This window comes from Hemiscyllium ocellatum, chromosome 35, assembly GCF_020745735.1.
Source record: "Hemiscyllium ocellatum isolate sHemOce1 chromosome 35, sHemOce1.pat.X.cur, whole genome shotgun sequence".
In the NCBI taxonomy this organism is placed as follows: domain Eukaryota; kingdom Metazoa; phylum Chordata; class Chondrichthyes; order Orectolobiformes; family Hemiscylliidae; genus Hemiscyllium; species Hemiscyllium ocellatum.
In genome coordinates this window covers 5,400,313-5,472,401 of record NC_083435.1, presented here as the reverse complement: position 1 = coordinate 5,472,401, position 72,089 = coordinate 5,400,313, and the positions used below count along the sequence as shown (strand labels likewise).

Below are 72,089 nucleotides of genomic sequence, written 5' to 3'. Positions count from 1 at the left end.
ATAACCTGGTGTTGTGTGATTTTTAACTTAAGGAAGTAAAGTTGTGAAGTAGAGAAGTTCTACTAAACCTCTGTGGTCTCTGTGGAGCCTTTGTTAAGTCACATTTAAGTACTACACATATATCCCTTCAGATAAAACCGCGTGAAAATAGGAGCAGGAGTAGACCATTTGGCCCATCAAGCTGGCTCCACGATTGAATTAGATAAATGATGTTTTTTCTCAATTCCATCATCTCACACTATCCCATAATCCCTTGATATCCTGTGTATGTTGGCTTTGACTTCCCACCTCTAACACAAAAGTTTTGGCCTTACTTTCTGAGGAATATTTGCCCACCTTATTCTTCCTACCAAAGATCATTAATATTGCCCAATACTTCAGCACAATCCTCTTGTATATTAGCTTCACTGACCAAACTGTGAATGTTGAAATTGTCCCATTGATTCAGCATCCAAATTGCGTACACAACTATGTAAGCAATGCACTGTAGAAAGCTGCTGGAGATAGTCAGTAAGTCATATAATGCAATGTTAACATTTCAGGTCTGTGACTTTCAGTTCTGAACCCTAGCATGGACCTGACTGAATTTGATTTTGTGCAGTAAAATAGGAAACAGTCTCCTTGGTTTTGGTGGCACAGCCTGCACAGTCTCAAGGATAGTGTCAAAGAAAGTACAAAGACAAATAAACAGTTTACCGTTAAGAACTTAATGCTGTCCTGTTCCCTCAGCTCTTGTTCAATATCCTGAACAGTGACTGAAAGGGATGAGATTTCTTTTGTAATCTCCTCAATCCTTTCCTTCATCTCCCGACATTTTTCCTCTTTCTCTAGTTTCAGATCTTTCAACACAATCCTCTCTTCCTCACGGAGAAACCGGTGAAGTTTTTCAAATTCAGCTTTAATCTGTTTCTCTGTCTTTACACCTTGATCCTTTGAGAACAAAGATGAATTTGAGAAGAAAATTAGCAGTTGTGAAAAAGGTAATGCAATTCTTTTTGTAAGAACAGAAGAAAGAAAAATATTCCTTTCGGATGTGAAATCTATTTTTTTAAAAATTCATTCTCAGAATGAGGCCATTGCTGGTTCCATCAGCACGTATAGCCCATACGAGAGGATAGTTAAGAGTCAACCACATTGCTGTGGGTCTGGAGTCACATGTCGGCCAGACTAGGTAAGGATGGCAGTTTCCTTCTTTAAACGGCATTAGTGAACCAACAATTGACGATGGATTCACAGTCATTATTGGACTTTTATTTCCAGGTTATTATTGAACTCAAATTCCGCTGTCTGCCCTGATAGGACTTGAACCCAGTTCCCCAGAACATTAGCTGCGTTACTGGATTATGCCTGGTTGACAGAGACAAAGTGATCATTCCATCAAAAGGGGCTCACATTGCAGATTGAGCTGCATACAACTTTTCAAAGACAAACAAAAAGTGAGGCAAATCAGAAAACAAAGTACCTGAATGTGGCTTAACGTCCTCTTATAGTGGTTTCTTACAGCATCACATTCTTTCTTCTTGTCCTGGACCGGCTTCAGTAAGCTTCGAAGTTCCTCCTGGTCAAAATACGTTACACAAACACCCAAAGATCAAACACCATTCAGTAAAAATAATTCTTAGCTTTCATTTCAATGGAAGATTAAGCTGTGATCCAACTGAAATCTTTAAGTTGATCATGGTTTAGAGAGGGTAGATGGAGAGAAATGCTAGTTTCTGATATCTGGAGAAGAGGGCCTAACCTTAAAAATGAGGGTGAGACTGTTTAGGAAGGAAGCTGTGTTTCACATAGAGAGCAGAGTAAGTCTGGATACCATCCCATGAAAAGATTGTTAAGGCGGTAGGTTGCAAACAATGAAAATTTCAAAACTGAGTTTTCTCTCGGGCAAAGATATGAAGGAATCAAGTCTGATATGTGGAGATGAGATCCAGGTCGGCCACGATCTCATCAAATACATAACATGTTTGATGGGCTGAATGGCCTCGTCCTTTCCTTAAGTGGAGCGCGCCTAATTTCCTTTCCATTTCAAAGGAGTGATTACATAAACAAAATTAAAACAACTTCATATTTGCATTAAAATTGACTTGAAGCACTAGAGAGACCTGCCAAACCTTTTCAGGAAAGTAAGAACGGAAGAGACCATTCAGCCCATCCTTTAAGACAATCATGGCTAATTGAACATTTCAATGCCTTTGACCACACCATTCCATAACCCTGTCCACCACAAGTAATCAGAAATATATCAACTTTAAACACACTCAAAGACGGAGCTTCCACGGCCCCCTGCGGGAGAGAATTCCAAAGGCTCACAACCCTCTGAGTAAAAATAAAAATTCTCCTTATGTTGGATTGAAGTGGCATCCCCCTTATTGTTAGCTGATCCCCGGTTCTGTGCTGTCCCAACAGGGGAGTCATCTTAGCCTCCTATCTCTTTCAGTACTTTGTAAATATCAATGAGATCACTTCTCATTCTTCAAAACTCGAGAGAACTTAGGCCCAGTTTTCCCAAACTGTCTTCAAAGGACAGTCCTTCCATTCCAGAACAAGTCTAATGAATGGTGGAACCTAAATAAAAACAAAATACTGCAGATGCTGGAAATCTGAAATAAGAATCAAAAGTCAGCAGGTCCAGCAGCATCTGCGGAGAGTGAAACAGAATTAAGGTTTCAGTAATACTACACTGGATTCGAAACATTAACTCTTTCTCTCTCCACAGATGCTGCCGGACCTGTTGAGATTCTCCAACAATTTCAGCTTTTGTTTGCTTCTGATCTCTAGCATCTGCAGTTCTTTGTTTTACTTGAGTGAATCAAGTTGTATTTTTTCTCTCAGTCATCTGAACATGGACCCAGGAATTGGGGGAGATGAGCCAAAAATGTCTGTCTTTAAAATCTGATTTATTTTCATATCCTGAATATTTCTAAAGTTACAGCAATAGCCATAGGCTGATGAGATTGTTTTATTAACAAATTCATCAAAGTACTGCTTGTGGAATTGTGACGATTGATTTTAATCCCTTAGTTTCTTCCAGCAAGTTCATTCCACCCAGCCTTCCCATCTCATTGGCTTCCTTCAGTTCCTGTACCTCGGTGAAAATGTGTTGCAGATTGTATTCATCTCTCGATAAGAGGTGCTGAAGATTCCTTCCTAGGGTCAGAGGATATCTAGTTTTATCACTGATTGAATCCAGTTTGACTCACTCACCCTTGAAGGGTTTGTCACCTTCTCATCCGTTGCAATTTCCCATATCTCTAAGCTCAGGAATGCTGTTTAAGCATTGGACTAACAGATACATCTTCCTATCTCTGCACCTCTCCACTGTACCTGTTTTTCCCCTTTATCACTATTTCACAATTGCACACCTTCAGGAAGCATTCTCAGCTGTTTCTTTTTCTATTTCTTCTGTTGTCTCTTTCCTCTGTTTTTTTTACTTCAGTCATTTAACATTACTTCTATCTGTTATCTCTTTTTTAATGTTTTATAGAAGGCTATTTATCCAGTAAGACCATAAGACATAGGAACGGAAACTGGCCCTTCAGCTGTGAGTATGTTCAGTTATTCAATCACAGCTGATAATTTCCCACTTTCTCCTACACCTTTACCTCTATGAACTGTATCTAAGTCCTTCTTGAAAGTATTCAAAATTTTGACCAAAATATTCAAAATTTCTGTGGTTCACCACTCTCTGGCAAAAGAAATTTCTCCTTATCTCAGTCCTAAATGGCTTATCCCATATCCTTAAACAGTGACCCTGGTTCTGGGTTCCCCTGTCATCGGGAACATCCTTCCTGCATTTACTTTGCGTCATCCTTTTCGAATTTTAGAATTCATTTAAAAGCTCCTTCTAAACTCCAGTCAGTACAGTCCTAATCGATTCAATCTCTCCACATACGTCACCCCTCACAATCAGTCTGACTTCCTTCCCTTTCATTTGTACATCCTTGCACTATTTACACCATTGCACCTTTTACATCCTTGCACTATTCTTTGCTTCATCTGATGGTGTTCAGTTTCAGACGTGGCAACTTTATTAATTAATTGGTAAATTTCCTTTTTTTAATGATTAGAGTTTTGAAGCTTGCACCTCTTTAAAATGGGAGTTTTGTTACGTTTTTTTCATTTGAGCCATGGTGCATTCATACAGATAGCAATGGCCTCACTTTTCCCTTGTTAAACTTCCAAGGTGTTTGCTTATTAACTCAGAAAATGGCCAGAGGATTGAACCTGTTGAGTTTCCTGGTCACTGTTATTGCATTTGATTGCGTGAAAGTTTGAACTGATTGAGAGGCTTTGGTAAAAGGTATGTGCTGACTTCTAATCTGAAACATACTGTAAAAAGAGATTTGGCTTTGCATTTGGAGGGCTAATTGACTGACATCGGTCTAACTCATCAACATCCCTGGCCTTGCTCCTTGTAGCAATGATACAAGTGACAGCCCATGGAGTGACAGAATAACTAAAGAAATATAAATGCATTATCAGGACTGCCTTTAGCGCTGAGAGACACTCAATCCAAGTCAATGACAATTACATTCTGTTTCTCTATTTGATGAGATATCTCCTCACCTTAAATTCTTCAGTCGCTTCTTCCAGAGGCAGCAGCTCATGGCTTTGGTGGCTTTTTGAACTTTGACAAACAACACACATGGGCTGATTGTCAGTTTTACAAAATAGCTTCACCTTCTCCTTGTGGACACTGCACAGCTCCTTCCGTTGTTCACTTTTTAGCTTCTCCCATATGTTGGCCATTTCAAAGGATTGCTCTGGCTCCACTGAGCACCAAGTGAAATGGTCCCCACTGGAAAGTCAAACACTCTTTTAAGTTCCTGTCTCTGATTGCCACAGCAACATTGTAAGACACAGTCCAGAAAGGGAGGGAGTAGTGAATAATGTAAATGGATTGTGGAAAAACCAGACTGGTTCATTAATTGCCCTGAGGGATGCTAGCTCTGTCTGATCTGAGCATGTTTTCCTATGATTGTGTAAAAAAAAACATTAAAAAAACTGATATCAGAAAGGGCCAGAAGACACTGGAGGGACAAAAGTCAGAAAATTCAAACTGAGGCAAACCAGCAACTCACTAGATTTGAGAGAGAAGAGAAGGTTTAACAATGACAGCTGGGGGATCCAAGATGGCGGCGACCCAGCAAGACTGAGTCCACAGTGCTCTACCCAAAACTTGGGAAAAGTGGGCTATCCACCCCCACCACACTCACTAAACCATTTATAATAGTTGTTAACCTTAAATAGTTACCTATTAGTACATTTAAATAGTCTAATACTAGCTGGAAAATGAGTAAAGGGAAGGGAACAGGCGGCTCTAAGAAAGCAGGGACCCCTCCCCCACCCTCTCCCTCTTCAGCTGCAACAAAGGTGTCTTCAGCTACTTCAGGAGATTTACCAATGAAGATGAGCTTTGAGGCAATGTTTGCCAGGTGGGAGGCGAAGATTGATGCTTTTATCGATGAGTCTCGGCAGAGCAGAGAAGCACTATCAGCCGAGCTGCAGAAGCAGGGCAGAGACATTCAGGAATTGGAGTGCCGAGTCAGAGAGGTGGAGTCGAAGGCCGCAGCCTCAGAGACTGGGATAAAATCAACAGCCGACCACATCCGTTTTCTCGAGAATTGAGTCCAGAACCTAGAAAACCACATTGATGACCTCGAAAATCGATGTCGTAGAAAAAATATTCGGTTGGTGGGCCTGCCCGAGCAGGAAGAGGGAGGTCAGCTGACAGCATTCTTAGAGCATTGGCTGCCACAACTTTTAAATCTGCATAATGGATCAGGCCAGGTAAGGGTGGAATGGGCCTACCGGGTCACAGTACGTGGGCCCGGCTCAACCCAGCGCCCACGCCCGGTCCTGTTCCAGCTGCAGAGCTATAGGGAGAGGCAGATGCTCCTGGAAGCCTCAAGAAATCTGGGAAAAGATCCCCAAGCTATGACCCACAAAGGATCCAGGATCATGCTGTTCCAGGACTTCTCCCCAGCTTTGGTCCGAAAGAGGAAGGCATTCGATGAGGCGAAGAAGCGTTTAAGGGACTTAAATATCCAGTACTCCTTACGATATCCAGCGACGCTACGCCTTAGCCACGAAGGATCCATATATAACTTCGGATCACCGGAGAAGGCTAAGGAATTCTTGGACTCTCTTAAATAAACTGTAAGAGATTGTGGACGCTGGTCTGCCTTTCCCATTATTTTGGTTTACATCCCTTCATCTTTTCTTATCTTTCCCCCTATGTGTGTATGTATATATATATATGTTGGGGCGTTTGGTTAATGTTGATGGGGAGAGGTGGTTACCTTATTCTATTTTACTTCTGTTTTTAGGAGCGGGGTTGTTTTTCTTTCCCCTGTTATTTTGTGGTATTATATTTAAGTATTACATGTTGAGATTGTAATCTTATAGTTATATATGGTATTAATATTCCCAAATATATTTAGATGTGGGTGTGGGTGGGGGTGGGGTGTTCACTGTTAACTCTAGCTTTATATTATATTTGAATTCTCCTCATTTTATTGAGGAACACCTGGGTCAAGGGTGGGGCACTGGTTGGAAGAGGGTAAGATGGACTGTGGGAGAGGAAGTGACGCTCCCTGGGAACAAGGGAGAAAATCTCCAATTCGGAATGTTTTATATTTTTTATACTTAGAAAGAGTTTTTTGTTATATTGTTTTGAGTGTATCAGAGAGTCTTTACTTTTGTTAATCTTGTATGCTCCATGCTCGGGATGTTCTAGATAGGGTTTCCCCTCCCAAGGGGTCTCGGATCTGTCCAGATGATTATGGCTGAACAGTCGGTTAAGTGGTGCACCTGGAATGTCAGGGGGAGTAATTCGCCAGTTAAAAGGAAGAAAATATTATCAAATCTTAAGAAGGAGAGAGTTGATATAGCTCTCCTACAGGAGACACACCTGTCGGATAAAGAACACTTAAAATTACGACAGGGCGGATTTGATCAGGCCTTTTTTTCCTCTTTTAATTCAAAAAGCAGGGGAGTCGTTTTCCTTGTCCGGAAGAACTTCCCTTTGAAAATTCTAAATCAGATAAAAGACGAATCTGGACGATATATTTTGATTAAAGCCCTCATAAATGGAGAGGAATATGGGATCTTAAATGTATACTGCCCCCCGGCACACCCCTTTAAATTCATAACGGAAGCTTTTTCAAAACTGATGGCCTTTGGTGCCCGTCATACAATTATAGGGGGAGACTTTAATTGTATTATGGATCCGGAAATAGACAGGATTCCCAAGAGTGCCGCTGGAGTATCTCCCAGATCTAGACAACTGGCGGACCTGAATAAAGAATTAGGATTGGTAGATGTATGGAGATGTCTCCATCCACAGGGTAGAGATTTTTCTTTCTACTCTAATCCACATAAATGTCACACAAGAATTGATATGTTTTTTGCCCCATCGATTTTTCTAAACTCTATAGCAACCTGTAAAATAGGTACTATAGCAATCTCTGACCATGCCGCTGTATACATGGAAACTAAGGTAAAGAACAATGGGACATCTGCTCGGCATTGGCGTATGGACCCCTTCCTGATAAAAGATAGCAAATTTTTAAAGTACTTCTCCCAAGAACTTAAAACTTTTTTAGAAATTAATACTGGTACGGCTAGCAATCCGTCAATGATGTGGGAGACCATCAAAGCTTATGCACGAGGTTTGATCATCTCCTATTCAGCGACCCAGAGGAAAATGAAGGGAGAGCAACAGCGTCTGCTCGAAGCTCGCCTAAAAGCAGCCGAAACAGCATACGCTGATAGACCTTCTATCACAAAATTGCAGAGGATTACAGCTCTTAGGACAGCTTTAAACACCGCGCTTACTCAAACGGCTAAAAGGGAAATATTATTTGCGAAACAAAGATTATATGAATATGGCAACAAACCGGGTAGATACTTAGCATTTCTTGCAAAGAAAAAGAAAGCCCCTCAAACTATTCCGACCATCAAGGAAAGTACAGGTACCCTGACTCATGATCATAAAAAGATCAATGCGACCTTTAAAGAATTTTATTCTGAACTATATAGATCGCAGGATTGTGAAGATAGGATTAGGAGGATGCAGTCATTTTTAAAAAATTTGACCTTCCCGGGCCTGACTCCGGAACAGGTGTCGGCCCTAAATACCCCTTTAACAATCCAAGAAATACTTGAGGCAATTAGGCAACTTCAGAGCGGAAAAGCACCGGGCCCGGATGGTTTTCAAGCTGAATTCTATAAAGAATTTACAGGAATATTGGTTGACCCACTTATGGATATGTATAATTTTGCGCATAGTCAGGTCTGTCTCCCGCCCACGCTGAAAGAAGCAAATATTTCTCTCATCCTCAAAAAAGGAAAAGACCCAGAAGATTGTGCATCTTACAGACCAATATCCTTACTAAATGTAGACTTTAAAATTCTCTCAAAAATGTTAGCACTAAGACTAGAAAGGGTACTGCCATATATTATAAAGGAGGACCAGACGGGATTTATTAAGGGCCGCAGATCATCCAATAATATCAGAAGGGTCTTGAATATGATCCAAGCCTGTCATCAGGGAAAGATACCAGGAGTAGTAATTTCATTGGATGCGGAAAAGGCATTTGATAGGGTTGAATGGTCATATTTATTTTACACATTGGAAAGGTTTGGCGTTGGACAGGTGTTTACCAAATGGGTTTCAACATTGTATAATGACCCCAAAGCAGCTGTTATTACTAATGGGTTAAGATCGGATGGCTTCAGTGTGGGTAGGGGCTGCCGTCAAGGATGTCCTCTCTCACCATTGTTGTTTACACTGATAATCGAACCATTAGCAGAAGCCATCCGGACTGATCCTAATATAACGGCCCCGAGGATTGGTACAGGTAAACACAAAATTACCCTCTATGCAGATGACGTTCTCTTATTCCTCAGTAATCCTTTAATGTCAGTGCCTCGTCTAATTCAAGTTATTAATACATTTAGTGCATTCTCAGGCTATAAAATTAATTTTTCAAAATCGGAAGCCATGCCAATGGGTGGTCTGGCTATGATACCCCACTTAATGGACGGATCCCCTTTTCCCTTCCGTTGGTCCCTGGAGGGCTTCTTATATTTAGGTATTTTTATCACGCCAGTATTTGATCAGCTGTATAGGGCTAATTTTGTACAATTAATGGAAAGGATAAGGCAGGACCTCCAGCGATGGAGAGACCTTCCGACTTCCTGGCTAGGGAGAATAGCATTAATTAAAATGAATGTTCTGCCCCGTCTCTTATATCCTATGAGAATGCTCCCGCTGATGCTGCCAAGGCTAGCCCTACGTAAATTATATGGCTGGTTGGGCTCCTTTGTTTGGAACCATAGACGGCCCCTTATTAAGCTGAAGAAGCTACAGCTTCCACAGGCAAGGGGAGGACTGGACTTCCCAGACTTTAGGAAATATCAGTTAAGCTCCCTACTAAGTTACATAGCTGATTGGGTTTCATCTGATCCACAATCAATTTGGCTGGATATCGAAGCCTCCCAAGTAAAATACCCACTTATTAACCTTTTATTTTCAGATAAGAGGAAAATCATTACAGACCACTGTAAAAATCCCATAATATTAAACACAATTAAGGCCTGGAATATAATGCGGCAAAATGAGGGTAACTCACATAAAACATCCCCCCATGCACCAATAGTAGGGGCATGGGGATTCCAACCGGGGATTACAGATGCCACCTTTAAACTCTGGAGATCCAGGGGCATCTCATGCTTAGGGGACCTATTTAAAGATGGGATCCTGATATCCTTTGAGCAGCTGCGTCTGAAATTCGGAATACCTAATGGGGATCTCTTTCGATACTTCCAAGTTCGAGATTATATACAGAGGAAGACTACATTAATAGATAGTCTTTATAAATCAGACAGAGAACGTAATGTCTTACGACCAGCGGGGGGCATCCTCCGTTAGTACTATATACCATTTGCTACATGATGGAGTCTCAGGAGACATGGATGACCTGCTTAAAACATGGGAGCAGGACTTGGGGCTAGAAATCTCTGAGGATATGTGGAATGACATTTGGGAAAATGCTAGAAGAATTGCTATCTGTAACAGAACTCAGGCTATCCAACTAAAGATACTTCATAGGGCCCATATAGCTCCGGCTCGACTGGCAAAATTTAAGGCAGGAGCATCTCCAATGTGTCCCAAATGCAAAATAGAGGTGGGTACTCTTGCACATTGTCTGTGGACTTGTCAGAAAATCCGCAGATACTGGACTAAAGTGGCAAATACCCTGACAGAAATTTTAGGAATGGAAATTAGGGTGGACCCTGTATCTCTCCTTTTGGGCTTTTCGAACCTTTCATCTCTGGATATGCATGGGAAGAGACTATTTTCTATTCTCTCTTTCTGTGCAAGGAAAAATATTTTGGTGAACTGGGTGGCTGAGGGCCCCCCTGGACTTTCAAATTGGCACAGATTAATTATGGAATATATCCCCCTTGACTTCCTCACAAATATGGTGCACCGAAAGACTGAATTATTTTATAAAATATGGCAGCCCTTTTTGAATTATATAAATGCAGATATTTCGGCTATCCTAACAAGGGCTTTTATTTAGTGAAGATTTCAGACCAGGCTGCTCCGGGGCCCCTTGGGAGAGGAATCCTGCGCGAATACGGGTTTATTATATTTGATGCTTATACATTCCGAGCATGTAAGAGACTTAGGTATACACTCTGGTTAGTTATAGGTTAGATTAGTAGAAAGTTGAGTTTTTTTTTCTTTTTTCGTTTCTTTTTTTTCTTTTTTTGTTTTCTTTCTTTCTCTTTTCTTTGTTAAATTATGACTATTGTATATATGATTTAATTGTACATCAATGTTTGTATTTGAGAGTTTTGTTTATTTTTGTAAATTTGCAAAAATGTTAAATTTCAATAAAAATATCTACAAAAAAAAAACAATGACAGCTTCAGGGGACTGCTGATTGGGGAAAGTAAATCAGTACATCAAGGAGGTGGGGATTTGAGTGGTTTGTGATTTTTAAAAAAGTGCATTTTGTTTGAAGAAAGGATTAACTGAGAAACAACAGCAACAGCCTGAGAGGATTATAGAATGGACCAAAGAGAACTCAAAATAAAGACAACTAAAAGAGGAAATGAAGGGACAGTGACAGGTAAAATAAAGGCAAATACAAAACTGTTTCACACAGACATTAAGGATAAAAGGATAACTCGGTAAAGAGTAGGGTCCATTAAGTATCACAGCAATAATTTGTGAGTGGAGGATGCCCATGTGGTTCCAAATGAATACTTGGTGTCAGTGTTCACTAGTGAGAGGAATAATGTGGGTATCAAAAAAAGGGAGAAGGCTTGCAGTGTTCTTACAGAAATTAGCACAGACAGAGAGGAGGCTCTGTGTGGTCTGATAGACTTAAAAGTAGATAAATCTGCAGACCTAGTAAAATGTGTCCCAGACTGTTAAGTGAGGCAAGAGAGGAACCACCGGGGACATTGGCAATAATTTTCAGCTTCTCTCTGGCCACAGGAGAGGGGTCAGAAAACTGCAGGACAACCGATGTCTTACCATTATTTTAAGGAGGAGCAAGGGATATGCCAGGAAACTCCAAGCCAATCAATATAATTACAAGAAGAAATTCTGAGGGACAGAATTAATCTGAATTTGGAATGGCAAGGAGTAATCAAGAACATTCAGCATGGTTCTGTTAAGGGGTGGTCATGTCTGAACAATTTGATTGAATTTGTGAAGAGGTAACCATGTGTGTCGTCTGCTTGGACTTCAGCAAGTCTTTTAATAAGATTCCTCATGTGAGACTGGGATAGCGAAGGTAAAAGCCCATGAAGTCTTGAGAAAGTTGACTAATTGGATCCAGAATTGGCGGATTGGCAGGAAGCAGAGGCTGATGGTCAAGGGCTGGTTTGTGACTGGAATCAGTGGGTTTCAGTCGGGAACAGTGCTCGGGCCTTTGCTGTTTGTGTGATAGAAAACAATTAGGTTTGAATGGAGGAGGATTTATGAGTAAGTCTGCGGATGATACAAAAATTGGTGGGGTGCTAAATGGTGAGGAAGATAGCCTTAGATAACAGGACGGCATAGGCGTGCTGGTGAGATGGGTTGATCAGAGTCAAATTGAATTCAATCTGGGTAACTGGGAGGTGATGTACTTGGGCAGGGCAAACAAGGCAAGGGAGTACATGATGACCAATTAGGATTGTGGCAAATACTGAGAATCAGAGGGACCTTGGAATGTGCATTCACTAGTCTCTTAAGGTGACAAGACAGGGAGATAAGTACTTAAAAAAGCATATGGGATACTTGTCTTTATTAGCTGAAGTATAGAGTTTAAGAGCAGGGAGGTAATGCTGGGACTGTATACAATGTTGGTTAGGCCCCAGCTATAGAACTGTTTGCAATTCTCAAATGCACATTATAGTGGGGAGGTGACTGCACTGGAGAGGATGCAGAAGAGATTTTCCAGGAAGATTTCTGGGTTAGAGAGTTTGGACAGATTGAGGTGGCTTTCCTTGGACCAGAGGAGATTGAGAGTGGACATGATTGAGATGTATTGAATTGTAAGGGACATAGATGGGGTAGACAGGAAGAAACTTTTCCCCTTGATGGAGGGATCAATAACCAAGGGGCATAGATTTAAGGTAAGGGGCAGGAAGTTCAGAGATGTGAGGAAAAGCTTCTTCATCTGGAGGGTGTTGAGAATCTGAAACTAACAGCCTGAGGCAGAAACCCTCATGACGTTTAGGACGTGTTTTGATGTACACATCTGAACCACGGAATAAAAGGCAAACAGTCAAGGACTGGAAAATAGGAATCACAAGGTGGTTGTTTTGACAAACACAACCTCAATGGGATGAAGGGCCTGTTTTCGGTGCTGTAGACCTCTGTAACTCACCAGTAACATCATCCATAATGGAGGCTAATCCAAATTTGAACATTTCGCCGCTGACTCACTCATCCCATCAGCGAGAAATTTAAATGTCTGCATCTCTGGATGGCCTGCTCCACTGGTGGGGAAAAGCTGCTTTCAGTGCCATGGAGGGCATGCAGATAGAAGCTCATCCTGGGGTCAAACATGATGCTGAAGTTGCAGATAATGTTCCTTAAGGACAGACAACTACCATGTATGGAATTGATATTGAAGACATGGAGATTGCAGTGGGGCTGGAAGATGTCAATCACTGAGAAAGACAAATGTAATACATTACAAATGCTGCAATCTGAAACCAGGCAGGACAAAAAGAAGGCAGCAGACTGTTAATGTTATGTTTTCCTTCATTCTTTCACTGGGAAGTGGGTTTCACCGTCAAAGCAAGCAATTGTTGCCAAACTATAGCTATCTGTAATTAACTGACCAACAACTCTAATCGTCCCTGAATTGAATGGCTTGCTCAACCAATTCAGACAGTGGTTAAAAATGCACAAACACCACTGTGGGTCTGGAGTCATGTGTAGGCCAGACCAGGTAAGGGTGGCAGATTTTCCTCCCCAAAGGACCAATGTGGTTTTGTAACAATTGATTATAGCCACCATGGTCTCTATTCCTGCTGATAAATTTTAATATTCTCAATTAATTAGCTAAATTTAAATTCCATCATCTGTCATGGTAGGATTTGAACCAATATCATTAATGTCACCTTCTAGGTTGCTAATCACTCTTCCCCAGAATGTTTAGTGCTTCACCGGAAATAATTTGAGGTATAACAGGTTTAAAAGAATTCACTGACAACAAAGATAGGGTGCTATGGACCAGACCAAACACCCTCAAAGTATATTCAGAAGATCGCCTAGACCCTAACTTCTTTTTTATTTTAAAGATACATGCCAGGCGTAGCGGTCTGGCTGCAATTTGATTGGTCAAACTAACACTTTTGAAACAAAACACACTTTATTCATATACCACATTAAAATACAACAAAAGAAAGAAGAAATTGGAATAACTTAACTCTTTTGGAAAACTTAACAAAATAACAGATTATTTAACAATTAACTATTCCAATATAGTATTATGAGTTGAGAGTGTAGTGCTGGAAAAGCACAGCAGGTCAGGCAGCATTCAAGGAGCAGGAGAATTGACGTTTCAGGCATAAGCTCTTCATCAGGAATACATAGTAATATCGTACTCGTATAGTAGACAATATAGCAATATCCCATTGACACACCCTTGGCAAAGGACAAGTCAGTAAAATAGATTGTCTCACCGGCAATTCTCCAATCCAGAAGGAAAACCATCAACATTCTGAGAGAGAGAGAGAGAGAGAGAAGCAGCGACAGACATGCCAGAACCCAGCTTCACAACTCCAGCAAAAATTACTGAAAAGCTAAAATTAAAAGTCCTGACTCTGGGGGAGTTTGATCCCCACCCATTCAGGCTGTTTCGATTGTTCAACCTTGACAAAAAAAGCCAAGTCCTCAGAAGCTGTTTACTGTATTAGATTCAAATAGACAGCTCATCACTTCTGTCTTAAAATCACTCTTCAAACAAAAGGACAAAATACACATCTTAAAGCCCCAGTACATCACTGTAGAATGGAGAAGAATGAAAGGGAAGGTGCATGATAGATTGAAAGAGGGGAGATTGAATGGCAGAAGTGATAATGGCTTAATGCATGAAATCAATTTAAAAACAAAATATCTTTGAGTCATTGAATATTTACAGTACACAAGGGGATTCAGCTCATTTGTGACAGCTCTCTGCAAGAATAATTTAGCCCCTCTCTTTTCCCTGGCCTTTCTGTGGCTCTGAAGTCCATTTATCTCCATTTATAATGCAGTTCCTCTTCTGAAGCTCTGATTAGAGCACAAAACAATTTTAAGGCCGTAAGAGCTGCCAGAGAACATGGTGGGGGATGGTACAGTTACAATATTTAAAAGGCATCTGGATGGGTATGTGAATAGGAAGGGCACAGAGAGATATGGGCCAAGTGCTGCGATATAGGACTAGATTAATTTAGGATATCTGGTCAGCACGGATGAGTTGGACTAAAGAGTCTGTTTCTGTGCTGTCCATCTCTATGACTAATTTAAACATCTGTGAGAAAGGGTTGTGGTGGTTTCCTAACTGCAAGTGTAGTTTCAAATAAGGGGCAGAGGCAGTTGAATAAATAGCAGCACTTGGCAATAAATGTACTGGTCTGACTGGAGTTATAGTCTGAGGAACACATGATGAATGGGACCAGTGGGTTTCAATTACAACTTTCTCTGTTTTTTCCATCTGGGCATTGACTTCCTGCACTATCCTGAGGGGAACAAATGGGCTGTGCTGAAAGTGTGGACTGGATTCCACAACTGGATCCTGCCTTAATGATCCAGACCTGATATTTTGAACCACTTTCAGGAAAGTTGAAAAGCCGGAGGTTCCTCGATTAACGTGACGTTGGGCAGAACAAGGATTGATTCTCCAAGTCTCAGGGCAGCCTGAATACCGAGGTGATGGTAACGAGGTAAAATGGAACAGGTCATGGGAAGAATGAAGCGGGGCTTTATTTTGGGATCAGGATAGGTCGGGTTTCGATCCCGGAAAGGGAGGGCCCAGACAGAAAGGCAGTGGGTCCTGTTACACAGACATAACTAACAGTAACATGCTGTGTAAATGGATGACATTGTCTCACACTATTTTAATCAAACATATTAATCATTGGAAACCTGCGCCCCTCTTCTAAATGATTAAAGACTTAATAGTAATGTCGGCTTGTTCAATGCATCACAACAGTTGTATGACACTTTGATCTTCTACTATAAATTCTGTGTCCTAGGTATTCTGCCCAACGAGCTTACGGAATAAGGAGAGGTGCTCTGGATCCTTGTTTTTCAAATAAACCTGTTCGACTATAACCTGGTATTCTGTGTGATTTTCAACGTTCTCCACCTCAGTCCAACACCTTTGGAGTGCCATGGTGGCTCAGTGGTTAGCACTGACGGTAAAAACAATGACTGCAGATGCTGGAAACCAGATTTTGGATTAGTGGTGCTGGAAGAGCACAACAGTTCAAGCAGCATCCGAGGAGCAGCGAAATCGACGTTTCGGGCAAAAGGCCTTCATCAGGAATAAAGGCAGAGAGCCTGAAGCGTGGAGAGATAAGTTAGAGGAGGGTAGGGGTAGGGAGGAAGTAGCATAGACTACAATAGGTGAGTGGGGGAGGGGATGAAGGTGATAGGTCAGGGAGGAGGGTGGAGTGGATAGGTGGAAAAGAAGATAGGCAGATAGGACAAGTCATGGGGACAGTTCTGAGCTGGAAGTTTGGAACTCGGGTGAGGTGGGGGAAGGGGAAATGAGGAAACTGTTGGAGTCCACATTGATGCCCTGGGGTTGAAGTGTTCTAAGGCGGAAGATGAGGCGTTCTTCCTCCAGGCGTCTGGTGGTGAGGGAGCGGCAGTGAAGGAGGCCCAGAATCTCCATGTCCTCGGCAGAGTGGGAGGGGGAGTTGAAATGTTGGGCCACAGGGTGGTGTGGTTTATTGGTGCGGGTGTCCCGGAGATGTTCCCTAAAGCGCTCTGCTAGGAGGCATCCAGTCTCCCCAATGTAGAGGAGACCGCATCGGGAGCAATGGATGCAATAAATGATATCAGTGGATGTGTTAGCACTGATGCCTCACAGCGCCAGAAACCGAGGTTCGGTTCCAGCCTCGGGTGACTGTCGGTTGGGGTTCGCACATTCTCTCGTGCCTGTGTGGGTTTCCTCTGGTTGTTCTGGCTTTTATTGGTAGAGGAATTGAGTTCCGGAGTCCTGAAGTCATGTTGCAGTTGTATAAGACTCTGGTGCGGCCGCATCTGGAGTATTGTGTGCAGTTTTGGTCACCATACTATAGGAAGGATGTGGAGGCACTGGAACGGGTGCAAAGGAGGTTTACCAGGATGTTGCCTGGTATGGTAGGAAGATCCTATGAGGAAAGGCTGAGGCACTTGGAGCTGTTTTCATTGGAGAAAAGAAGGTTTAGGGGTGACTTAATAGAGGTGTACAAGATGATTAGGGGTTTAGATAGGGTTGACCATGAGAACCTTTTTCCACGTATGGAGTCAGGTATTATGAGGGGGGATAGCTTTAAATTAAGGGATGGTAGGTATAGGACAGATGTTAGGGGTAGATTCTTTACTCAGCGAATCGTGAGTTCATGGAATGCCCTGCCAGTAGCAGTGGTGGACTCTCCCTCTTTATGGGTATTTAAACAGGCATTGGATAGACATATGGAGGATAGTGGGCTGGTGTAGGTTAGGTGGGCTTGGATTGGCGCAACATCGAGGGCCGAAGGGCCTGTACTGCGCTGTATTTTTCTATGTTCTATGTTCACACAATCCAAAGATGCGCAGGTTAGGTGAATTGGCCATGCTGAATTGTCCGTAGTGTTCAGGGATGTGTAAGTTAGGTGCATTAGCCTGGGATAAACGTAGAGTAATGGGAATTTGTTTGGCTGGGATACTCTTTGGAAGGACAGTGTTGGGTTGAAGGGCCTGTTTCTACACGGCAGGGATTCTATGGAACTCCAGCACCCCCACATCAAACTATTAGGTGAATCTCCCTGATTGGCCAGAACAAGAGAAGTTTCTAGGCAACCATCGAAAAGACCATGAGGTCTAGGCATGGGAGGGAGGAGTCTGAGACGTTCCAGGTGAATTTGAGGTCGGGTACTATAAACCGACTGACTCCCACAGCTACCTAGACTACACCTCCTCCCACCCTGCCTCCTGTAAAAACGCCATCCCATATTCCCAATTCCTTCGTCTCTGCCGCATCTGCTCCCAGGAGGACCAATTCCAATACGGCACAGCCCAGATGGCCTCCTTCTTCAAGGACCGCAGATTCTCCCCAAACGTGATCGACGATGCCCTCCGCTGTATCTCCACCACTTCCCGCTCCTCCGCCCTTGAGCCCCATCCCTCCAACTGCCACCAGGACAGAACCCACTGGTTCTCCCTACCACCCAACCAAACTCCATATACAGAGTATCATCCGCTGTCATTTCCGCCAACTCCAAACAGACCCCACCACCAGGGATATATTTCCCTCCCCTCCCCTATCAGCGTTCCGAAAAGACCACTCCCTCTGTGACTCCCTCGTCAGGTCCCACCAACTCAACCGCCACTCCCGGCACCTTCCCCTGCAACCGCAAGAAATGCAAAACTTGCACCCACACCTCCTCCTTTACTTCTCTCAAAGGCCCCAAGGGATCCTTCCATATCCGCCACAAATTCACCTGCACCTCCACACACATCATCTATTGCATCCGCTGCACCCGATGTGGCCTCCTCTATACTGGGGAGACAGGCCGCCTACTTGCGGAACGTCTTAGAGAATACCTCTGGAACACCAGGACCAACCAACCCAACCACCCCGTGGCTCAACACTTTAACTCTCCCTCCCACTCCAACAAGGACATGCAGGTCCTTGGACTCCTCAATCGCCAGACCATAACAACACGACAGTTGGAGGAAGAGCGCCTCATCTTCCACCAAGGAACCCTCCAACCACAAGGGATGAACTCAGATTTCTCCAGTTTCCTCATTTCCCCTCCCCCCACCTTGTCTCAGTTGAATCCCTCGAACTCAGCACCGCCTTCCTAACCTGCAATCTTCTTCCTGACCTCTCCGCCCTCACCCCACTCCGGCCTATCACCCTCACCTTGACCTCCTTCCACCTATCACATCTCCATCTCCCTCAACACAGACATCTACTATAAACTGACTGACTCCCACAGCTACCTGGACTGCACCTCCTCCCACCCTGCCCCCTGTAAAAACTCCATCCCATATTCCCAATTCCTTTGTCTCCGCCGCATCTGCTCCCAGGAGGACCAGTTCCAACACCGCACAGCCCAGATGGCCTCCTTCTTCAAGGACCGCAGATTCCCCCCAGAAGTGATCGACGATGCCCTCCACCGCATGTCCTCCACTTCCCGCTCCTCCGCCCTTGAGCCCCGCTCCTCCAACCGCCACCAAGACAGAACCCCACTGGTTCTCACCTACCACCCCACCAACCTCCGTATACATCGTATCATCCGCCGTCATTTCCGCAACCTCCAAACGGACCCCACCACCAGGGATATATTTCCCTCCCCTCCCCTATCAGCGTTCCGCAAAGACCACTCCCTTCGTGACTCCCTCGTCAGGTCCACACCCCCCACCAACCCAACCTCCACTCCCGGCACCTTCCCCTGCAACCGCAGGAAATGTAAAACATACGCCCACACCTCCTCCCTCACTTCCCTCCAAGGCCCCAAGGGATCCTTCCATATCCGCCACAAGTTCACCTGTACCTCCACACACATCATCTATTGCATTCGCTGCACCCAATGTGGCCTCCTCTATATTGGGGAGACGGGCCGTCTACTTGCGGAACGCTTCAGAGAACACCTCTGGGACGCCCGAACCAACCAACCCAACCACCCCGTGGCTCAACACTTTAACTCTCCCTCCCACTCCACCGAGGACATGCAGGTCCTTGGACTCCTCCACCGGCAGAACATAACAACACGACGACTGGAGGAGGAGCGCCTCATCTTCCGCCTGGGAACCCTCCAACCACAAGGAATGAACTCAGATTTCTCCAGTTTCCTCATTTCCCCCACCTTGTCTCAGTCGGTTCCCTCAACTCAGCACCGCCCTCCTAACCTGCAATCTTCTTCCTGACCTCTCCGCCCCCACCCCACTCCGGCCTATCACCCTCACCTTGACCTCCTTCCACCTATCACATCTCCATCGCCCCTCCCCCAAGTCCCTCCTCCCAACCGTTTATCTTAGCCTGTTTGGCAGACTCTCCTCATTCCTGATGAAGGGCTTTTGCCCGAAACGTCGAATTTCCTATTCCTGAGATGCTGCCTGGCCTGCTGTGCTTTAACCAGCAACACATTTTCAGCTGTTATCTCCAGCATCTGCAGCCCTCATTTTTTACCCGAAGATTTCACCCTTCCCAAGCTAGAATCTCAATTCAAAGTCAGGAACTCAAAATGTGACTTCTTGTTCCTGACATGGAGAAAGGCTCACTGGATTTTCACATGATTTCCCCAGATTTCCTGTATTCGTCCCTGTCATTTGGACCCCAATCAGATTCCTCCCATAATGTTTACAAACAGTCCACTACACTGTGCAGGTTAATACCCATCATCTCTGTTTCACAAACCTTTGATATTTCACTCCATAGTAAAAGTAAACTGTTGTCTTATTTACACTGTAATAATTTCCTTCAGTTACCCTCACTCTGTGACACGATGACACTCCTGCTGTAATCAGACTCCTGTGGGAACACAGTATAAAGCCCTCCTCTCCAGATTAGCTGCTCTGTCTTTGTCCTCCTTAAGAATAACATGAAAATATGTTGATATTTTTACTGACCAGAAACAAAGTCAGACCAGCAAAGCAGACTGATTCGCTGGTTAAAAATTAATGAACCAATCTTGTTTATCTGTGATCTGTTTAGCTTCCTACCTTGTCCTGCCTTTTTCTGGAATCTGTTTTATAATGTTGCTGCTCGAATCAGGAAATGAAACTGAAAGTATTTCACTGAACACTGATCACCATTTTACTTTGAGCACAGAGCACAGAGATTAATCCTTCACGATGGAAGCTGATCTTTCCTGTGCTGTTTGCCATGATCTGTATAAAGATCCTGTCTTACTTGACTGTGATCACAGCTTCTGTCGATCCTGTGTGACCCAGTACTGGGAGAGAGCTGACACTGCCTGCTGTCCTGTCTGTAGAAAGGAGACTTCCTCCAGGACCCTGAGATCCCACCGCACTCTCTCCAACATTGTGGAATCATTTGTAAAAAGCGGTGGAGGTGGTGAAATTCTGCAGGAATGCAGCCGACACAAGGAGAAACTGAAGATTTTCTGTAAAACTGATAATCAGCTCATCTGTCTTGTTTGTCAGATTTCAAAAGGTCATCAAAACCACGAGGTGCTGCCAGTGGAAGAAGCTGCTGAAGAGTTTAAGGTGAGGAGACACTGAGTAAAATAAAATACAGGGACAGAGAATGGAATCGTGACCAGGGAACATTCAGAGATTCAGGTTTGAGTGTCTCACAATGATTATTTTTCAACGACTTTGTGAATCTTTTTCCTTCCGTTAAACCACAGAGGGTCAAAGATTCACTTTCGATTGATCTTCAGTTTACATCGAGCACAAATTCTTATAAGTATCCAATGCTTTTAATCTCATAAAAGATCTTAATGCTTTTCAGGGGTCTGTTCTAAAATTACATTAAACCCTGAGTCACATCAGGTGATGTTAGAACACTGGTCAGAAGCTTGGTAAAAGAGGGAGAAGTTTATCTTCCTGAAAGAGAAAGAAGAGAGGGGACGAGAGTGAGAGGCTGAGAGAGAACATTGCAGAGGCTCAGGGCCTGGAATGCAAAAGGTGGCGACACCGATGGGGAAGTGATTAAAATGGGGGTGTTCAAGAGGCCAGAGTTAGATAAGAGTAGGTGATGAAAACAGGGAATGGAATCCTGAACAGGGAACATTCAGAGATTCAGCTTTCGTAATTCTTCGTAATTAGATGAATTTTTTTACTTTAGAACAACAATGAAAACTTATATTTTATGGGTGTTTTTTGATGTCATAAAACTTGCAAGGGCCCTTGAAGGGAAGTTTATGAAGTGAACTTAGACACCAAACCACATCAGGTGACATGAGGGCCATGGCCAGAAGCTTGGTCAAACAGGGAGAGGTTTATCCTCCTGAGGGGGAGAGAGAGAGAGAGAGAGAGGGAGAGGGAGCGAGAGAGAGGGAAAGGTGAAGAGACTTTGGGAGAACTTTCCAGAAGCTCAGGCCTAGACTGCTAATGGTACAGCCACCAATGAGGGAGCGATGAAAATCAGGGATTTTCAGAAGTTGATGAGAGCAGGTGTCTAATAGGATTGTGAGGCTGAAGGAGATTGCAGAGAAATGGGGAAGACAAGGCCAGGGAGAGGTTTTAAAACAAGTACATGGAAGTTTTAACATTCAGGAGGCTCCAATTATCCAAAGCAAATGGTTCAGAACTTGCCAAGATAGATTTATGACATTTATTAAGAAGCAAGAGTTCAGATATCAGACATGATCACAATATGCAGATAGGCCAAGTGCCATGTACCAGGTGAGAACAGTTTCCTGGTCCCAAATCAGACAGACGGATGGGGGAAGCAGGAGGAAGCTGGTCTCCATGGCTGACAGTGCAGTCTCCTCAGGACAGTTGACCTCAGCACCCTAACCTTTGGGATATTCTCAGGCTGCTCACATGGTGAGTGAGAGCCTGCCCTGCCCCCTCCTCAACATGGAGCAGCCCATCCTGTACGCCCCATGACTGCTTCTCCTCTTCCTCACTCTGCCATGTGAAAGGAGGTTGTAACCTTGACCAGGACAGTGCATTCCATGTATGTGGCACGTAGCTCACTCTGACTGTCACTGTCCCAGTGACCCAGCCCTGTAACCTGGGAAAGAGTAACATGTATAAGGGATCCATCTCCAACTTCTCCTGATTCAGAGTCCCGGGGCAGTGTAGGCTCCTGCATGGCTTCACATGCAAGCACTGCCAAGCCTCCTCCTCCCTCCCTCCATCCACCCAAAGCTGCTGCATGGGAGTTACCCCTCAGAGGGAGCTCACTGCATTGAGAGACCTGGCTGGGAGTTCAGGGTTCTGACAGTCTATCCCATGGCGGTGTTTAGTGAGCACTTCACATGAGCCTTCAGTCTATAGCTTATTACTTAGACAATGTCCAGTTTACATTCAGTTTGCGATGTTGTAGCTGTACATTAACTGAGCCTCCAAGGCTGAGGTCTCTCCCCCTTCGCCCCATGCGTTCTCTGTGAAGGACATTATCTTGAAGGTGCTGAGAAGATGGTGAATCTTTAATTCTCACTGTAATCCTTCAACATGAATCCTCCCCCCCTAACTTCCCCAACAATACTTGATGATCTGATCCTTTCCTCTGTTCCCCACCCTCTGCTATGCTCCTCTCCCCCCGGTCACTGTGCCTATTTCAGAATTTTCATTGACCTCCGAGCCCAGACCCATCCAGCTCCCTACTCCAGCCTAACCCTGACACTCCCCCTTGTCCAACTCCCCTACTCCCTCACACTCACCAACACCCTCAATGTCACATTCAGTTTCTCACTCTGAACATGTAACTCCCACCCTTCCTTCCCCCCCCCCATGTCCCCATCACTGTCACTCTCCTTTCTGCATCTTCCAACCCTCTCCAACCACATCCTTTAAGTTTTCTTCCCTGTCCCTGCCTTTCCCCCTTCCCACCATTATCTGGCCCTTTTCATTTCACACCCCTATTGTGTTAACCCCCTCCTGTCTGTCTCAGACCACATCTGTGCCTTTAGCCAGCCTGGCTGCCTCACTTGGACAGGGACCTGCTGCCTCCCTTTACTGCTCCATAACCCACTGGAGAAGTCTGCTGTGACAGTGACTACTCCCAGGCTGGAGTCTTGCTGTCCTCCTGGGAGTCTCCTGCTGGGACCGAGTTGTGAGTAGAGTTGTTAGTGCAGGGAGCCTGGTGTCAGGCAGACGAGGGACATATGGGAATGAAATTCCTCAGAAACCCCATGAACCAGGGACAGAAGACACCATCAACAACCACAGAAACACAAACATTTACAGCACAGAGGGAGACCATTCAGATGGTGGTGAAGTTTGGGAATTCTTGACCCCAGAGACCTGTGGCAGGTCAGTCACTGAGTATGTTCAAGACAGAGATCCAGCTATTTCTAGAGAGTGATGGGATCAAGGGGATATGGGGGTAGTACAGGAAAAGGGACTGATGTAGATGATCAGCCCTGATCTAGAATGGCACAGCATGGCCTGAGGGACTGAATGGCCTACTCCAGCTCCAATGTGTCTGCTCAGCCTATTGTATCTGTGCTGGCAGATAAAGAGCCATCAGTCCTGATCCCACTTTCCAGCTTCTGTCCTGGAGCCTTGGAAAATGTTTTAAATGTTGTTGTGGACCAGATCAGACCCCTCCAAACATTTTAAGAATATAGCCCAGACCCAAACATTTTCAAAATTTAAAGGCAATTAAATTTGTAAAAGATCTGATACAACTGATCAAACTACTTGACATTCAGCAAAACACAACTTATTGAAACACTGTCGTTAAAATACAACCAAAGAAAGAGTCATTTAGAATAACTTAACTGTTGGAAAACTTAACCAAATAATCCATGCAGCAACTATTACTAATTAACTGCTCTAATACAAGAACATCCCTAAACACACCCCTTGGAACAAAGGAAAATTCAGACACAGATTCTCTCATGCGGTTCTCTAATTTATGAGGAAAAAACATCAAGAGAAGATTCAGAGAGAGGAGCAGCAAAGAGACATTGACTGAAGCTTCTTTTGAGACCCTAATATCATCAAATGTTACTGGAAAAACCAAAACCCAGAAATATGAGAGCTGGCCACACCCATTCAGCCTGTGAAAAAAAACCCAATGACCCCAAGCTCACAAGGTCTTCAGCAGCCAGTTCAGTATCTCTGCCTTACAACCTCTCTTCAAAAGAAAGGACAAAATCACTCTTAAAGTGACAGCATCGTCACACTGTGACAAGTGTTTCTGTCTCTCTCACACTTTCAGGCAGTGAACCCTGTGAAAATATTTCTCAGTTCCCCTCAAGTGTTTTAGCAATTCCACTAACTCGATCAATGAAATCATTACTTAGGAAGTTATGTTCTTCCCATCCAATTTCTCACGGTGCCTCTCTTAATTTAGTACAACCCCCTTCCTGAAGGAAACAGCCTGGTTTATTTCATCTTTCCTTATGTGTACAATTCACCATGGGAACACATTGCTGTGGTGTGGGCCCATCCTTCCTGTAATGTGATGAGCAGAACGGGGTTCAGTGTTGTAGCTGTGGCCTTATTAATAATTTCTACAATTAAATATACACATCCTGTTCTTACAGTTTATACACTGGCCATCAAATAAAGATTCCATCTGTCTCCTTAATAGCCTTATTTTGCTGTGTTGCTACCTGCAGGAATCTGTGGACATATTCTTCAAAGTCCTTCTGTGCCTCTACACCTCTTAGTATCTGACCTGTCATTGTGTACTCTCTGCAAATGCATCACCTTACACTTCTCCAGAGTAAATTTCATTGGCCACTTCTCTGGCTCTGTTTGTTACACCGAACACCATGAAGCAACATTTGTACTTTTATGGCCTTCATTTGATAAAACCAGAGAAAGTAATGGCAGGAAGAGGCTATTCAGCTGATCATTTCTGAATCAGTGTAAATACAAATTTAAACACTAGCCATCCATACTGATCCCACTGTCCAGGCCCTGACCCATAGTCTTGCAGGTTACAACATCTCTCATGCCTCCACTATCAAACTAGGCAGAAATTCCAGACAAATGTCACTCATTGACTGAATGTTTTTCTCAGACTTGATTTAATCATTTCCCCCAGTCATCCTGAGTCTGTGCCAATATGAATTTCAATTTGATGATGTTTCATTTTTGGGGAATGTATTTCTGAAAATGTGCTAATTAATTGATGGTTTTGTTCAGGAGGAACTGGAAACCTCCCTGAAGCCAATTCAGGAGAAGAAGGAGGAATGTGAAACTGTCAAAAGTGATTATGAGAAAACATTGTCCCACATTCAGGTACTTATGATCTTACTTTGTTCTATATTTTGTACAGAATTGTAACCATTCAGAATTGCACTGTGCAGAATTCCAGTCTCCATATTACAAATAGATATTGCATGAACTAACCTGGATATTTTCATGAGAGATAAGAAGGTTGAGAGGTGACTTAATTGAGACATGTAAGATAATCAGAGGGTGAGATAAGCTGGATGGTGAGAGCCTTTTACCTCAGATGGTGATGGCTAGCACAAGAAGACATAGCTTTAAAGTGAGGGGTGATAAATATAGGACAGATATCAGAGGTAGTTTCTTTACTCAGAGAATAGATGGGGCATGGAATGGTCTGCCTACAGCCGTAGTAGACTCGCCAACTTTATGGACATTTAAATGGTCATTGGATACACATATGGATGAAAATGGAATAATATAGGTTAGATGGGCTTCAGATTGGTTCCACAGGTCAGTGCAATATCGAGGGCCGAAGGGTCTGTACTGCGCTGGAATGTTCTATGTTCTATCAGAATTTAGCACTTTTAGGAATGATTGAACAGGTTGTGAGTCATTTCTTTGGAAAAGAGAAGACTGAGGCTAACCTGTTTGAATTTTTAAAAATTCTAATAGGATTTGAAAATGTGGATCCAGAGAAGATGTTTCTACACATCATGGATTTGATCAGATTGGGAAAGTTTTAATAATTTACTGATATGAGTCAGACACGAACAGTGCATTGGGTACACGAGTTAGGAGGTCATGTTGCGAATGTATAGAACATTAGTTATACCACTTCTGGAATACTCCTGGAATTCAATTCTGGTCTCCCTGCTGCAGGAAAGATGCTGTGAAACAAGAAAGGCTTCAGAAAAGATTTACAAGGTGCTGCCAGGGTTGGAGAAACTGAACTATAGGGAGAGGCTGAATAGGCTGGGGCTGTTTTCCCTGGAGCATTGGAGGCTGAGGCATGACCTTGTAGAAGTTTATAAAATCATGAGGGGCAGAGATTGGATGAATAGCCCAGGTCTTTTCTCTTGGGTTTGTGAAGGCTGAAACTGCAGGCCATAGGTTGAAGGTGAGATGAGAAAGATTTTAAAGGGACCTGTGAAGAGGGTGGTGCATGTATGGAATGAACTGCCAGAGGAAGTGGTGGAGGCTGGTACAAGAATAACATTTAAATGACATGGGGATGGGTGTATGAATCAGAAGGGTTTGGAGGGATATGGGCCAAGTGCTGGCAAACGGGATGAGATTAATTTGCATATCTGGTCAGCATGGATGGGTCTCACTGAAGGGTCTGTTTCTGTGCTGTACATCTTTATGACTCTATGAATGCTCAGGCTGAACAACATTTTAAAACTCTTCATTTGTTTTTGTTCAATCTGATTATTATTTCCCAAAGGACCAAGGCATAAAAACAGAGAAACAAATTAAAATTGAATTTGAAAAACTTCATCAGTTTCTCCGTGAGGAAGAGAGGATTGTGTTGGAAGATCTGAAACTGGAAAAAGAGAAACACAGTCAGGAGATGAAGGAGAGGATTGCAAAGATAACAGAGGAAATCTCATCCCTTTCAGTCACTGTTCAGGATATTGAACAAGAGCTGAGGGAACAGGACAGCATCACATTTTTAACAGTAACTATTTAATTTCCTCTCCTTCGTCTCTTTTCTTTGAGATTGTCCTGATGAATTGCAGATTCTGTCCTTAAAATGTAGAGTATAAACCTCACTGAGTAACAGCACGCCAGTGACCTGGGACATTGGGCTTTCTCTGTCTCACACCCAAGAGCACGAACTGCTGTCTTTAACATGGAAATGTGTCCACTCCAGGGAAATATTACAGGGGAACATTATAATGAGCTGAAACCATGAGGAAAATCAGCTTCATAAAGAGTGAGAAACCCTCAGGACGGTCAGACCATTCTCCCCTGAGGGTACATTTCCAGTCCAGCTGCTGATCAGACACTGGGACCTACAGTGCAGGGACCAGCCAGGCTGTAACATGTTTACAGTGTCCCTGGCTGGAACAGGAATGGTTCTGTCCAGGAGAGAGAACTCTCCACAGGCTCAGATACACAGACAGATCGAGCTTTCTCTCAGCAGTTAAATAGTGAAATGTTCAGACAATGGGAGGGGTGTGTCCCTACATGACAACCATTTATATCAGAATCAATATGATTTTCTGTAATTTCCACTGTGTTCAGCGAGCCCCTGAGAACTTAATGTAGGTAATTCTCTGTTGTGTATTGAAATGCTGAAGGGGGCGGTTTGTGAAGCAGTGTGATACCAAAGGCAAGGGTTCAATTCCCATCACTGTCTGAGGTTACCATGAAGGATCCTCCTTCCCAACCTCTCCCCTTGTCTGAGGTCTGGTGGCCCGCAGGGTAATCACCACCAGTCATCTCTCCCCAATGAGGGAGCAGCCCTTTGGCCTGGTAAAGACTATGGCAACACCACCATCTGCAGTGCCAGTGTGGGCTGAGGGATAAATGTTGACCAGGACACAGGGAGAACCCCAGTGTTCCTCTTGGGATCTAATCAGTTCACTTGTTATTTTAATTTCAAAAATATACTTTATTCATAAAGCTACCTTTATATACACAGGCAGTAAAGCAGTTTGGTTCTGTCCAGTCACATATGGAGAAACAACAAACATTGGAGCTTGACTCTATCCACCAAACAAACCAAAGGCAGTTGTGACTTGTCCAAGACTAGATTTACATACATTTGAGGCACCAGGAAGGACTGATAACTGAACGGATTCACTTCAATAGAAAGCCCTCAGACAGTGGTCTTTCCCCACTGTGCCTGGGCGGCAGCTGCCCCAAGGTTTAATGTGGCCCTCAGCATGTAGTCCTGGGCCTTGGAATGTCCCAGTCTGTAACAGTCGGTCAAGGTCAACTCTCTGTTTGGAAGTCCAACAAGTTTTGGGATGACCAAAGAGCATCTTTCACTGAGTTGATGGTCCTCCAGGCACAGTCACTGTTTGTCTCGGTGTGTCCCTCGGGGAACAGACCACAGAGCACAGAGTCCTGCATCATGGAGCTGCTCTGGATGGACCTCGACACAAACCACTGCATCTTCCTCCAGCCTTCCTTTACAAAGGCCCTTTCCAGAAGGAGATGTGTGACAGTCTCTCCTCCCTGCAGCCACTTCGAGGGCAGCATGTGGTGGCATAGACCGACTGGGTGTACATGAAGGATCTCACAGGTACCCTCTCTCACCACGACAGGATCCAGCCTCTCCTTTTCCCTCAGGGTATCAAGGATGTTACGTACTGACCACTTCCTGATGGATTGTGGTGAAAGGTGTTTCTCTTTGTAAATGTCTCCATGAAGGACAGTGATGGGGAACAGTCCAACTACTTGGAGCATTCCACAGCAGTGAGGCCAGACCCATCCTTCCCAACACCGGGGACAGGTAGAACCTCAGTATGTAGTGACACTATTCAATGGGGAGAGAGTGTAGAACCTCAGTTTAACAGCTCAGCTGAAACCTGGCCCCTCTGACAATGGAGTTGCCATTCAGCTGGTTAGACATTGAGCTCAGAGTGACTCACAGTGAGTGTCCCTGACATTATAAGTCAGTCTGTATGGTTCAGGGTTTCAGGTTACACAGAGTGGCCTGACTGCAGACAAAGATTCGGAGACTAGTTGATGAGTCCTGGTACTGAACATAAAACTAAAATTGCAGCTTCACCCTCTTTCCAGGAGGGTCAGTGAATTCTATTGGACAATCCTGGTGTGGATTCCCAGAAACATTTGTCTTCAGGACACATACACATTATAACAGGGAAGTAAACATTAAAGTGACTCTGTAACCAATAAACTAATCCCAGCAATTTAACATCCATGAAGATATTCCAATTGGGTTGGATCTCTGTGAGTTGTTCTGTGCAGTAAGATCCAGTAATTTGTAATATTGTGGAGTAACTCAGTCCAGTGAGGACAGGAAGACACAGCCTAATAACTTCCTGAACTTAAAATGTTCATGTTTTGGGGAATCCCGTCTGGAACTTTACTTTTTGTCATAAAATGATCTCGAAACACTAACTGTAAAAATGTTTTTGTTCCACAGAAATTTCCGGATACAAAGAAAAGGTAAAGCTTACATCCTTGATTTGATTTTTATTTCTAACATATCCCTCTCCCACCCTGGAATGACCCAACACTGACCTTTATCTCCTGTTTCAGAGTGAAGCAAACTCTCCCAGAGCCACAGAAGGTTTACCCTTTAATAAATGTGGGCAAGTACATCGGCTCCCTGCAGTACAGAGTGTGGAAAAAGATGCTGACGGTGATTAATACAGGTGGGTGTGAGCTTCCTGACACCAGCTCTTCAACAACTCTCATATTTATGAGTAGAAGGGAGCTGTGTATTCACAATAAATGTTTAATTGTCTTCGTAACTGATAAGATTTCACTTCAGTCAGTTTTCTCTGAAAATACAGAATTGACTGATCACAGAGTCACAGTGATCCGCTCCACCTGCTGGACACTCCTAGTATTGCGAAGGGACATTGCTTCTTCAACCTCCCTTTGTGGGTCATTGACCCAACATTCTGTTTAACTTTATCCATCTTCCACAAAACTCCAGCATAAGATCCTGTTCCTTCTTTGATTATTCTGGCTAACAGCAGTCAGACTGGATTGCGATGGTCAGAGGCTAATGGTCACAAGTGACTGTTTGTTTCCAACAGAAGGCCTTCCCTTAAACTGATGTCAGTGGCTGCAGCTTCCAGATAAAAGGCCTTGTTGGGGTGGACAGCTCCCAGAGCTGGGCCAGGCTGCAAGTCCCTCTCTCTGTCACACACACCGTCTCAGTCTGCACCTCGTCAAGGGGCAGCACTCCGAAAGCTTCGGATTCAAAATAAACCTGTTGGACAATAACCTGGTATTGTGTGACCTTCTGACCATGTCTGTCTGTCTGTCTGTCTGTCTGTCTCTCTCTTTGTTTCTCTCTATCTCTCTATGATAAGCACTGTCTCTCCCTGTCACATGCACTGTCAGTCTCTCTCTCTCTCTCTCTCTCTCTCTCTCTCGCTGTAATACTCTCTCTCTCTCTGTTACACTCACCATCTCTCTATCACACATACCATCTCTCTCTCTGTGATACATACCATCTCTTTCTTTCTGTTTCACACTCACTGTCTTCCTCTCTCTCTCACTCTGTTGCAGTCACTATCTCTCTCTCTCTCTCTCTCTCACTCTGTCACACTCATTGTATCTCCCACTGTCAAACACATCATCCCTCTCCCCCTCCAGCTCTCTGTCACATTAACCATCTCTTTCTCTCTCTCTCACTGCCTTTCACACACACTGCATCACTCTCTCTCTCTGTAATACACAACCTCTGTCTCTCTGTCATACCTGCCATCACCCTCTCTCCCTATCTCTTTCTCTGACACAATGTCTCTCTCTCTCTATATATATATGTCACGCACACCATCTCTTTCTGTCTTTCTGTGTCTCTGTCGCACGCGCTGTCACTTGCTCTCTCTGTCTCTATCACATGGACCATCCCTCTCTCTCTGTCATACACAACCTCTCTCTCTCTCAGTCACACTTGCCATCTCACTCTCACTCTTTCTCTGTGTTACACACACTGTCTCTCCCTCTCTCTCTCTCTCAGTCACACACACCATCCCTCTCTCTCTGTCACATACACCACCTCTATTGTGCACACCATCTCTCTCCCTCCCTCTCCCACTCCTTCTCTCTGTCACATTCACCGTCTCCCTATCTCTCACTCTGTCATGCAAACAGTCTCTCTCTCTCACTCTCTCTCTCTCTCTCTCTGTGTCAAAAACATCACCCCTCTCTCTCCCTCTGTCACACTTGCTATCTCCCTCCTTCACTTTCTGTCACACTCTTTCACATGCACCAATCTCTCTTTGTCGCTGTCACACTCACGGTCTGTCACATCCACTGTACCTCTCTCTTCATGGAGAAACTGTCTCTCACCCTCTGCCACACATAATGACCCACTCTCTCTCTCTCCCTCCCTGTCATTCAAAACTTCACTCTCGCTGTCATACTTGCCACCTCCCTTTTCTCTTTCTCTCTCTGCGTTACACACCATCCCTTCATCCCTTTGTCACAACACTGTCTCTTTCTCTCTCTCTCTCTATTTCTGTCTCGATCACACTCAAATTCTCTCGCTCTTTTGCTGCCACATACAGTGTTTGTCCTGCCTCTGTCACACACTCCACCTCACCCTCTCACCCTCTGTCACAAACACCGTCTCACTGTCTCACCTTCTGTCACACACACACCGCCTCACTCTCTCACCCTCTGTCACACACTCCACCTCACCCTCTCACCCTCTGTCACAAACACCGCCTCACTCTCTCACCTCTGTCACTCACACACCGCCTCACTCTCTCACCCTCTGTCAGACACACCGCCTCACTCGCTCACCCTCTGTGACACACACGTCTCACTCTCTCACCCTCTGTCACACACACCGCCTCACTCTCTCACCTCTGTCACTCACACACCGCCTCACTCTCTCACCCTCTGTCACACACACTGCCTCACTCTCTCACCTCTGTCACTCACACACCGCCTCACTCTCTCACCCTCTGTCACTCACACCGCCTCACTCTCTCAGCCTCTGTCACACACACCGCCTCACTCTCTCACCCTCTGTCACACACACGTCTCACTCTCTCACCCTCTGTCACACACACCGCCTCACTCTCTCAATGTCTGTTACTCACACTGCATCACTCTCTCACCGTCTGTCACACACACCGGCTCACTCCCTCACTCTCAGTCACACACACTGTCTCACTCTCTCAGCCTCTGTCACACACACCGTCTCACTCTCTCTCTGTTACACATAACATCTCTCTTTTCGTCATACTTGCCATCTCTGACTCTATCTATTTTTCTCTGTCACACACACCATCTCTCTCCCTCCCTGTGTCATGCACTACCACTCTCTCTCTTTCTCTCTGTCACACACACCTTCACTGTCTCTGTTATGCACACCATCTTGTTCTTCTCTCTCTCTCTGTCACATACACTATCCCTCTCTCTGTCACATAAACTGTCTCTTTTGCTTTCTCGCCCTCTGTCACACACACCACCTCACTCTCACCCTCTGTCACACACTCCATCTCACTCTCTCACCCTCTGTCACACACACCGTCTCACTCTCTCACCCTCTGTCATACCCACCGCCTCACTCTCTCATCCTCTGTCACACACCGCCTCACTCTCTCACCCTCCGTCACACACACCGCCTCACTCTCTCACCCTCTGTCACACACCACCTCACTCTCTCACCCTCTGTCACACACACCGCCTCACTCTCACCCTCTGTCACACACTCCATCTCACTCTCTCACCCTCCGTCACACACACCGTCTCACTGTCTCACCCTCTGTCATACCCACCGCCTCACTCTCTCACCCTCTGTCACACTCATCACCTTACTCTCTCATCCTCTGTCACACACCGCCTCACACTCTCACCTTCTGTCACACACCGCCTCACTCTCTCACCCTCCGTCACACACACCGTCTCACTCTCACACCCTCTGTCATACACCGCCTCATTCTCTCACCCTCTGTCACACACCGCCTCACACTCTCACCCTCTGTCACACACACCGCCTCACTCTCACCCTCTGTCACACACTCCATCTCACTCTCTCACCCTTTGTCACACCCACCGCCTCACTCGCTCATTCTCCGTCACACAAACACCTTACTCTCTCATCCTCAGTCACACACACCTCATTCTCTCACCCTCTGTCTCACACACCGCCTCACTCTCTCACCTTCTGTCATACACACGTCTCACTCTCTCACCCTGTGTCACACATACCTCCTCACTCTCTCACCCTCTGTTACACACAACGCCTCACTCTCTCATCCTCTGTCTCACACACTGCCTTACTCTCTCACCCTCTGTTACACACATCACCTCACACTCTCACCCTCTGTCACTCGCACTGCCTCACTCTCTCACCCTCTGTCACACACAGCCTCACTCTCTCACCCTCTGTCACACCCACCACCTCACTCGCTCACTCTCCGTCACACACACACCTTACTCTCTCATCCGCTGTCACACACACTGCCTCACTCTCTCACCCTCTGTCAAACACTGCGCCTCACTCTCTCACCCTCTGTCCCACACACCACCTCACTCTCTCATCCTCCGTCACACACACCACCTCACTCTCACACCCTCTGTCATACACACCGTCTCACTCTCTCACCCTCTGTCACACACCGCCACACTCTCTCACCCTCTGTCACACACACCACCTCACTCTCTCACCCTCTGTCACACACTCCATCTCACTCTCTCACCCTCCGTCACACACACCGTCTCACTCTCTCACCCTCTGTCAAACACACGTCTCACTCTCTCACCCTCTGTTGCACCCACCGCCTCACTCGCTCACTCTCCGTCACACACACACCTTACTCTCTCATCCTCAGTCAGACACACCTCATTCTCTCATCCTCTGTCTCACACACCGCCTCACTCTCTCACCCTCTGTCACACACACCGCCTCACTCTCTCACCCTCCGTCACAAACACCACCTCACTCTCTCACCCTCCATCACACACACCGCCTCACTCTCACCCTCTGTCACACACTCCATCTCACTCTCTCACCCTCCGTCACACACACCGTCTCACTGTCTCACCCTCTGTCATACCCACCGCCTCACTCTCTCACCCTCTGTCACACTCATCACCTTACTCTCTCATCCTCTGTCACACACCGCCTCACACTCTCACCTTCTGTCACACACCGCCTCACTCTCTCACCCTCTGTCACACACATCACCTCACTCTCTCACCCTCTGTCACACACAGCGCCTCACTCTCTCACCCTCTGTCACACACATCACCTCACTCTCTCACCCTCTGTCACACACAGCGCCTCACTCTCTCACCCTCTGTCACACACACCACCTCACTCTCTCACCCTCCGTCACAAACACCACCTCACTCTCTCACCCTCCATCACACACACCGCCTCACTCTCACCCTCTGTCACACACTCCATCTCACTCTCTCACCCTCCGTCACACACACCGCCTCACACTCTCACCTTCTGTCACACACCGCCTCACTCTCTCACCCTCCGTCACACACACCGTCTCACTCTCACACCCTCTGTCATACACCGCCTCATTCTCTCACCCTCTGTCACACACCGCCTCACACTCTCACCCTCTGTCACACACACCGCCTCACTCTCACCCTCTGTCACACACTCCATCTCACTCTCTCACCCTTTGTCACACCCACCGCCTCACTCGCTCATTCTCCGTCACACAAACACCTTACTCTCTCATCCTCAGTCACACACACCTCATTCTCTCACCCTCTGTCTCACACACCGCCTCACTCTCTCACCTTCTGTCATACACACGTCTCACTCTCTCACCCTGTGTCACACATACCTCCTCACTCTCTCACCCTCTGTCACACACAACGCCTCACTCTCTCATCCTCTGTCTCACACACTGCCTTACTCTCTCACCCTCTGTTACACACATCACCTCACACTCTCACCCTCTGTCACTCGCACTGCCTCACTCTCTCACCCTCTGTCACACACAGCCTCACTCTCTCACCCTCTGTCACACCCACCACCTCACTCGCTCACTCTCCGTCACAGACACACCTTACTCTCTCATCCGCTGTCACACACACTGCCTCACTCTCTCACCCTCTGTCAAACACTGCGCCTCACTCTCTCACCCTCTGTCCCACACACCACCTCACTCTCTCATCCTCCGTCACACACACCACCTCACTCTCACACCCTCTGTCATACACACCGTCTCACTCTCTCACCCTCTGTCACACACCGCCACACTCTCTCACCCTCTGTCACACACACCACCTCACTCTCTCACCCTCTGTCACACACTCCATCTCACTCTCTCACCCTCCGTCACACACACCGTCTCACTCTCTCACCCTCTGTCAAACACACGTCTCACTCTCTCACCCTCTGTTGCACCCACCGCCTCACTCGCTCACTCTCCGTCACACACACACCTTACTCTCTCATCCTCAGTCACACACACCTCATTCTCTCACCCTCTGTCTCACACACCGCCTCACTCTCTCACCCTCTGTCACACACACCGCCTCACTCTCTCACCCTCCGTCACAAACACCACCTCACTCTCTCACCCTCCATCACACACACCGTCTCACTCTCTCACCTTCTGTCATACACACCTCTCACTCTCTCACCCTCTACCACACACATCACCTCACTCTCTCACCCTTTGTCACACCCACCGCCTCACTCGCTCACTCTCCGTCACACACACACCTTACTCCCTCATCCTCTGTCACACACACCTCCTCACTCTCTCACCCTCTGTCACACACACCACCTCACTCTCTCACCCTCTGTCACACACATCACCTCACTCTCTCACCCTCTGTCACACACAGCGCCTCACTCTCTCACCCTCTGTCACACACATCACCTCACTCTCTCACCCTCTGTCACACACAGCGCCTCACTCTCTCACCCTCTGTCACACACACCACCTCACTCTCTCACCCTCTGTCACACACATCACCTCACTCTCTCACCCTCTGTCACACACACTGCCTCACTCTCTCACCCTCTGTCACATACAGCGCCTCACTCTCTCACCCTCTGTCACACACACCACCTCACTCTCTCACCCACCGTCACACACACCGTCTCACTCGCTCATTCTCCGTCACACAAACACCTTACTCTCTCATCCTCAGTCACACACACCTCATTCTCTCACCCTCTGTCTCACACACCGCCTCACTCTCTCACCTTCTGTCATACACACGTCTCACTCTCTCACCCTGTGTCACACATACCTCCTCACTCTCTCACCCTCTGTTACACACAACGCCTCACTCTCTCATCCTCTGTCTCACACACTGCCTTACTCTCTCACCCTCTGTTACACACATCACCTCACACTCTCACCCTCTGTCACTCGCACTGCCTCACTCTCTCACCCTCTGTCACACACAGCCTCACTCTCTCACCCTCTGTCACACCCACCACCTCACTCGCTCACTCTCCGTCACACACACACCTTACTCTCTCATCCGCTGTCACACACACTGCCTCACTCTCTCACCCTCTGTCAAACACTGCGCCTCACTCTCTCACCCTCTGTCCCACACACCACCTCACTCTCTCATCCTCCGTCACACACACCACCTCACTCTCACACCCTCTGTCACACACACCGTCTCACTCTCTCACCCTCTGTCACACACCGCCACACTCTCTCACCCTCTGTCACACACACCACCTCACTCTCTCACCCTCTGTCACACACTCCATCTCACTCTCTCACCCTCCGTCACACACACCGTCTCACACTCTCACCCTCTGTCAAACACACGTCTCACTCTCTCACCCTCTGTTGCACCCACCGCCTCACTCGCTCACTCTCCGTCACACACACACCTTACTCTCTCATCCTCAGTCAGACACACCTCATTCTCTCATCCTCTGTCTCACACACCGCCTCACTCTCTCACCCTCTGTCACACACACCGCCTCACTCTCTCACCCTCCGTCACAAACACCACCTCACTCTCTCACCCTCCATCACACACACCGTCTCACTCTCTCACCTTCTGTCATACACACCTCTCACTCTCTCACCCTCTACCACACACATCACCTCACTCTCTCACCCTTTGTCACACCCACCGCCTCACTCGCTCACTCTCCATCACACACACACCTTACTTTCTAATCCTCTGTCAAACACACCTCACTCTCTCACCCTCTGTAACACACACCACCTCACTCTCTCACCCTCCGTCATACACACCTCCTCACTCTCTCACCCTCTGTCACACCCACCGCCTCACTCGCTCACTCTCCGTCACACACACACCTTACTCTGTCATCCTCCGTCACACACACCTCATTCTCTCACCCTCTTTCTCACACACCGCCTCACTCTCTCACCCTCTGTCACACACACCGCCTCACTCTCTCACCCTCTGTCACTCACACGCTGCCTCACTCTCTCACTCTCTGTCACTCACACACCTTCTCATTTTCTCACCCTCTGTCACTCACCACCATCTCACTCTCTCACCCTTTGTCACTCACACACCGCCTCTCTCCCTCACCCTCTGTCACACACACCGTCTCACTCTCTCACCCCCTGTCACACACTCCATCTCATTCTCTCACCCTCTGTCACACACACTGCCTCACTCTCTCACCCTCTGACATACACACGTCTCACTCTCTCACCCTCTGTCACACACATCACCTCACTATCTCACCCTCTGTCACACACACCGCCTCACTCGCTCACTCTCTGTCACACACACACCTTACTCTCTCATCCTCCGTCACACACACCTCACTCTCTCACCCTCTGTCACACACACCGCCTCACTCTCTCACCCTCTGTAACACACAATGCCTCACTCTTTCACTCTCCGTCACAAACACCACCTCACTCTCTCACCCTCCGTCACACACACCGTCTCACTCTCTCACTTTCTGTCATACACACCTCTCACTCTCTCACTGTCTGTTACTCACATTGCATCACTCTCTCACCGTCTGTCACACACACTGGCTCACTCTCTCACTCTCAGTCACACACACCGTCTCACTCTCTCTCTGTTACACATAACATCTCTCTTTTCATCATACTTGCCATCTCTGACTCTATCTATTTTTCTCTGTCACACACACCATCTCTCTCCCTCCCAGTCTCATGCACTACCACTCTCTCTCTTTCTCTCTGTCATACACACCTCTCACTCTCTCACCCTCTACCACACACATCACCTCACTCTCTCACCCTTTGTCACACCCACCGCCTCACTCGCTCACTCTCCGTCACACACACACCTTACTCTCTCATCCTCTGACACACACCTCACTCTCTCACCCTCTGTCACACACACTGCCTCACTCTCTCACCCTCTGTCACACACACTGCCTCACTCTCTCACCCTCCGTCATATTCACAACCTCACTCTCTCACCCTCTGTCACACACACCTCCTCACTCTCTCACCCTCTGTCACACACACCTCCTCACTCTCTCACCCTCTGTCACACACACTGCCTCACTCTCTCACCCTCTGTCACACACAGCGCCTCACTCTCTCACCCTCTGTCACACACACCACCTCACTCTCTCACCCTCTGTCACACACACTGCCTCACTCTCTCACCCTCTGTCACACACACTGCCTCACTCTCTCACACTCCGTCATATTCACAACCTCACTCTCTCACCCTCTGTCACACACAGCGCCTCACTCTCTCACCCTCTGTCACACCCACCGCCTCACTCGTTCACTCTCCGTCACACACACCTTACTCTCACATCCTCAGTCACACACACTGCCTCATTCTCTGTCTCACACACACCGACTCACTCTCTCACCCTCTGTCACACACACACCTTACTCTCTCACCCTCTGTCACACACATCACCTCACTCTCTCACCCTCTGTCACACACTCCATTTCACTCTCTCACCCTCTGTAACACACACCACCTCACTCTCTCACCCTCCGTCACACACAGCGCCTCACTCTCTCACCCTCTGTCACACACACCACCTCACTCTCTCACCCTCCGTCATACACACCGTCTCACTCTCTCACCCTCTGTCACACACCGCCACACTCTCTCACCCTCTGTCACACACACCACCTCACTCTCTCACCCTCTGTCACACACTCCATCTCACTCTCTCACCCTCCGTCACACACACCGTCTCACTCTCTCACCCTCTGTCAAACACACGTCTCACTCTCTCACCCTCTGTTGCACCCACCGCCTCACTCGCTCACTCTCCGTCACACACACACCTTACTCTCTCATCCTCAGTCAGACACACCTCATTCTCTCATCCTCTGTCTCACACACCGCCTCACTCTCTCACCCTCTGTCACACACACCGCCTCACTCTCTCACCCTCCGTCACAAACACCACCTCACTCTCTCACCCTCCATCACACACACCGTCTCACTCTCTCACCTTCTGTCATACACACCTCTCACTCTCTCACCCTCTACCACACACATCACCTCACTCTCTCACCCTTTGTCACACCCACCGCCTCACTCGCTCACTCTCCGTCACACACACACCTTACTCTCTCATCCTCTGTCACACACACCTCCTCACTCTCTCACCCTCTGTCACACACACCACCTCACTCTCTCACCCTCTGTCACACACATCACCTCACTCTCTCACCCTCTGTCACACACAGCGCCTCACTCTCTCACCCTCTGTCACACACATCACCTCACTCTCTCACCCTCTGTCACACACAGCGCCTCACTCTCTCACCCTCTGTCACACACACCACCTCACTCTCTCACCCTCTGTCACACACATCACCTCACTCTCTCACCCTCTGTCACACACACTGCCTCACTCTCTCACCCTCTGTCACACACAGCGCCTCACTCTCTCACCCTCTGTCACACACACCACCTCACTCTCTCACCCACCGTCACACACACCGTCTCACTCGCTCATTCTCCGTCACACAAACACCTTACTCTCTCATCCTCAGTCACACACACCTCATTCTCTCACCCTCTGTCTCACACACCGCCTCACTCTCTCACCTTCTGTCATACACACGTCTCACTCTCTCACCCTGTGTCACACATACCTCCTCACTCTCTCACCCTCTGTTACACACAACGCCTCACTCTCTCATCCTCTGTCTCACACACTGCCTTACTCTCTCACCCTCTGTTACACACATCACCTCACACTCTCACCCTCTGTCACTCGCACTGCCTCACTCTCTCACCCTCTGTCACACACAGCCTCACTCTCTCACCCTCTGTCACACCCACCACCTCACTCGCTCACTCTCCGTCACACACACACCTTACTCTCTCATCCGCTGTCACACACACTGCCTCACTCTCTCACCCTCTGTCAAACACTGCGCCTCACTCTCTCACCCTCTGTCCCACACACCACCTCACTCTCTCACCCTCCGTCACACACACCACCTCACTCTCACACCCTCTGTCATACACACCGTCTCACTCTCTCACCCTCTGTCACACACCGCCACACTCTCTCACCCTCTGTCACACACACCACCTCACTCTCTCACCCTCTGTCACACACTCCATCTCACTCTCTCACCCTCCGTCACACACACCGTCTCACTCTCTCACCCTCTGTCAAACACACGTCTCACTCTCTCACCCTCTGTTGCACCCACCGCCTCACTCGCTCACTCTCCGTCACACACACACCTTACTCTCTCATCCTCAGTCAGACACACCTCATTCTCTCATCCTCTGTCTCACACACCGCCTCACTCTCTCACCCTCTGTCACACACACCGCCTCACTCTCTCACCCTCCGTCACAAACACCACCTCACTCTCTCACCCTCCATCACACACACCGTCTCACTCTCTCACCTTCTGTCATACACACCTCTCACTCTCTCACCCTCTACCACACACATCACCTCACTCTCTCACCCTTTGTCACACCCACCGCCTCACTCGCTCACTCTCCGTCACACACACACCTTACTTTCTAATCCTCTGTCAAACACACCTCACTCTCTCACCCTCTGTAACACACACCACCTCACTCTCTCACCCTCCGTCATACACACCTCCTCACTCTCTCACCCTCTGTCACACCCACCGCCTCACTCGCTCACTCTCCGTCACACACACACCTTACTCTGTCATCCTCCGTCACACACACCTCATTCTCTCACCCTCTTTCTCACACACCGCCTCACTCTCTCACCCTCTGTCACACACACCGCCTCACTCTCTCACCCTCTGTCACTCACACGCTGCCTCACTCTCTCACTCTCTGTCACTCACACACCTTCTCATTCTCTCACCCTCTGTCACTCACCACCATCTCACTCTCTCACCCTTTGTCACTCACACACCGCCTCTCTCCCTCACCCTCTGTCACACACACCGTCTCACTCTCTCACCCCCTGTCACACACTCCATCTCATTCTCTCACCCTCTGTCACACACACTGCCTCACTGTCTCACCCTCTGACATACACACGTCTCACTCTCTCACCCTCTGTCACACACATCACCTCACTATCTCACCCTCTGTCACACACACCGCCTCACTCGCTCACTCTCTGTCACACACACACCTTACTCTCTCATCCTCCGTCACACACACCTCACTCTCTCACCCTCTGTCACACACACCGCCTCACTCTCTCACCCTCTGTAACACACAATGCCTCACTCTTTCACTCTCCGTCACAAACACCACCTCACTCTCTCACCCTCCGTCACACACACCGTCTCACTCTCTCACTTTCTGTCATACACACCTCTCACTCTCTCACTGTCTGTTACTCACATTGCATCACTCTCTCACCGTCTGTCACACACACTGGCTCACTCTCTCACTCTCAGTCACACACACCGTCTCACTTGTTCACTCTCCGTCACACACACCTTACTCTCACATCCTCAGTCACACACACTGCCTCATTCTCTGTCTCACACACACCGACTCACTCTCTCACCCTCTGTCACACACACACCTTACTCTCTCACCCTCTGTCACACACACCACCTCACTCTCTCACCCTCTGTCACACACTCCATTTCACTCTCTCACCCTCTGTAACACACACCACCTCACTCTCTCACCCTCCGTCACACACAGCGCCTCACTCTCTCACCCTCTGTCACACACACCACCTCACTCTCTCACCCTCCGTCACACACACCGTCTCACTCTCTCACCCTCTGTCACACACCGCCTCACTCTCTCACCCTCTGTCACACACCGCCTCACACTCTCACCCTCTGTCACACACACCGCCTCACTCTCAGCCTCTGTCACACACACCACCTCACTCTCTCACCCTCCGTCACACCGCCCGCCTCACTCGCTCACTCTCCGTCACACACACACCTTACTCTCTCATCCTCTGTCATACACACCTCACTCTCTCACCCTCTGTCACACACACCGTCTCACTCTCTCACCTTCTGTCATACACACCTCTCACTCTCTCACCCTCTACCACACACATCACCTCACTCTCTCACCCTTTGTCACACCCACCGCCTCACTCGCTCACTCTCCGTCACACACACACCTTACTCTCTCATCCTCTGACACACACCTCACTCTCTCACCCTCTGTCACACACACTGCCTCACTCTCTCACCCTCTGTCACACACACTGCCTCACTCTCTCACCCTCCGTCATATTCACAACCTCACTCTCTCACCCTCTGTCACACACACCTCCTCACTCTCTCGCCCTCTGTCACACACACCTCCTCACTCTCTCACCCTCTGTCACACACACTGCCTCACTCTCTCACCCTCTGTCACACACAGCGCCTCACTCTCTCACCCTCTGTCACACACACCACCTCACTCTCTCACCCTCTGTCACACACACTGCCTCACTCTCTCACCCTCTGTCACACACACTGCCTCACTCTCTCACACTCCGTCATATTCACAACCTCACTCTCTCACCCTCTGTCACACACAGCGCCTCACTCTCTCACCCTCTGTCACACCCACCGCCTCACTTGTTCACTCTCCGTCACACACACCTTACTCTCACATCCTCAGTCACACACACTGCCTCATTCTCTGTCTCACACACACCGACTCACTCTCTCACCCTCTGTCACACACACACCTTACTCTCTCACCCTCTGTCACACACACCACCTCACTCTCTCACCCTCTGTCACACACTCCATTTCACTCTCTCACCCTCTGTAACACACACCACCTCACTCTCTCACCCTCCGTCACACACAGCGCCTCACTCTCTCACCCTCTGTCACACACACCACCTCACTCTCTCACCCTCCGTCACACACACCGTCTCACTCTCTCACCCTCTGTCACACACCGCCTCACTCTCTCACCCTCTGTCACACACCGCCTCACACTCTCACCCTCTGTCACACACACCGCCTCACTCTCAGCCTCTGTCACACACACCACCTCACTCTCTCACCCTCCGTCACACCGCCCGCCTCACTCGCTCACTCTCCGTCACACACACACCTGACTCTCTCATCCTCTGTCATACACACCTCACTCTCTCACCCTCTGTCACACACACCGTCTCACTCTCTCACCTTCTGTCATACACACCTCTCACTCTCTCACCCTCTACCACACACATCACCTCACTCTCTCACCCTTTGTCACACCCACCGCCTCACTCGCTCACTCTCCGTCACACACACACCTTACTCTCTCATCCTCTGACACACACCTCACTCTCTCACCCTCTGTCACACACACTGCCTCACTCTCTCACCCTCTGTCACACACACTGCCTCACTCTCTCACCCTCCGTCATATTCACAACCTCACTCTCTCACCCTCTGTCACACACACCTCCTCACTCTCTCACCCTCTGTCACACACACCACCTCACTCTCTCACCCTCTGTCACACACAGTGCCTCACTCTCTCACCCTCTGTCACACACAGCGCCTCACTCTCTCACCCTCTGTCACACACACTGCCTCACTCTCTCACCCTCCATCATATTCACAACCTCACTCTCTCACCCTCTGTCACACACAGCGCCTCACTCTCTCACCCTCTGTCACACACACCACCTCACTCTCTCACCCTCTGTCACACACATCACCTCACTCTCTCACCCACCGTCACACACACACCTTACTCTCACATCCTCAGTCACACACACTGCCTCATTCTCTGTCTCACACACACTGCCTCACTCTTTCACCCTCTGTCACACACTCCATTTCACTCTCTCATCCTCTGTCACACACATCACCTCACTCTCTCACCCTCTGTCACACACTCCATTTCACTCTCTCACCCTCTGTCACACACACCGCCTCACTCTCTCACCCTCTGTCACACACTCCATTTCACTCTCTCACCCTCTGTAACACACACCACCTCACTCTCTCACCCTCTGTCACACACAGCGCCTCACTCTCTCATCCTCTGTCACACACACCACCTCACTCTCTCACCCTCCGTCACACACACCGCCTCACTCTCTCACCCTCTGTCACACACACCACCTCACTCTCTCACCCTCCGTCACACACACCGTCTCACTCTCTCACCCTCTGTCACACACCGCCTCACTCTCTCACCCTCTGTCACACACCGCCTCACACTCTCACCCTCTGTCACACACACCGCCTCACTCTCAGCCTCTGTCACACACACCACCTCACTCTCTCACCCTCCGTCACACCGCCCGCCTCACTCGCTCACTCTCCGTCACACACACACCTTACTCTCTCATCCTCTGTCATACACACCTCACTCTCTCACCCTCTGTCACACACATCACCTCACTCTCTCACCCACTGTCATATTCACAACCTCACTCTCTCACCCTCTGTCACTCGCACTGCCTCACTCTCTCACCCTCTGTCTCATACCGCCTCACTCTCTCACCCTCTGTCATACACACGTCTCACTCTCTCACCCTCTGTCACAAACACCTCCTCACTCTCTCACCCTCTGTCACACCCACCGCCTCACTCGCTCACTCTCCGTCACACACACACCTTACTCTCTCAACCTCAGTCACACACACCTCATTCTCTCACCCTCTGTCTCACACACCAACTCACTCTCTCACCTTCTGTCACACACACTGCCTCACTCTCTCACCCTCCGTCACACACAGGGCCTCAGTATTTCACCCTCTGTCACACACACCATCTCACTCTCACCCTCTGTCTCACACACCGCCTCACTCTCTCACCCTCTGTCTCACACACCGCCTCACTCTCTCACCCTCTGTCTCACACACCGCCTCACTCTCTCACCCTCTGTCACTCACACCTCCTCACTCTCTCACTCCCTGTCACACACACCGCATCACTCTCTCACTCTGTCACTAACACACCGCCTCGCTCTCTCATCCTCTGTCACTAACACACCGCCACTCTCTCTCACCCACTGTCACTCACACCACCTCACTCTCTCACCCTCTGTCACTCACACCGCCTCACTCTCTCACCCTCTGTCACTCACACACCGCCTCACCCTCTAACCCTCTGTCACACACATTGCCTCACTCTCTCACCCTCTGTCACTCACACTGCCACATTCTCTCACCCTCTGTCACTCACACGCCGCCTCACTCTCTCACCCTCTGTCACTCACACGCCGCCTCACTCTCTCACTCTCTGTCACTCACACACCTTCTCATTCTCTCACCCTCTGTCACTCACCACCATCTCACTCTCTCACCCTTTGTCACTCACACACCGCCTCTCTCCCTCACCCTCTGTCATACACACCGTCTCACTCTCTCACCCCCTGTCACACACACCGCCTCACTCTCTCACCCTCTGTTACATATACCACCTCACTCTCTCAGCCTTTGTCACTCACACACCGCCTCACACTCTCACCCTCCGTCACACACACCGCCTCACTCTCTCACCCTCTGTCGCACACACCACCTCACTCTCCCATTCTCCGTCACACACACACCGTCTCACTCTCTCACCCTCTGTCACCCATACACTGCCTCTCTGTCTCTCACCCTCTTTCACACACACACACCGCCTCACTCTCTCACCCTCTGTCAATCATACACTGCCTCTCTCTCTCTCACCTTCTGTCACTCACACCCCGCCTCTCTCTCACTCTCTGTCACTCACACCGTCTCGCTCTCTCACCGTCTGTCACTCACACACCACCTCACTCTCTCACCCTCTGTCACACACACTGCCTCACTCTCTCACCCTCTGTCACTCACAGCGCCTCTCTCTCTCACCCTCTGTCACACACACACCATCTCATTCTCTCACCCCCTCTCACAAACACCGCATCACTCTCTCACCCTCTGGTGACACACAACGCCTCACTCTCTGACCCTCTGTTACATACACTGCCTCACTCTCTCATCCTCTGTCACTCACACACAGCCTCACTCTCTCACCCTCTGTCACACACATCGTCTCACTCTCTCACCCTCTGTCACACACACCGCCTCACTCTCTCACCTTCCGTCACACACACCGCCTCACTCTCTCACCCTCTGTCACTCACACACCGCCTCACTCTCTCACCTTCCGTCACACGCACCTCCTCATTCTCTCACCCTCTGTCACTCACACGCCCTCACTCTCTCACTCCCTGTCACACACACTGCATCACTCTCTCACTCTCTGTAACTAACACACCGCCTCACTCTCTCACCCTCTGTCACTCACACACCGCCTCACTCTTTCATCTTCCGTCACACGCACCTCCTCATTCTCTCACCCTCTGTCACTCACACGCCCTCACTCTCTCACTCCCTGTCACACACACTGCATCAATCTCTCACTCTCTGTCACTAACACACCGCCTCACTCCCTCACCCTCTGTCACACACACTGCCTCTCTCTCTCACCCTTTGTCACTCACACACCGCCTCACTCTCTCACCCTCTGTCTCACACACCGCCTCTCTCTCTCTCTCTCTCACCCTCTGTCACACACACGGCCTCACTCTCTCACACTCTGTCACACACAACTGCCTCACTCTCTCACTCCCTGTCACTCACAGCGCCTCTCTCTCTCACCCTGTGTCACACACACACCGTCTCATTCTCTCACCCTCTGTCACACATACCGCCTCACTCTCTCACCCTCTGTCACTCACAGCGCCTCTCTCTCTCTCACCCTCTGTCAATCATACACTGCCTCTCTCTCTCACCCTTTGTCACTCACACACCGCCTCACTCTCTCACCCTCTGTCAGTCACACACCGTCTCATTCTCTCACCCTCTGTCACTCACACACTGCCACACTCTCTCACCCTCTGTCACTCACAGCGCCTCTCTCTCTCTCACCCTCTGTCAATCATACACTGCCTCTCTCTCTCACCCTTTGTCACTCACACACCGCCTCACTCTCTCACCCTCTGTCAGTCACACACCGTCTCATTCTCTCACCCTCTCTCACACGCACCACCTCACTCTCTCACCCTCTGTCGCAAACACCGCCTCACTCTCTCACTCTCTGTCACTCACACGCTTTCTCACCCTCTCACCCTCTGTCACTCACACGCCGCCTCACTCTCCCACTCTCTGTCCCTCACATGCTGCCTCACTCTCTCACCCTCTGTCACTCACACACCGTCTCATTCTCTCACCCTTTGTCACTCACACACCGCCTCACTCTCTCACCCTCTGTCTCACACACCGCCTCTCTCTCTCTCTCTCTCACCCTCTGTCACACACACGGCCTCATTCTCTCACCCTCTGTCACACACAACTGCCTCACTCTCTCACCCTCTGTCACTCACAGCGCCTCTCTCTCTCACCCTGTGTCACACACACACCGTCTCATTCTCTCACCCTCTGGTTACACACACCGTCTCACTCTCTCACCCTCTGTCACACATACCGCCTCACTCTCTCACTCTCTGTCACTCACACCATCTCGCTCTCTCACCATCTGTCACTCACACACCGCCTCACTCTCTCACCCTCTGTCACACACACTGCCTCACTCTCTCACCCTTTGTCACTCACAGCGCCTCTCTCTCTCACCCTCTGTCAATCATACACTGCCTCTCTCTCTCACCTTCTGTCACTCACACACTGCCTCTCTCTCACCCTCTGTCACACACACCGCCTCTCTCTCTCACCCTTTGTCACTCACACACCGCCTCACTCTCTCACCCTCTGTCACTCACACACCGTCTCATTCTCTCACCCTCTGTCACACGCACCACCTCACTCTCTCACCCTCTGTCGCAAACACCGCCTCACTCTCTCACCCTCTGTCACTCACACGCTTTCTCACCCTCTCACCCTCTGTCACTCACACGCCGCCTCACTCTCCCACTCTCTGTCCCTCACATGCTGCCTCACTCTCTCACCCTCTGTCACTCACACACCGTCTCATTCTCTCACCCTCTGTCACTCACACATCGTCTCACTCTCTCACCTTCCGTCACACACACCGCCTCACTCTCTCACCCTCTGTCACTCACACACTGCCTCACTCTCTCACCCTCTGTCACACACATCGCCTCAATCTCTCACCCTCTGTCACTCACACCGCCTCAATCTCTCACCCTCTGTCACTCACACACTGCCTCTCTCTCTCTCAGCCTCTGTCACACACACCGCATCACTCTCTCACCCTCTGTCACTCACACCGCCTCACTCACTCACCCTCTGTCACTCACACCGCCTCACTCTCTCACCCTCTGTCACTCACACCGCCTCTCTATCTCACCTTCTGTCACACACACCGCTTCACTCTCTCACCCTCTGTCACACACACCTCCACACTCTCTCACCCTCTGTCACCCACACACCGCCTCACTCTCTCACTCCCTGTCACACACATTGCCTCACTCTCTCACTCCCTGTCACACACATTGCCTCACTCTCTCACCCTCTGTCACTCATACACTGCCTCTCTCTGTCTCACCCTCTTTTACTCACACCACCTCACTCTCTCACCCTCTGTCAGTCACACACCGTCTCATTCTCTCACCCTCTGTCACTCACGCAGTGCCACACTGTCTCAATCTCTGTCACTCACACACCTTCTCATTCTCTCACCCTCTGTCACTCACACGCTGCCTCACTCTCTCACCCTCTGTCACTCACACGCCCCCTCACTCTCTCAATCTCTGTCACTCACACACCTTCTCATTCTCTCAACCTTTGTCACTCACACACCGCCTCTCTCCCTCATCCTCTGTCACACACACCGCCTCACTCTCTCACCCCCTGTCACACACACCGCCTCACTCTCTCACCCTCTGTCACACACACCGCCTCACTCTCTCACTGCCTGTCACACATACCGCCTCACTCTCTCACCCCCTGTCACACACACCGCCTCACTCTCTCACCCTCTGTCACACACACCGCCTCACTCTCTCACTGCCTGTCACACACACCGCATCACTCTCTCACCCTCTGGTTACACACACCGCCTCACTCTCTCACCCTCGATCACTCACACACCGCCTCACTCTCTCACCCTCTGTCGCACACACCGCCTCACTCTCTCACAATGTGTCACACAACATCACCTCACTATCTCACCCTCTGTCACACACATCGTCTCACTCTCTCACCCTCTATCGCACACACCGTCTCACTCTCTGTCACACACACTGCCTCACTATCTCACCCTCTGTCACACACACCGCCTCACTCTCTCACTTTTACACATAACCTCTCTCTTTTCATCATACTTGCCGTCTCTGACTTTCTTTATTTCTCTCTTTCACACACACCATGTCTTTCTCTCTCTCTCACTCCCTGTCACATGCACTATCTCTCTCTCTCTTCCTCTCTGTCACACACGCTGTCACTGTCTCTGTTATGCACACCATCTTGTTCTCTCTCTCTGTCTGTCACATAAACTGTCTCTTTCTCTTTTTCACCCTCTTTCACACACACACCATCTCACTCTCTTTCTCTCTGTCATACACAACCTCTCTCTGTCACACTTGCCATCACACTCTCTCTATCTCTGTGTCACACACAGCGTCTCTTTCTCTCTCTCTCATCATTTCTGTCAGACACACCGTCTCTCTTGCTTTCTCTCTCTCTGTCACACAAACCTTCTCTCTCACCCTCTTTCAACACACATCCTCTCTCACTGTCATACACAACCGCGCTCTCTATGTCACACTTGCTGTGACCCTCTGTCTATGTCTCTCTGTAACACACACCATCTCTCTCTCTCTCTCTCTCTCTCTCTCTCTCTCTTTCTCTCTGTCACACACACCACTTCTCTCTCTCTCTGTTACATACACTATATCTCTCTGTCACACACACTATCTCTGTCTCTGTCATGTACACCATCTCTCTCTATTTCTGCCTCTGTCACACGCACCATTTCTCTTTCTCTATCTCTCTCTTTGTCATATGCACTGTCCGTCTCATTGTCATACAAACCATCTCTTTCTCTTTTTTACCCTTTTTCACACACACTGCCCCACTCTTTCTCTCTGTCATACACAACCTCTCTCTGTCACACTTGCCATCACACTCTCTCTATCTCTGTGTCACAAACAACGTCTCTTTATCTCTCTCTCATCGTCTCTGTCAGATACACCGTCTCTCTTGCTTTCTCTCTCTCTGTTACACCAACCTTCTCTCTCACCCTGTTTCAACACACATCCTCTCTCTCGCAGTCATACACAACCTCTCTCTATATGTCACACTTGCTGTGACCCTCTGTCTGTGTCTCTCAGTCACACAGACCACGTCTCTTTCTGTCTCACACACACCATCTCTCTCCCTCTCAGTCACACACGCCATCTCTCTCCCTCTCAGTTACACACGCCATCTCTCCCTCTCTCTCCCTCTCAGTCACACACACCATCTCTCTCCCTCTCAGTCACACACGCCATCCCTCCCTCTCTCTCCCTCTCAGTCACACACCCCATCTCTCTCCCTCTCAGTCACACTCCCCATCTCTCTCCCTCTCAGTCACACACCCCATCTCTCTCCCTCTCAGTCACACACACCATTTCTCCCTCTCTCTCCCTCTCTGTCACACACACCATCTCTCTCCCTCTCAGTCACACACACCATCTCTCTCCCTCTCAGTCACACACACCGTCTCTCTATGTCTGTCTTTATGTGAAAAACCCAATGTTTCTCTCTCTCTCTCTCACTCTCTCTGTCTCTGTCACATGCACATCTCTCTCTGTCACAGTCTCTTTCTCTCTCTCTCTCTGTCACATACATCCTCTCTATTGACACACACACTGTCACTTTCTCTCTCTCTCTCTCTCTCTCTCTCTCTCTGTCCATGCACCATCCCTCTCTCTGTGACATACACTGACAATGTATTGATCTAACACCAGCAATGAACAAATTAACAGAATTACTAACTATTCCTTAATTCAATTAAATTCTACTGGAATGAATGCTGTTTCAATAACACAGTTCCCACATATAAATCCAATTAATAAGAGCAATAAATTAAACTTAATCTCTCAACATGACACAGTCTATGTCTGCTCCGCTGTCTCCAATCTTCCTTCTGCTGATCTCACATCACAAACACCTTTCTTTTGATGATTCTTCTGTGAGGATTTGGAGCTGGAAATGGTGCATTTGATGGGTCCTTGTTAGAGAGCTTCATCATATTGTGTCAAAGTCAGCTTTGTCTCTCTATGACATTTGGCTTCTCTCAATTTTCAAAAAAACCTTGCCTTCAATATTCCTGATGATGCACCAAATTCTCACAACGTGATTGGTTTCAGGCTGTAAACACCATCAGGTTTTAAATTCAGTGGGTTTTGAATGGCAGAGTGTTTGGTTTAAATTAATTGGTCAAATTTGACTTGTCGTCAAAACAGCAGCAAACCTCAGGTGCCCGTGAACAAAGCCAACAGGAACATGTTTCCATTTTAGAACAGTCTGTCTCCCACAGCTGCACACAGACCTCCTTCTCTGCTGAACTCCAAGCTTAAAGTGCACTTTTCCTCCGAAAGGGACCACACTCTGCTTTTCAATTCATTTACAATTTTACTATTTTTACACACCAACTTTGTGACACTCTGTCACACTCACCATTACTCTCCCTCTCTCTCTGTCTCTCGCTCTGTCACACACTCATCCTCTCTCACTCTCTCTGTCACAATCACCGTGTCTCTCTCCCTGTGTCTATGTCCCTCTGTTGTAATCATTGTCTCTCTCTCTCTCTATCTATCTCTCCGTCTGTCTCTTTGTCATACACACCACATCTTTTTGTCACACTCACCGTCTCCCTCGCTGTCACTTTGTCATTCTTTGTCTATCTCTGTCACACATATACATCTTTCTCTCTCTCTCTCTATCACACATACCATTTCTCTCTCTCATACTCACTCTCTCCATGACACACTGTCTCACTCTGTCTCTGTTTGTCTTTCTCACTCCCACTCTATTGCAGTCACTGTCTCTCACTGTCACAGACACTGTCTCTCTCTTCCTTTCTCTCTGTCAAGTGGACCATCTCTCTCTCTCTCTCTCTCTTTCTCTCTCTCTCTCTTGCTCGCTCACTCATAGAATCATAGAGGTACAGCACAGAAACAGACCCTTCGGCCCAACTCATCCATACCGACCAGTTATCCTCACCTAATCTAGTCCCATTTGCCAGCACTTGGCCCATATCCCTTGAAAACCTTCCTAACCATATGCCTTTTAAATGTTGTAATTGTACCAGCCTCCACCACTTCCTCTGGCAGCTCATTCCATACATGCATCACCTTCTGCATGAAAAGGTTGCCCCTCAGGTTCCCCACCCCAGGGAAAAGACTTTGTCTCTTTAACCCTGTCTATGCCCCTCATGATCTAATAAACCTGTATAAAGTCACCCCTCAGCCTCTGATGCTCCAGAGATAATAGCCCCAGCCTACTCAGCCTCTCCCTATAGCTCAAATCCTCCAACCTGGCAACATCCTTGTAAACCTTTTCTACATCCATTCAAGTTTCACAACATCCTTCCGATAGGAGTGAGACCAGAATTGCACATAATATTCTAAAAGTGGCCTAACCAATGTCCTGAACAGCTGCAATATGACCTCCCAACTCTGATACTCAGTGCTCTGACTGATAAAGGAAAGCATACCAAATACCTTCTTCACTATCCTATCTACCTGCAACTCTACTTTCAAGGAGCTATGAACCTGCTCTCCAAGGTCTCTTTGTTCAGAAACACTCCCCAGAACCTTACTATTAAGTGGAAAAGTCCTGCTCATTCTATCATTCACCATCTCTCTGTCTCTATCTCTCCCTCTCTGTCACACTCTCTGCCTCTCTCTCTCTCTCTCTCTCTCTGTCACAAACGCTGTGCCTCTCCCTCTGTCACACAAACCACCTCTTTCTCTCTCTGATACTCTCGCCATCTCACTCTCTCACTTTATCACACTCACTGTCTCTGTCTACATCACACACAACATTCTCTCTCTCTGTGACAGATACTATCACTCTCTCTCCCTTAAAACCACACACTGTTCTCTCTCTGCCACACTGACTGTTTCTCTCTCTCTCTCTCTCTCTGTCACACTCACACTCTCTCTCTCTCCCTGTCAGAGATACCATCTCTTTCCATCTCTGTTTCTGTCACACTCGGCATCTCTCTGTCAAATTCACCGTCTCTCTCCTTCTCTGTATTTAACCCAGACATAGTTCCCCTCTCTCTGTCACACACATCCTCTCTCACTCGCTCTCTGTCACACACACTGTTTCTCCCTCTCTCCCTCTTTCTCTCTGTCACACACAGCGTCTCTCTCCCTCTCCCTTTCTCTCTCTGTCGCACACTGCCTCTCTCTTTCTCCCCTCTCTCTCTCTCTTTCTCTCTGACACACTGTCTTTCTCTCTCTCTCTCTCTGTCCCATCCTCTGTCTGTAACAGGGTTTCCTCAGCCTCATTGCAGGGTCTATCCCGAGTGCTGTTTAACCCCTTCCCTGGGGATGAATTTCTAATCCTGGATCATTGCTGATGTTCCCAGTCACTAAGCGGCTGTGAGAGTTACAGTGAGTGTGACTAACATTTTATTGGTGTCCCTCTGTTCCCAGCTCCAGTCACCTTGGACCCTAATACAGCCCATCCTGCCCTTCTCCTGTCTGAGGACCTGAGCACCGTGAGACGCACCGGGAATCGGCAGCAGCTTCCCGACAATCCAGAGAGATTTGATCGCTGTGGCTGTGTCCTGGGATCAGAGGGATTCACATCAGGGAAACAGTCCTGGGAGGTGGAGGTGGGGAATAAGACTGAGTGGACGGTGGGTGTGGCCAAGGAGTCCATCCACAGGAAGGGGAATGACATCTTGAATCGAGATAATGGATACTGGACACTGGTGCTGAGAGAGGGGAATAAATACTGGGCTAACAGTTGGTTCAATCTCAGTGTGAGTCCGAGGAAGATACGAATCTGTCTGGATTATGAGGGAGGGAAGGTGTCCTTTTATAACTCAGAGAACAAGATCCATATCTACACTTTCACTGGGACATTCACTGAGAAACTCTATCCTTACTTCTATCCGGGTAACACTGATGGGGGTAAAAACACAGAGCCTCTGAAAATCTGTCCCCGGAGAGTAACAATCCAGGAGGATGAGGGATTCATCGCTTCATCCAAATAAAGAGCCTCTCCGTGGGAGGTGGGGGGAAGATCCCACACACTGGGTACTGGGTGGGGGAGGGGGAATCCCCACACACTGGGTCACTGGGTGGGGGAATGGGAAGATCCCACACACTGGGTCACTGGGTGAGGGGGGCCCCATTCCTGGTGCAGAGGGGCTTTCCTGGGTTTGCTCCTCCTCTTACATGATGTGAAGGGGCTTCTGCTCCATTTCTGGTTCCATTTTAGCCCCATGTTCCTGACCTTTGACCACTGGGTGCAGCGGGGACCAGGCAGATCGGGAGACCTCCTCATGGGCCTGGTCTTGGGCCTGGCCAAAGTGACCCTCAACAGGATGCAGGCAGTGGGCAGTCAAGGGGGGTGTTTGTCCTGACTGTCTGACCCTCTTCCTCAGCTGGGTCAGTGCCCGGGTGTCCCTGGAGATCAGGCACATGGTGTCCACGGGTACACTTCAGGCCTTCAGTGGCTGGTGGGCACAGGGGGCACTGGGCTGTCATTAATCCTGGAAACGCCTTTTTACTGAGATTTAAATTTCCTTTAAAGTCCTCTTTCTTTTGGTCACAGTGGGTCAGTCCTGTCCCTTTTAAATCGAGGATTCATTGTTTTTGGGTTCTTCACAAAGGGTATAAATAGACACTAACTGAAACTGGAACGTTTGGGTCAGGAAGTGTGTGTGTGTGTGTGTGTGTGTGTGTGATTTTGCAAATAAATTGTTATAAAATTGTGGAACTACTGGTTCCAATTCTATCCTTCACCAAGTGACTCTGGAATCTAAACTCTAATCTGGAGGAGATGACAGTGAGTCCCCCAGAGAAGAAACCTTGGGGTTGGTGTAGCCCCCAGGACAGAGACCGTCATTGTGATCACTGTACCCTGTTGGGTCAGACTGTCTCAGGGAGGGAGTGCTGTACAATGTCCCCTTTCCTGCTGTGACATGTTGCTGAGTATGTTTCAAGTGTGTCACAAATAAAGTTTACATTGATGTTACTGACACTGTGTAGGTGTGTCTGGTTTAAGGGCCTTGACCTCAGATTATATTCAGGAACACAGTCAATCATTTCATGACCAGTTGCAATGAGCTCCTCTCACCTGGTTCCATTCTTACCCACCCAGTCAGAGCCAGAGATTCACCTGCAGTGGATTCTCTTCCCACTCCCACACTGTTCCCTCGGGAATCTGCCAAAGATTTGTCCTTAGCTCCTTCCTATTTCACAGCCACACGCTGCCTCTTGGGTCACATCATGAGAAAACATGTCAAGTTCCACGTATCTGGGTAAAAACAATGACTACAGATGCTGGAAACCAGATTTTGGATTAGTGGTTCTGGAAGAGCCAGCAGTTCAGGCAGCATCCAACGAGCAGCGAAATCGACATTTCAGGCAAAAGCCCTTCATCAGGAATAAAGGCAGTGAGCCTGAAGCGTGGAGAGATAAGCTAGAGGAGGGTGGGGATGGGAAGAAAGTAGCATGGAGTACAATAGGTGAGTGGGGGACGGGATGAAGGTGATAGGTCAGGGAGGAGGGTGGAGTGGATAGGTGGAAAAGAAGATAGGTAGGTAGGACAAGTCATGGGGACAGTGCTGAGCTGGAAGTTTGGAACTAGGGTGAGGTGGGGGAAGGGGAAATGAGGAAATTGTTGGAGTCCACATTGATGCCCTAGGGTTGAAGTGTTCCGAGGCAGAAGATGAGGCGTTCTTCCTCCAGGCGTCTGGTGGTGAGGGAGCGGCGGTGAAGGAGGCCCAGGACCTCCATGTCCACGGCAGAGTGGGAGGGGGAGTTGAAATGTTGTTCCACAGGGCGTGGTGGTTGATTGGTGCGGGTGTCCTGGAGATGTTCCCGAAAGCGCTCTGCTAGGAGGCGTCCAGTCTCCCCAACGTAGAGGAGACCACATCGGGAGCAACAGATGCAATAAATGATATTAGTGGATGTGCAGGTAAAACTTTGATGGATGTGGAAGGCTCCTTTAGGGCCCTTGATGGAGGTGAGGGAGGAGGTGTGGGCGCAGGTTTTGCATTTCCTGCGGTGGCAGGGAAAGGTGCCAGGATGGGAGGGTGGGTTGTAGGGGGGGCATGGACCTGTCCAGGTAGTCACGGAGGGAACGGTCTTTGCGGAAGGTGGAAAGGGATGGGGAGGGAAATATATCCCTGGTGGTGGGCTCTTTTTGGTGGTGGCGGAAATGGCGGCGGATGATTTGGTTTATGCGAAGATAGGTAGGGTGGAAGGTGAGCACCAGAGGCGTTCTATCCTTGTTACGGTTGGAGGGGTGGGGTCTGAGGGCCGAGGTGCTGGATGTGGACGAGATGCGTTGGAGGGCATCTTTAACCGCGTGGGAAGGGAAATTGCGGTCTCTAAAGAAGGAGGCCATCTGGTGTGTTCTGTGGTGGAAATGTTCCTCCTGGGAGCAGATACGGCAGAGGCAGAGGAATTGGGAATATGGGATGGCATTTTTGCAAGAGGTAGGGTGGGAAGAGGTGTAATCCAGGTAACTGTGGGAGTCGGTGGGTTTGTAAAAAATGTCAGTGTCAAGTCAGTCGTCATTAATGGAGATAATGGGCCCCAGCTCTGCCTGTCTCTTTATGGGCTACATAGAACAGTCGATCTTCCGTAATTACACCGGCACCACTCCCCACCTCTTCCTCCGCGACATTGATGACTGCATTGGCGCCACCTCATGCTCCCCTGAGGAGGTTGAGCAATTCATCAACTTCACCAACACATTCCACCCTGACCTTAAATTTACCTGGACCATCTCTGACAACTCCCTCCCCTTCCTGGACCTCTCCATCTCCATTAATGATGACCGACTTGACACTGATATTTTTTACAAACCCACCAACAGACAGGGAATACAGGGAGACAATGTGCAGGAACATGGGATTAGTTTAGAATGGCATCCTGGTCAGCACAGACACGGTGGGCCGAAGGGCCTGTTCCTGTGCTGTCCTGTTCTATGGAAGTAGATTAAAGTCAGAAAACAAAAGCTGAGAAGGAAGGAAACAAGTCAAAGGGGACGGAGCAAATGATCTCCGAGGTCCGCCACCATCCTGATCTCTGTTTCTCTCTCCACTGATCGTGCCAAACCCACTGAGTTTCTCCAGCAATTTGTTTTTGTTTCAGATTTCCGGCATCGCAGATCTTTGTGTTCTGTCATTCAATGATATTTGGCCGCAGTACCGATTCTCACCAGCCGGTGGCGGTGCTGTACCACATATAACATCACTTCAGCAATCTCCGCGCCCTCTGTTCCCCGCAGTACCGCTCACTGCCAGATGGTGGCAATATTACATCGATTATGAATCACCTGGGATGAGACTGTTGGAGGAATTTCCTGCTCACAGTGCGGCTCCCCTCAATGCTGGGGAGATGAAACACAGCCTGGGTGGCTGCAGAACACCAACGTTCACACCCTGAGCCTGTCAATTCAACACAGCCCAGTGTTCCCTGGCCAACATCTCTGTCTGGGAACTCCCTTTCACACCATCACCATCTTCTCCCATTCACACCATCACCACTCCCTCCCCAAACACAGCAGTCCCCATTCACACCATCACCACTCCCTCCCCAGACCCAGCAGTCCCCATTCACACCATCACCACTCCCTCCCTAATCCCAGCAGTCCCCATTCACACCATCACCACTCCCTCCCCAGACCCAGCAGTCCCCATTCACACCATCACCACTCCCTCCCTAATCCCAGCAGTCCCCACTCACACCATCACCACTCCCTCCCCAAACCCAGCAGTCCCCATTCACACCATAACCACTCCTTCCCAAACCCAGCAGTCCCCATTCACACCATCACCACTCCCTCCCTAATCCCAGCAGTCCCCATTCACACCATTACCATCTTCTCCCACTCACATCCAGGATGATGACACCAGCAAGGTAGGCAGTGTTTGGGCTCCTGGGCCTGTACCCTCCAGGTGGTAGCATCCTCCCTTCACTCCTTACCCTTTTTACTTTCTTTCTTTTTATCGTCTTCTTTCTGCCAACGCTGGCAGATGCGGTGAAATATTGGAGGTTGGGAAGTGAAGATGGACATTCTTTCAACATTATCTTTTCAATTTTGAAGTACCCAGATGGCGCTGGATTGTGGTGTCTGTTGATACTTTCCCTGTATTTATCAGGTTGTTCATTGGACAGTATCAGTGACAATAAATCATTGGTTATTCATTCTCACCATACCCATTCCCTCCCATTCACACCATCACCACTCCCTCCTTAAACTCAAACAGTGCCCTCTCCCCATTCCCAAAGTGTCTAATCCGTCTCCCCATCTGTTCCCTGCCTCTGCCCCTCACTGCCCCTCCCTCATGAACACTTCCCTCTACTCCTCATTGTCCCCTCCCTCACTGACCTCTCCCTCTACCCCTCACAGTCCCACCTCTCACTGCCCCTCCCTCTCCCCCTCACTGCCCCTTCCTCTCTTTCCCCATCCCTCTCCCTCTCTTTCCCCCTCACAATCCCCTCCATCTCTCGCCATTACTCCTCTTCCCTCTCCTGTCTATTGGAGGGTTCACAAATACAGTTTCCTCATACAGACAGGTCTTCCACCTCCCGTCTGTGGTCTGTTTCATCACTATCTGAGATTCGACCAACTGTGGTGGTGTCATCAGCAAACTTGGAAATGGCATGAGTCCGGTATTTGGCGACGCAGTTATGGGGATACAGTGAGTACATTAGGGGAGTGAGTACGCACCTCTGGGGGGCAGTGAGTGTTAGTGAGGATGAAATATTGTCCCCAGTGGCCTGTGGGTCAGGAAACTGAGGATCCAGTTGCAGAGAGTGGGGCTTAATCCGAGATCACTAAGTTTATTAAATCAGTCTCGAGGGGATAATAGTGTTGAAGGCTGAACTGTAGACAATGAGTAGGATTCTTATGTAGCTGTGCTTGGAAAATCCTTATCTCTGGAGTTCCCAACTCACTGTCTGTGTGAGGTCTGACACAACGGAAAACTTGTCAGCCTTCCTGCTCATAGAATCCAATGCAGTGCAATCATCGGCGCTCATTCTCTAAATTTCACATTTCTCAACTCAAATTGGAATTCCTGTTGGTGGACACGTTTGAAGGAAGGGAATGGGGGTCACTGTGGCTCAGTGGTTAGTACTGCTGCCTCACAGCCCCAGGGACCTGGGTTTGATTCCCACCTTGGACCACTGTCTATTTGGAGTTTGTACATTCTTACTGTGTCTGCATGGGCTTCCTCCTGGTGCTCCAGTTTCCTCCCAAATTCTAAAACTATGCAGGTTCAGTGAACTGGCCATGCTATATTGCGCCTAATGTTCAGGGATGTGCATTAGTCAGGGGTAAACGTAGGGGAGGGGGAATGGCTCTGGGTGGATTCCTCTTTGGAGGGTTGGCGTGGATTTGTTGGGCTGAAGAGTCTGTTTCCATACTGCAGGGATTCTATGATAATTGTAACTTTATGAAAGTTTGTGAATCCTGCACTCAGCACCGCTGAATGTCTCCACCTGGTTATATCGACAATACATCCGGGAGGGTCAGCTTAAACAGGAAAGACTGTCCATGCTTTTACCGAATGTAACTAACATGGACTGTCACATCAAACATATTTCCTGTAATTATCAGGATCCAGGGAAATTATAAACTACTCAGTAATTATAGGAGTGGAATCATGTATCTGATTCTAATGTGCTGTGTCTATACTCACTTGGTTAGAGACAAAAATCTGCAGATGCTGGAATCCAAAATAGCCAAGCAGGAGGCTGGAAGAACACAGCAAGCCAGGCAGCACCAGGAAGTGGAGAAGTCAATGTTTTGGGGATAACTCTTCTTTAGGATTGGTGGTGGGGGTGAGGGGACCTGCAGATAAATGGAGGGGGTGGGGCATTGTTTTGGGGTAGTGGTGAGGTAGTGATCGACGAATAAAGGTGGTAGGTATGACCTAGTAAGTCGATGGGAGGAATGAATCTGATTGGTAGCTGAAAGGAAGGGTCAGCAGGTGGAATGGAAGGGAGGAGGTGGGGCTGGGAAGGGAATCGGGGGACGGGTAGGAAGCTTATTTGAAATGGGAGATCTCAGTGTTGAGTCCTCTGGGCTGTAGGCTGCCCAGACTAAAGATGAGGTGTTGTTCCTCCAATTTGTGGTCTGGTTCTCTGTGGCAATAGAGGAGGCCGAGGATGAACTTGCCTGAGAGGGAGGTGGAGGGGGAATTAAAATGGGTGGTCAGGTCAGGCTGGCTCTGGTGGGTCCAGCTAAGATGCTCAGCGAAACATGCCCTGAGTTTCCACTTGGTCTCCCCAGTGTCGAGAGAACCACATCGGGAACACTGGATACAGTCACCTAGGTTGGAGGAGAGGCAGGTGAACCTGTGTCTCACCTGGAAGGACTGTTTGGGGCCCTGGATAGAGGTGAGGGGGTGGTGTGCCAGCAGGTTTTGCTTCTTTTACATTTGGAATTGGTGGAAGTGTTTAAGGATGATATGTTGGATGTGGAAGCTGGTGAGGTAGAAAGTGGGGACAAGGGGCACCCTGTCTTCATTCTGTTCGGAGGGAGGGGTTTCTCACCCTAAACCCATCAGATGGTTTTTAGTTTGACAGGAGTGCGGCCGTGCTGCGTATCGAGTGAAAAGGGAGGAGGAGGTGGGATGGGGAAACCGGGCAATGTCCCCAAGCGCTGGGATAAAGTAGATTCATGAAGTTCCCGTGTGTACTTTCATCATCAACTTCACACAGGGAGACATTGCTCAACGGTTCTAGAACATCAGGTCACAACAATTCCCCATGAACCAGAGTGAATCCAATCAGAAAATCCATGGCCCGAATGTATTCAGCAGCACAGGAAGATTGAAACTGAACATGATCTGGATCCAGAATTGCTGAGTGTGAACATGGGTTCCAGGTGAAAGGACCAGAATTTGACCATCAGAAATCATGAGTTTTCTTCTGAAAAGAAATGAACACTAATCTTCAAATGGAGGTGGGGAAGGGGACAATGGCCACCCTGGCATAGCTGCCAGTGGTCATTGGGTGAGAGGGTTTAGACAGGTGATTGAGACAGCAGAGATGGCCAGACTTCAAGCTAACATAAATCAACAGGGATAGGTGGGGAGAGAGGGAGATGAGGAAGAACCACTGTCATCTTGAGGGGAGAGCCAGGAATTCCCCAACATCAGCCTGACTCCACTAGGAAAAACTGGAAGGAAGTTGGCACATGGGAGACAGCTACATTTCCTACATGTTACAGAGCAGATTCAGGAACAGTGAAGAATTCCTGTCTGTTTCGGGTCCTTTCATGTGGACTGACAGGTTACAAAGGCCCAACAACGTCTCTTCTTCCTCAGGCAGATGAGGATATTTGGCATGATGGCGAATACCCTTGCCAACCTTTATAGGAGCACCACTGAGACCATTCTGTCTGGATATATCACTACCTGGTACAGCAACTGTACCATTCAAGATCGGAGATGGTTACAGAGGGTGGTGAACTCAGCCTGGACAATCACAAAGGCCAACCTCCCATCTATAGAATCCATCTACCAGGCCCACAGTCAAGGAAAGGCCACTCGCATTCTCAAAGATCCATCAATGCTTTTCTACAACCTCTACCATCGGGGAGAGGTACAGAAACCTGAGCACACACACCAGCTGGTTTTCGAAGGTTTCTATCCTACTGTTGTTAGAATACTGAATGGATTCACAAACTCTTAACATTTGCCTGTATCTGTGTGTTTGTTTTTGCTGCTGTTTCCCTATTATTTACTTATCTATGCTACTTCACTCTGTGATCTGCCGGGATTGCTTGCAAGACAAATCTTTTCACTGTGCCTCGGAACACGTGACAATATATTCAATTCAATTCAATTCCCTGAAGTTTCCCCGAGTGCATGGGGCACGGGTCTGCTCGGTTCAGCCTTGGTCAGACCAGGGTTTGCCATCGAGCTGGAGACCCCCTCCTCAGCAATAAACTGGATCATCTTTCTGGGCAAACAGCAGGAGAAACTGAACCACTCTTTCCAGGAGAAAACACTGGCAAAAAAAAAACAGGCTTCACTTCATTTCGGGTTTTGTTTCCAGGGTTAAAGTTAAATTTAATTTCAAACTAATTGGACCATCTGTGAGAAAGGGATGTGGCTGTTTCCAAACTGCAAGTGTAGTTTCAAAAAGGGGTAAAAGCAGTTTAATAAACAGCAGCACTTGGCAATGTCCTGGTCTGACTGGAGTTACACTTTGTGGGACACATGACGAATGGGACCAGTGGGGGCCAATTGCAAGTTTCTCTGGTTTTACCTTCTGGGCGTTGACTTCCTGCCCCCGTCCCAAGAGGCACAAAAGGGATGTGCTGACAGTGTGGATTGGATCCCACATCTGGATCCTGCCCGGCAGTTTAAATTTCTCCAGATTTGTCCGACTCCACAAAACTCAAGTCTTGTTATTTTGAATCACATTCAGAAAAGGTGAAATGGCAGAGGTTTCTCAATTGATGTGACGTTGGGGCAGAACAAAGATTGATTCTCCAAGTCTCAGGGCAGCCTGAATACCGAGGTAATGGTAACGAGGTCAAATGGAACAGGTCAACGGAAGAATGGAGCGGGGCTTTATTTTGGGATCAGGATAGGTCGGGTTTCGATCCTGGAAATGGAGGGCCCAGACAGAAAGGCCGTGGGTCCTGTTACACAGACAAACTAACAGTAACATGCTGTGCAAATGGTTGACACTGTCTCAAACTATTTTAATCAAACATATTAATCAATGGAAACCTGCATCCCCGTTCGAAGTGATTAAATACTTAGAATAATTAAAGATTAAAAACAGTAACCTAGGCATATTCAGTGCATTACATCAGTTGTATGACACTTTGATCTTCTCCTATAAATTCTGTGTCCTATGTGTCCATGCCCCATGTCTCCCTGATTGGCCAGAACTATAGACATTTCCAGACAACCATCTAAATGACCATGAGACGTGGGAGCAGCAGTAGGTCATTCAGCCCTTTGGGTCAGCTCAGCATTCAGGGAGATGATGGCTGATCTGATCATCCTGAATGTCACTTTCCTGCCTTTGGCCCATGACCCTTGATTCCCTCACTGATTAATAATCTGTCTGTCTCGGCCTTGAATATACTGAATGACCAGCCTGAAGAGCCTTCTCTGGGTGGTACAGCTCAATGGTTAGCAGTGCTGCCTCCCCGTGCCAGGGAACGGGGTTCGATTCTACCTTGGCAAAGGTGAGGACTGCAGATGCTGGAAATCAGAGTCTAGATTAGAGTGGTGCTGGAAAAGCACAGCAGATCAGGCAGCATCTGAGGAGCAGGAAAATCGACGTTTCGGGCAAAAGCCCTTCATCAGGACTGAAGGCAGGGAGCCTCCAGGGTGGAGAGATAAATGGGAAGGGGATGGGGGTAGGGAGAAGGTAGCAAAGAGTACAATAGGTGGATGGGGTGGGGATGAGGTGATAGGTACCTGGGGGTTTCAGTGAGAGAGAGAGAGATGTCTGTATGGGTCTCTTCTGAGTGCTTTGGATTACTCCCACAGACAAAGATGTGCAGGTTACATGGATTGGCCATGCTGAAAAGGCCGTAGCGTCCAGGAAGATTCAGGCTCGGCAAATGAGCCACAGGAAATGCAGGGTTACAGAGATAGGGTAGTGGGATGGGGATGGGTCTGAGTGGGATGCTCTTTGGAGGGTCAGTGTGGACTCGAAGGTTATAGAATTCACAAATGAACACACAAGAAAGGCCCTTTTATGTCTACTTTGTGGTTTCTGTTGGTGAGTAAATCTTTTATTGATGCCGAGATAACCCCCCTACACCAGGAGTTTCTCTTTTGTGCAATACCCGTTGACACGGTGCATTATCAAATACCTTCGAGGAAGCTCAGTCTGTTGTACCCACTCATCCCTCTTTATTTACAGCATGAGGCCTCTTCAAAAAAACTCCAACAAAATGGATAAACAGGATTTCCCTTTAACATTTTGTATTTGCAAGATTACCTTGAACTTTTCTGAGTCCACCTTATAACATTTTCAATAACAGCTTCCAACAATATCCCCTGAATAACTGGTCAGTTGGCTGACTTGCAGTTTCCTGCTTTCTGCCTCCCTTCTTTTGAAGAATTTACTATTTTCAAACCTGATGGAACCTTCTCTGAAAGAGGGGAATCATAGGAAATTGAAACTCCAATACATTAACTATCTCACTCAGCCCTGCTTTTCAGACCGAAGGGTAAATTCTATCAGGGCCTCAGGACTGCATCAATGGTACTGAGGTGGAGATGGTCGAGAGCATTAAGTTCTTGGGAGTGATGGTCACCAACAATCTGTCCTGGTCCACACACATCAACACAGCAGTGAAGAAAGGGCAGGGATATCTTGACTTCCTCGGCTGCTAAAGAAATTCAGCGTGTCCACAAGGAGTGAATAAGGCTTCTCAGCTTTTACAGATGTACCATAGAAAGTATCTCATCTGGATACAAGTGTGTGATATGGCAACTGCTGTTCCCAAAACCACAAGAAGCTGCAGAGAGTCATGAACACAGCCCAGGCCATCACATAAACCAGTTTTCCATCCATTGACTCTTTGTGACTTCACGTTGCCTTGACAAAGTAACCAACATCAAAGACCCACTTGATCCCCAGATACACTCTCTTCCACCCTCTTCCAGCAGACAGAAGGTACAAACATTTGAATACATCTGCAAGTAGATTCAAGAACAATTTCTTCCCTGCTGTTATCAGACTTCTGAATGGACCTCTCAAATGTTAATTCTGATCTCTCTGTACCTTCTCTGTGGTAATAACAGTGTATTCTGCACTCTGCTCTGCTAACCTGGTGCACTTTATATGGTGTGGTCTGTCTGTGCAGCATGTAAAACAACACCTTTCACTGTATCGCAGTCCCTGTCACAACAATAAATCAAACTCAAACTTCTCAGTCTGCAGCTCCAATTCTTTGCCGTGTACCTGTTCCCTGGTTACAATTGCAATTTTCCTGAATTACTGTCTTCAATCCATTTCCAGGTTTACAGCTTTATAGCCGCTGTATGTTGGCCCAGCCAGCACTGCCATATCCTCTGAATGAATAAAAAAGTCTATTGCTGGGATGCTCCTTTTTGCTTCTCGACCAGAAGAAAGATTTAAAACATTTGTTAAATTCATCTGCCACCTCCCCATTCTCTGTAAGTTCCTGCTGCTATGTCCCCAGGGCCCACTTGATCCCAGCTTCACATCATTGTTCACTTTGGGGCGAAATGGAACAGTCACATAACTGTCCAACACAGCTGTTACCATGATGGCCACTGGAAGAGGGTGGTGACCCACTCCTTTCAGGTCCCAGGTCTCACTCCAGCTGCTGGGTATAGGTCAGTGACAGTGTCCCGGAACATCCCCATCCAGCTCTGATACTGTGCCTCACTCATCTGGAGGAGATGGCATTGAGGACGAAGACTCGGACCCTCCTCAGTCTGTGATGTATCCCGAGGAACCCCTCAGCAGTGACCTCTTCATGTGGTGGAGGCTGTTCAGCTTCTGCTGCAGGTTGCTGCTGGCCCAGGGTTTCCTGGTGCATCTGTCCCTCCTGTAACTCCCTGCCCCGTTGTTACATGTTAGCAACTGCAGGAATGGTACCGGCTGTAGCTGGCTCCATCGGTCACACTGGCAATGACCCTGCATCAGGAACGTAGGAACAGAAGAGGTTCTTAGCAATGGGAACAGTCTCCAGTCCCGTCTCAGAGAAATAGTAGCTGAACATGTTCCTCTACCGAGTGAGACAATGTTGTGTCTGACAAGGAGGGCCACGGAATGACACATCTTGCCACTTTGACATGGGACCTTATTTCGAGGAGTGTTCCCCTGGTCAGAAGAGAGGGAGCAGCTGCATGAGCCTGGTACCCTTCTCCCCCAGACCCACATCACCCACACAAACCATCATTGTATCTCAGAGAATCTTCCATTATCCTGACAGTTCAGATGGAGAAGGAATCAGCTCTGTGCTCCTTTGCACACTCCTCTACCCCATTGAGGCCATGTTGGCAGTGACTGACCATCAACCCCCTCCCACAGCATCCCAGGTCCTCCATGCTCTACCGTCTCCTCCCTTGACATATCAATAATCCTCCCCATCATAGTTCTTGTGCCTTGCACATCCCAGGCTGCGGCCTACAATTGCCAGCATTGAAGTCTCCAGCTCCCTTCACTGACAGGGCTCCATGATAACCCCCCCACACCCCTCCCCAATGCTCATGCCCCTGGTGTGCAGGACTGACCCATGCCCACTCCTCAGGCTGCACTGAGACTGACCCCTGACTGTGACCGGTCCAAGCGGCTGACTAACCATGGGACACACTAACTGGGATACCCTGACTAGCAGCAGCCTCACTGGACTCGACTGGGGACCACACCCCTTCGACTTGGGGATGTGGCCATTTGTCTGAGGCACATGCAGTCTGACTGCTGTCCCAGCAGATGGGACGTGCTCTCGGTGGGAGATTGATGCTGCACTGTGCCACACACCAAGATGTCCAGCCCCTTGACTGACTCCTGATGACAAACTGCCTGGCTCTGTGCTTGCACCAGATGTAAGGCAAGGCAGCAGGACTGGGAGCTTTAAAGTGAGACTGAAGGGGAAAGAGTGCTAAACGGGCAGGGTGAGGCTGGGTTGCTGTGAGCATTCAGGGACGTGCAGAGTGAGTACACACTGAGAGAGCTGGGAACCTGATTGAGGTCTACAAAATCATGAAGGGTATAGACAGGGTAGATAAAAATAAGATTTTTCCCAGGGTGAGGGATTCAATAATGAGAGGTCTCACATTCAAGGTGAGAGGAGAAAAGTTTAAGGGGAATACACGTGGAAAATACTTTACACAGAGGGTGGAACCTCCAGCAGAGGTAGTAGGGCAGGCACGGTAGACTCTGGACAGATGCATGAGTTGGTGGGGAGCAGAGGGATATAGATCCTTAGGAATTGGGTGATAGGTTTAGACAGTACACTTGGATCGGCTCAGGCTTGGAGGGCCGAAGGGCCTGTTCCTGGGCTGTAACTTTACTTTGTTCTTCCTTCTTTATTCCAATCACTGGGAAAAGGGTGTAGTGAAGCCCTCGAGAAGTGAAGTTTGTCAAGTCTTCAAGGTAGGATATCCCCCCCCATCCCAAGGCCATCAATGCAGTGCCTGCAGAGATAGTGGAGGCAATGTTTGTGAATCTTCTCAAACTTTCCAAAGATTCCAGTTGATTGGCATTTCCGGAATGTAACACCTCAATCCTAGGAAGAAGGGAATTAGAAATCAGACATGGTGCAAAGACATGAGTGAATCTAAAACCACAATCTCACCACCAATTTCATTTCAACCAAGAATCCTCATGCCATTTAATCAGAACACATGGATTTTGAATTCCGAAAGAACTGCGGATAATGTAGATCAGAAACAAAAACAAGAACTGTGGAATAACTCAGCAGCTCTGGTAGCATCTGTGGAGAGGAATCAGAGTTTACACTTTGGGTCCAATGACTCTTCCTCAGAACAGACACTGCAGAACCTGCTGAGCTTTTCCAGCAATTTCTGCTTTTGTTTCAGATTTCAAAACCCCTTTTCCCCACTCCAAACCGCGCCCTTCTCTGCTTGCTTTGATATTCCATTATGCATTTAAATTTATTTGCTACCTCAAAGGCGATCTCAGGATTTTTTTCAAGATTTCATTGATGTTGTTTCTGGATAAGTCTGTCAATGTTTGTTGATATTTTCCATGGACCTTCATCGCCATCTGGTGGTTACGATGGACAACACATGTGATTTCCCGGGTATTACCGGTTTTCGACATTTGGTGATGCTGTTGCTTCACTGAATCTCAAACACAGTTGTTTAGGATTTGGAGATGCTGGTGTTGGACTGGGGCGTACAAAGTTAAAAATCACACAACACTCGGTTATAGTCCAACAGGTTTATTTGGAAACACACTAGCTTTCGGAGCGTCGCTCCTTCATCAGGTGATTGTTCAGAACTTCCTGAGCTCACCCGGAAGACTCACAACAGACTCAAAGTATCACCGGTGGGTCTGCTTCGGTCTTCAAAGATGCTGCCTAGTCCGCTGAAGATTTTTTTATGATTTTTATCACCGATGTCTAGCATACGCAGCATTTTAGCTTTGTGGCCGAGCCATCTGTAGTATTCGCTGTGATTGCCCGTGAATTATATTTGGCTGCAGTACCACTTACCCCCAGACGGTGGCGGTCCTGTACCACCTATAACATCGCGGTTCAGAAATCTCCGCGCTCCCTGTTCCCCGCAGTACCGCTCACCGCCAGAGGATGTTATGATGCACCAATAATTGTTCATTTGGGATTAAGATGTTGAAATGGAAACGGACTCACTGGAACAATCCAGGGGAAGAGGAGACTTTGTGGTCCATTGGAAATGTCCCTGTCCCTGATTCAAGTCGCACTTGAGGAATTGATGACTAAGGAAGTTGTGCTCATATCTCGTCCAAGAAACTTGAGAAACAACTTGCAAATCCTTCTTCCATTTAGCAGTAGCTGGTGGAACAAGAACAGGCTGAGATTCCAGGATATGGAATTGGAGCTTTCACTGTTACCACAGCTGCAGCTTGGAGCTGGATTGTGAAAGTCATAACCAGAGAGTTCTGAAGAAGGGTCATTGGATCTGAAATGTTAACTCTGATTTCTTTCCACAGACGCCGCCAGACCTGCTGAGTTTGTCCAGCGATTTTTTATTTTTATTTCAGGTTTCGAGCATTCCATTTTGTATCACAGACAATTGGCTGGACTAAAAAAACAAATAATAGGAAAGACCGTGGCGACTCCCCTCATCGATGCCCCTCATGATTTTATAAACCTCGAAAAGGTCACCTCTCAACCTCCTACACTCCACTGAAAAACGTTCCAGCCTATCCAGTCTATTATTATAACTTAAAGCCCCCATTTCTGATAACATCTTGGTAAATCTTGACTAAAACCTCTCCAATGTAATAAAAACCATCCTATAGCAGGACGAAAGTTCTCCAGCAGAGGCCTCACCAACATCATGCACAAGTTCACCATGCCGGCCCATTTCCTAGACTCAAATGCCTGAGCAATGAAAGCAACTGCTCCTGTCCTGGTGAAGTTTTGGGATCTTCGAGTAAAAAATGAGGTCTGCAGATGCTGGACTGGCAGTTTGAGCTGATAGCTTTTTAGAAGATGCATTTGGTGCATGACCTTTGTCTTTTTTTTCTCATTAAGAGCATATTTGTGTCACTGGTTTGACAAGTATTTCTGGCTAAATCATAACATCCTGAGAGTTACCTTCCAGAACCATGACAGCCCACTTCCGGTCAGGGAAGAGTTTCCAAATTTTGACCCAATTACAGGGAAAGAACGGTCACATGTTTGGAATTCCTGACTGTGAAAATGTGATGAAATAATCAGGGGATGTAATTTGTTTTCGTTTACTTTGCAGATTTCAACGGCTTCTTTTTTTTTAGAATATATTTTATGGAGAAAAAATAGATATTTAAATATTACAACAAACGCAAAACAATGTAATTCAAAACAGTACAAAAATAGTACAAAACTAAACCCAAATAATACAAAACATTCCCCAACCCACCCTCCTATACGAATGTATAAACATATATTGAGAAATACAAAATTTAAAAAAAACTAAACTAGTGATTTAACTAAATAAATAAATACCTAACAACAAACAAATAAATAGTAATAACTCAGTCCAGCCAAACAAAACACTCATACATTCACAGTTCCTCCTCCCTGGATGTTGGACTCATGAAACACAATCGTTATGGCTATATAAAAGCCCTTGTTAGTGTGGCAGATAAATCTGTGTCCAGGTATTCCAAAAAGGGTTGCCATGTCTTGTAAAAATTCTCAGTTTTGTGGTGTACCATATTGGTGAGAAAATCCAGGGGAATATGCTCCATAACAATCTTCCGCCAGCCCGACAGGCCTGGGGAGTTTTCTGATGTCCAACCTAGCAAGGTATTCTTCCTTGCACAGAATGTAAGAATATTGAAAAGTTTTTTTCTTATGCGAGTCTGCAGGAAATACAAGGGGTAAGCCCAAAAGGAGAGAAATGGGTCCTTCTCCACCCCTACACCTAAACTCCTCTCCATTTCACCCACCACAGCGCTCCAATATGTTTGAAGCCTGTCACAAGACCAAAGACAATGGGTAAGAGTACCCGTACAGACCTTACACTTGGGACATGCTGAAGATACCCCTGGTTTAAATTTTGACAAACGGTCTGGGGCTAAGTGGACCCTGTGGAGAATCTTCAACTGTAAAGCATGGGTCCTATTGCAAATTGATAACTTCCTTGCATTCTCCTAAATATCCTCCCATGCCTCTGAAGAAACTTCAACACCCAGCTCTCTTTCCCACATCTTGCAGAGTCGATCAGACTCATCTGAGGTGGCACCCCCCAATTGGTGATATAGAGTACTGACAGAGAGTGTACTCTTAGCCCTTAGTTCCCCTCTTTCTATGTCAGATTTGTAGGGATCAGTCAAAAGTGTGGTCTTTTTTTGAATAAAATCCCTGACTTGAAAAAAATGGAAGAGGTCTCTATTAGGTAACTCATACTTCTGTACTAACTGATCGAAGGACATCATTACATCTCCCTCAAATAAATCGCCCATGCAAGATATACCCCTAGCTGCCCAATGTTTTAATCCTGAATCTATCATACCCGGTTGAAATCCGGCATACCCACTAAAGGTGTAAACAAAGGTGTTATACCAATATTACCTTCCCTTTGCCGAATTGCCCTCCATGCTTTAACAGTATTGATGACTATTGGGTTATGGCAATATTCCCTAACTGTCCTCACCTTGTCCAAAAACAGCAAACTGGTAAGGGGGCATCTTGCCTGGGAGACTTCGATATCTAGCTATATTGAAAGAGGGTCCCCACAAACTCAATCACTCACGTAGGCCAAAAGCGAGCTTAATTGATAATTTTTAATGTCCGGAAGGTTTACTTCCCCCAATCTGTGAGGCAACTGCAGTTTGGCTAATTTAATGAGAGGCCGTTTACGGTGCCAGATAAAGGAACTGAACCAACCATTCAGTCTCCTGAGTGTTTGTTTATTGAAAATCAGGGAGAGCATCGGTATAGGGTATAGCAAACGAGGGAGAATATTCATCTTAATAAGCGCTATCTGACCCAACCATGAGACTGGAAGTGCCTCCCATCTTTGGAGATCTTGTTTAATATTTTTCAAATAACTGAGTAAAATTGGCTTTGAACAGCCAATCCAGAACTGGAGTAATGACAATGCCCAAATACACAAAACCCCCTGTGACCACCTAAATGGGAATCTATAGTCACTCTCAAGAGCCAACTCTTTCGTAAGACCGCCCATAGGCACAGCCTATGATTTAGCAAAATTAATCTTATACTCTGGAAAAGTGCAAAAAGCGTGAATGC

At 47.8% G+C, this 72,089-nt stretch overlaps 2 protein-coding genes and 1 long non-coding RNA gene across 4 annotated transcripts in view; 2 read left to right on the top strand and 1 right to left on the bottom strand.

The window, feature by feature from the left end:
- Window positions 1–4,823, bottom strand: part of LOC132832850 (E3 ubiquitin-protein ligase TRIM35-like) — a 19,618-nt gene extending 14,795 nt beyond the window's left edge. For both annotated transcript variants that reach the window (XM_060851036.1, XM_060851037.1), the window contains exons 1-3: window positions 4,567–4,823; window positions 1,463–1,558; window positions 697–930 (exon numbers count right to left, since the gene is read on the bottom strand). In XM_060851036.1, coding sequence (XP_060707019.1) covers window positions 697–930; window positions 1,463–1,558; window positions 4,567–4,749 — 513 coding nt within the window. In that variant the 5' untranslated portion in view covers window positions 4,750–4,823. The remainder of the gene's footprint in view (window positions 1–696; window positions 931–1,462; window positions 1,559–4,566) is intronic.
- Window positions 4,824–15,352: 10,529 nt separating this feature from the next.
- LOC132832851 (uncharacterized) lies at window positions 15,353–15,838 on the top strand. Its single transcript, XR_009646996.1, has 2 exons — window positions 15,353–15,447; window positions 15,760–15,838. It is a non-coding gene; the product is annotated as an uncharacterized LOC132832851 (long non-coding RNA).
- Window positions 15,839–20,484: 4,646 nt separating this feature from the next.
- On the top strand, window positions 20,485–54,747 carry LOC132832849 (zinc-binding protein A33-like). The gene is made up of 6 exons (XM_060851035.1): window positions 20,485–20,929; window positions 25,499–25,594; window positions 26,973–27,206; window positions 29,649–29,671; window positions 29,765–29,880; window positions 54,131–54,747. Exons 1-6 carry the CDS (start codon window positions 20,555–20,557, stop codon window positions 54,694–54,696), a joined length of 1,410 nt encoding a protein of 469 aa, XP_060707018.1. The 5' UTR covers window positions 20,485–20,554; the 3' UTR covers window positions 54,697–54,747.
- The last annotated feature ends 17,342 nt before the right edge of the window (window positions 54,748–72,089 follow it).

Excerpts from the sequence above, each read along its gene's own strand:
- LOC132832849 (XM_060851035.1), top strand. The coding sequence starts at position 20,555 with ATGGAAGCTGATCTTTCCTGTGCTGTTTGCCATGATCTGTATAAAGAT. Across the intron at positions 29,672-29,764 it reads TTTCCGGATACAAAGAAAAG|AGTGAAGCAAACTCTCCCAG; the intron begins GTAAAGCTTACA and ends CTCCTGTTTCAG. Across the intron at positions 29,881-54,130 it reads GCTGACGGTGATTAATACAG|CTCCAGTCACCTTGGACCCT; the intron begins GTGGGTGTGAGC and ends CTCTGTTCCCAG.